We start from the raw sequence: 64,840 nt of genomic DNA, 5'->3' as shown, positions 1-64,840 counted from the left end.
GGACGATAGAACGATAACGATATGTATCGCGATAGACACGTTATCAATAGAAAATGCGTTCGATAGAACGTTTCGATAATGTTTTGGTCCTCGTTAGAAGAAACCGGAGCAAAGAGTTCGCGGTTGGCCGGTAGCCGCGAGTCTAGCTCCGCCGGCTGGCCGCGAGCTCCGCCGGCCGGCCGCGAGTCTAGCTTGGCCATGCCCGCGGTCGTCTTTCACATCCCACCATTGCCTCCTACATGAATTGCCTCTCGTTTTGCTTTCACTGCAATGCACATCTCATCCCTGATGCATGATGATTACTGACACAATGGGCTCTCATGCCAGTTTGCATTCAGTGTCAGGGATTTACACATTCAGGTATAAACACACACAAGTTAATTGAATTATCCTTCATGGTATTTTAGTTAACAATACCATCAGATACATCATCCTTGTACAAACAAAACTTTGGCCCTATAGGCAGTATGTGACATTTACCTTGGTAAAATGCCAAGAATAAAGCTTCCTTCTTAAAAAAAAAAAAAAAATCTTGGAAAGGGGTGAGAATCAGTGAGAGAAAGAATCTTCAGTAAATTTGAACTGTGGAGTTTCCAATGAACCCCTATGTCACAGGTGTGCCCCAAAGTTTAAATGATACTCAAAAGTGAACGGTTATCTTTACTTGGCGAACAAGGCTGTTGGTTGTCGTGTCAGATGACGTGCTGACATCCGATCAGAAAAAGAAACTGTTTAATAAGAGGTTCACATCTTTCCAAGTCTTTCTTAATAAGATACTTCCTACCCATGCTGTATGTACTTTAAAACACTTTTTGTTGCTATTACAGTTCCTCCTGTCAGACAGTCTTTATTCTGTGCAAAAATGTTGATGTTACGCAGAAACTAATATTAAGCTTTAGGTATTAGTAAGTAAAATCATGTGTTTATCTTCCAACAACGACAGCAATTAACAACTATTTTAATCCTCAAAAATAAATAGTTTGGTCTAAAAAATATTGGAAAATAGTTATAAAGATCCCATCACAGTTTCCTAACAGTCCATGTCAGACAGAGGAAAAATGTTAAGTTATCCTAGAAACAGAAGAAACAGAAACAGAGCCCCAGTTTGTCAAATATAGCTTTCAGTGTTTTAATTTGAAGTGCTATATTATGACAGGTGTCATAAAAATATCGTTATTATGTGGCGGTCTTTAATATTCAGGCTGATTTGATGGTCTGGAAAAACAATGTACTCAGCTTTAGTGCTCATAACAGACATTTCAAATGTGAGTTTTATTCCGTCCCATTCCCCGGGACATGTTAATCATGCATATAAAGACAGAGAGAGAGAGAGAGAGAGAGAGAGAGAGAGAGAGAGAGAGAGAGAGAGAGAGAGAGCAGCTCAGAGAGTCTGGAGGAACAATTATTCCCAGTAAGACAAAAATAAAATATATTAATATATTATACAGATTAGACAAACGTAATTTATGAACGAGAAAGACTATGCCATTAAGTAATATTTTTTTTCTGGGCATCTTTTATGACCAGATATTTTCATGGATTACAACAAGACAAACAACAGGAAAACATCTACATTTAGGCTACTTGTGTATTTCACTGTAGTACAATATTAGAGTACTCAGTAAGATTTAATTCAAATCCATTAAATTTAAGAAATACATATTGTACTATTCACACCACTACATGTGACAGCTAATTTGCCGATAAGGATTTTTCATTCAAAACATCTAATCAGCTACTGAATGATTTTGTTATGACTTAAAAAACATAACAGTATAAATAAAAAGTCCTATATCAACCAGTTATAACATTAAAATGCTGCTTAGAGCAAATACAGACAGAAGAAATTAGGAATGAGTAGCCTACATTATTTCTTTACGTATACTTATGTAGGCTACCTTTTGAATTCAAGACTTGAGCTCATAATGGAGTATTCTTTATGTTGTTGTACATTTACTTCCATAAGCAGAGTATCCTAATACAATCTAACATGACATGAGTTAAAATGAGAAATGTAGACTATTGAGAAAATGCACAAGTAGCCAGGTTAAATCATGTTAAAACTTTTCAAACATATTAATACATTTTTATGAACTAATAACCTGATAAATGTTGTCAGTTTGCTGACATCATCAAGGTTATCCATAAGCTAATTAACATACCAATCTTAGGCTATACATGCTTTCAAAGATAATGGATGGATGGTGTTGCTGTATCACAGAGCCTCCTCATGAGTGCCCTCCTACGCACACTGAGGCTGAGTACTGTCCTGCATCCAGCACCCACACATACTCACAGCACAAAAGGATGAAAGTGAATAAACAGCATCCAAGCAGAAAATCTCTCTTCAAATAAGAAAGTGTAGTATGTGAAGTATTTGATTCATATAACTTTTAGTTTTAGAGATTGATATTGTGACTTATCATTTTCAATAAAGGGATTTACTCTGTTTTTTTGTCAATGCCATGTTAAATTGTTTTTGTAGTTGGATTGCTGTTTGTGACTGTGAATCAAATGACATGGAGTCAAGGAAGTTTTAATATTGACATAAAGCTAAACACGCGTAGCATAAAACACATACCAGGTTTTGAGCCAGATACTGACACCATGATACTAGGCTACTTGAGAGTTATAAAATCCTAATAATATATCGGCAGATAATAATTTTCAGTACACAATTTGTTTATCTAACACAAGTGACCAATAAATGACTGGATAAAAATGTTAGTGTAAAAAAAAGTGCCTTTTTTTTGCTGACCTTGTGTGCGTGTATTTGTGTGTGTGCGTGACATTGTCAAATGTCATTTTTTTGTCTTACCAACAGTGAAAACCCCAAATATAATCTATTTACAATGATATAAAACAGCAAATCTTCACATTTGCGAAGCTGCAACCAGAACATTTCAGTGACCCAGCGCTTGTGGTGTTGTGGTGATGGTAAAGTACTGCCTCCTATCAGTACCATTCTGCCAGTCATTGAGTCTGTCACTCGAGTTTTACACCCCTGATGCACTGTCCAAACCATATGCAGCAGCTGTGGTGAGAGATATCTTTGAAGTTTTGTTGTCTGCTATTTCCCTCTAGTGGTTGCATCAGCTTTGGTAGTTTAAAGGGGGCACCACTGATTTTACTCATCAAAGTGAGTTTATCAGTCACGGTTATTACTTACCAGCCTCTGAAAAGTTACCTAAATAACTCAAAAGTCTGAAAAATTAACCCTGATGGTGTCTTAGAGATGTCATCTGGGTTATTTCAATTTAGGATTGATGACTACAAAGTTCTCCTGTGGCCCAGGAGATAGAGTGGTCATCCACAAGCCATAGGGTCCATAATGTCAGTGGTTGATCCCTGCTTTCCCCTGTCAGCATGCCAAAGTTTTCTTGGGCAAGATATTTAACCCCAAGTTGCCCTAGATGGCTATTCTGGCAGTGTATGAATGTGACACAAAAAGCGCAGTAAATAGCAGAGCTGTATGAATGTGTATGTGAATAGCTGAATGTGACTTGTACTTTAAAAGCACTTTGAGTGGTCGATAAGAGTAAAAAAATGCTATATAAAGACAAACCAATTACAAACTGTTTGCAGTTTGAAAGAGGTGGGCTGATAAGTTTGGATGGTTTAACAAAAAATGCTATTGATTTTCATTGTGGGAAAGGTAGGATGCTGTGTTTTAGGATTTTGGGGTTAAAAGTCAGAATAACTCTGCTGGTGCTGATTCAATCAATCTGTGTCCCTCAACTTTGTAACAGTGTATCACTAAACTGATGAAATGCCCCTGAAATCTGTGTATTCTAGGTCACAAGTCCTGTGACTGAGCATAAAAAAATGTCTTACCAGTAACTTTAGACTGATCCCATGTGGTTTTATGTGACAACAATAACAGGTGCAAATTATTATATTCAGTCAAAAATCTGTTAAAATCAAAGGGAAACAATTTTATATTTCCTCGTTTTGATCTTTCTCTGTTTGTTCTCTGTGTACTGCTGCCCTGATGACCCTTGAGCTGAAACTGTATTGGGACTGGTCTCTGCTGAGTAAGATACTCAGTGTTCACACTAACATGCCCCAGATAAAAGGCCCTTCCTTCCTCCATCCTGCCAGCAGATTGCCTTGAAAAGACGCACACATGCCAAAAAAATGCCTCTTTGGTGTTTAAGAGCAGATTTACACAAAACCATTCCCTAGAAAATGCCAAAGGGTTGGCATTTCCAAAATAACAGCAGAGTTGCTAGAATCAGAGAAAAAAAGCCAAAGCATTAATGCTTTGGACTTCCTGCTATTGTTTTAACATTACCGGGGAAGTCACAGTAAATGGTGTCAGCTCTTCCTGATGTGATAGTCAAATAATGTCATGACACTGTCAATATGACTGACTGTGTGTGTGTGTGTGTGTGTGTGTGTGTGTATGTAAGTAAGTAAGCTTAGAAAGGCAAAATGACATAATCACCATTCACAGTCTGCAATGAAATTAAGTTTCAGCACAAATAAGGCAAATGCTTGATAGCTGTTTGCTGTTGAAAAACTGGAAGAATGCAAAGTTTATGAAAAAAGGCCTTCTGAAATCTCACAGGTATTTTAGAGCACCTTTAGTCTAATAAAGAGGTGTTAGTCATTTTTTGCACCCAATAGTAGAGTTTACCATTAAGCCAAACAGGTATTGCATATTTATAACTTATATAAATAATTATATAAAACATTGGATTATCAAGGATCAAAGGGGGATTTAAACTCAGAATATGTTTCTTTTGTGAGTACTCCAATTTTGTCAAAGGGCAATACAAAATGACTGGACTGTATCTTTGAGTGAAATTAATTAATTGGAAAATGTATTAACTTATCATCGCCTCTATTTTTCTCATAATTTTTACTAAATTTCACTGCCCTTTTAAATTAATATCTTGGAACACATTCATAAATTGTGAAGAAATTACAGGTTTGTATAATTAATCAAGTATAAAACATGCACAACTAAATCAATAAATTCCAACATGATCAGGAGAGATTTGCACACCGCACTAGATGCTCACAAATAAAGTGTTCAAGCTAGTCGTCCAATGTCCAGATATAGGCACCCATGACACCAAACATACAAGAATAAACTGTCATGTATAAAAAAGAAGGGATTCATACAGCAATACATATTTATTATATATGTATATATATACATATATTTATATATGTATATATATATATATATACATATGTGCATATGTATCATCAAGCTGAGAGTATGACAACACAATGAAATACTCACTCGTTGACCAATAATGAATCGTTAAAACATTTTGGGTGCAAAAACAAGTTGTATACAGCAGTAAATAATGAGTAACAACTCGAAAATAATTTCAAATAATACAAAAAAACATAAATTTGTTGTTTCGGTTCAAACCCTTTAATGAAAAAAAATCTGTATTTAATGTACACTTAGAGTGTGTGTGCATTTAGAATTTGATTTCATGTTCAAAGAGTGCAAGGAGCATAAGACAGGCCCAACCCATCAATAGACCCAGGTTCTGTAGGAAAAACATGAGACATGGTCTGTCAGTCTTCACTCGACTCATCTCTGGAAGCTGATAAAAGAAAAGAAATAAGAGTAAAAACAAAACCCCCTTCATTTTGTCAGAAAGATGGGATATGACTTTTCTTGATTTAAAAAAATCTCATGATAAGGCCAAAAACAACGTCTTTCAATACTTTCTTATTTTCCTAATCTATCCATGACTCAGCTCAAGCCCATTCATTCCTTCTGAAAATGTCAATCTCAAGCAAGATTAAGGCTGCAGATATACTTGCTTCTTTGCCTTATGTTGAGTAGACAACCAGGTGCTTTGTGAGCGTAAACACTTGTTGTGTACTACGCATGCACTACAAATGTTCTGGAGTATTCCACTCGAGGGAACACCGCAGAACTTAGAGCTACCGGATATGCATTCTGCAAATAGAAACATTGCGCCCCTGGAGGAGGTTAGTCTATAAAGAGTATCTGCCTCTATCGTTTATGTGCAAATTGCATCTCGTGAATGTGCAAATTGCATCTCGTGAATAATTTCTGAGAACATACACAACGGACGCAGGATACGTAAGGCAGCCATGATGTGTATGTGTTCGCATTCGATTATGCAAAGTTAAAAGCAAGCACCGCCATCGTAGCAGCTCTGTCCTTTGAGCTAAATGCCAATGTCAGCATGCAAATATGCTCAAACTGACAAGCTAACATGCTGATGTTTAGCATCAATAGACCTAATGTTTACCATGGTCATCATCTAATTTATTGTGTTGGCATGTTAACATTTGTTAATAAGCACTAGGTTATGTTATGTTTACAGTCATGCCTGTCTGTCTGTCTGTCTGTCAGCAGCATTACTCTAAAACCACTTAACTGATTTCCATGAAACTTTGTGCGGGGGTGGGGCATGACCCCATTCAATTTGGGTGCGGATGAGGATTACGGAGCGAATCCAGGATTTGTTTTAAACAAATAAACCAAAGAACGTGACTGGCCTTACTTTGACAGAATCAATAAAGACACCCAACTTGAAGAAGAGTGCATAATGACCTTGGCGGACATATGCACTCTTCCCATATGCACTCATGTATTCGCCCAGGTTTTTGTCTTTTGATGGGATTTGTTGACAATATGGAAAAATATAGAGCCTCGCCAGCCATTATTAAAGCCGCCTTACCATCTTTACCAGTGACAAGTAGAGAAAAATCCCAGCAGTGACAGCAAATATCCACTGCTGCACTTCTGTCTCTGAGGAAATAAATAGTCCAATGTAGAGGCCCATAAAGGCTGTCAGTGCGCTGAGGAAGTTCATTAGCACAGCAGTCTTCACTGAGAGTCCGGAACTGAGTAACACTGCAAAGTCCCCTTTTGAAATAAAAACCAGACAAGAGAAGTCGGTCAGTCAAACAAAAGTGTACAAACTGTTTTGTACTTCCAAAGCAATCACAGTGACTTCTCACCCATCTCGTGTGGGATCTCGTGGCACAAGATAGCCACGGTGGTTGCCATGCCAGTCTCAGCTGAAAAGGAGAAGGCCGCCCCGACTACCAGGCCATCTGTAAAGTTATGAAGGCTGTCTCCCACAATAACCATCACAGCTAGCAGAGAAACCCCTTCTCCTGGGAACACAAAGCAAGGCTGTGTCTTCAAAGCTCATCCTGAGACCATGACAATTGCTCTGTCACACCAGGCAACTAATTACAAAGTACATCACATTCATCTGTGTGTAATTGTGTAGTTCGTACTGAAGGAGCTTACTCTGATGTGAATGGCTCCTTGTGTCTCCATGTTCAGGAGATATTTCTGTACACTCCAAGTCATCCACCGCTCCCTGTAGGATGCAGATGATTATTTAGAGCACAGAATTTTGAACCACCTTTCTTTCTAATTTAAGAAATAGAGATTGGTTCTTGAAGATAAATGAAGGGACCTGGATGAGACAAATTCATAATAATAGAACAAATTTTAACATATGAAAAGAAAGGCTTGGAAATAAGACGATGTCTGTAGTTTACAAAAGCAGGATTTCCTTGTGAGTAACCTGTCTCTGTGTCAACATGTCTCAGTTTTGAAGTGTGGATTCAACTATACCTACATGATTCAACTAACATGAAGTGTTTTCTGAATGATTCAGTACTTCTCATTCTCCAACATCCTAAATGCCCTTCTCCTTTATTCCCTCCTACACCACTCTTCATGTCCTGTTATGTAAAAGTGGAGCTTGAAAATGGATTTAAGTGAATTTTGGTTGATGTTTCATCTGTTAAATAAATTCAGTGAAATTCTGTAGTCATTCTTTTTTGAATGATAGAGAAGATAAGATAAGATAAGATATACCTTTTTCGCCCCACAATGGGGAAATTTGGGCATTACAGCAGATGAGTTTGGGATCAGTCTTGGGCTAATGTGCTGAACTATGAAGAAAAGCTTTGTGAATGTTCTAAAACAGTGAACAGTGCACTCAACAAAACTGGTGGAGTAGTGTGGGTGAGCGGCATCACTGAGGTGAATGGCATTATATTATTGTCAGGTCTCACATTTGAGTTAGGTTCTGTTCCTTATTGTTTGTATTATTTGTTTGCATTCTTGTTTTATTTTGGTGTCTCACATCTCCTCTCGTTTCAGATCCCACTTCTGGTCATGTCATTTTCCCTCGTGTGATTGTTGGCCCCGCCCTGATGTGTTTCACCTGTGTGTCATTATCCTATGTTAGTCTGTGTATTTAACCCCTTTGTGTTTCTGTTCTCGTTGCTAGTTAGTTGTGTATTATACTCTTGTTTCACCTCCTGACAGCTCTTTTATTCTAGTTACTCGTTCTTTGACCCTTGCCTGTTTTTTCCGACCATCGTTTTTTGCCTTTTCCTGGATTGTACTTTCGCCTCTCTATTTTTGACTACCCTTGTACCGACTCGGACTGCATAAAACCCTGTCAATCTGATCCGCCCTGTGTCTGAGCCTGCATTTTAGTCCTCCTTCTAGTTTGGGCGTGATAATTATCTTGAATAACTGCACAGTGCTACAGCAAAGTGAACAATATGTACAACAATTTACAACAACAATATTTAATCAATGCATTGGTTTGACTGCTGCAAGAGCAAGAGTGTAATAAGCTCTGTTGCGCTTTTGTTTCTGACAGAAAGAAAATATGGTTTGCTTAAAAAAGGCCACATATTTGTCTCATAGATACATCAGACTAAAAAGATTGGGGACCACTGAAGTGGGAGAAAAATGTTTGTTTAAATGTTTCTTTCTATCTTTTAGACTTTTAATAAAAACGCTAATAAATAAGGGTACTAAAGGTATTAGCTGTGAGCTTCCCTTGTTATTGTCCCTGTTGTCTGCTCTATAACTATGTTAATAAAAGGGGTGATGACATGAATCAGGACTTTCTGCCAATAACATTTGAAAAAGCAGTTCAGTTCGGGAAGTGATGACTCTCACCAGCTGTAGCGTAGAGATGGACTTGCCCCTCTGTGACCGACCATTGCAGTTGAGCTCTAAGGGAAGTTCACTGGAGTGAGCCTGCAGACAAAAGAAAGTCATGTGACCATTGTTGATCATCTGCACAGTCATGACGCACTACAAAAGTTCAGAATCTGACTTGGGGCTAAAAATCTGCCACTACTTAAGCTCCTTTCTCTCTCTGGGTTATGTTCCATCCATCCATCGTCTACCGCTTTATCCATTTAAGGGTCGCGGGGGGGGCTGGAGACAATCCCAGCTAACATTGGGCAAAAGGCGGGGTACACCCTGGACAGATCGCCAGCCTATCGCAGGGCCACATACAGAGACGGACAACCATTCACTCTCACATTCACACCTACGGTCAATTTAGATCTCCAATTAACCTAACCCCATTCTTCATGTCTTTGAACTGTAGGAGGAAGCCGGAGAACCCGGAGAACGTGCAAACTCCACACAGAAAGGCCCTGGTTGTTTTGAACCGGGATTCGAACCCAGAACCTTCTTGCTGTGAGGCGAAAGTGCTAACCACTACACCACCGTGCAGCCCTGGATTATGTTGTGGGTCATTAATAATAATGGCTACAAAAAACTTACATGACCATGAAAAGGAACTAAAAAGGAGAACATTCTTTCAAGAAGGAAAAAGCCATAAATCCCAGCGATTATGCCCAGAATCTTCCACAGATACTCCTTTCCTTCACTATAGTGCTCATCATCATGACTGCGAGTGTTGTCATGGAGGCCCAGAATCTCCAAAGGAGACAGATAAAAGAAGTAATTAGACATTTATTCCATGAGATGCATGTGTTTTGGCAATAGTGGATGGTGCAGTAAAGCGTTATACCTGTGGTATGAGGTGCAGGAGAGCGTCTCCTGAGAGGGTTCCCACTGCCAGGCCCACAAACAACTGCAGGATGAGTGTGTAGGTCTCCTGGCAGTACTTGAAGAAGATCAGGCAGATACCGAACATGGAGCCCACTGTGAGAAGCAGGACAGCAGCCGTGCTGTAGCCGTACTCTGCAGGTGGGAGAAGGGAGTTAAACACCTTCATTCATGACCAAATAAAAACATCACAAGACCTTTGTCATTTGTGATAAATCCTAAATGTAAAATAAAGTACAGAAAAAAATAATATTTTTAGCTCTGAACCAAACCTAACCAAAAATTATTTTATTGAATATTCATATATGTGCAATTGTTTTAATGTATTTGTTTTGTCTTCTCTGTCTGCCTTTCATAACTTCACTGGAATAATAATTATGATGATAATAGACTTTATTTATGTAACACTACACAATAAATATGGTGCGATCAAGAAGTAGTATAAAACTGCCTGTAAAAACATGTTTAAAAGAGGACACTGAGATGGTTTCTCTCATTCCCAATTGAATTGAGATACTTTTAGATACACTGAGATTTAGATACATTTATATTCGATTTATGGGAACAATTAAACCAAAGAACACGACTGGCCTGTCTTTGACAGAATCAATAAAGACACCCAACATATAAAGTGTACCATTACCAATTTGCTGCATGTTTTTTCTTTGTACATTAGTATGTGTGGCAAAACCCCTTTAATCTTATTATGTGAAGTAGTTCAATTGATGACGTTACATAAAATATTTAGTCCAGTAAACAAAGTCACAAATCAAAAGCTGGTTTATTTAGTCGCAGCTCCTATTAATTCTATTTACTGTATTTGTTGCTGTGGTTTGTAGAGAGAAACAATCAGGTAAAGTGTCTTACTCTCAAGGGGAGTGGGTAGTGATCCTCTTTTTTTTTGATCTGCAGACTCACAGACATCGCTTAACAACTGCTGAATAATGGCTGGGCAAATTTGCCTGAAGTGCTCCTTGGAAATTGGCAAATGAGGATCCAGTGCAAAAATATCCACCAGCTGATTTGTTGAAAAACATACCTGTTTAAATGCATAGGAAGACACATTTTGGAATGAATAGGGAGATTCAAAAAGCTTAAAAAGCTAATTAATGGAATATTTGTCTAGGCCTCACCTGTGACCAATCTCTGTTAAATTCTCCAGGTTCACGATTACACCCATCCACCCCATGCCCTACTCCTGTCTTTGAACTTTCTGTGATTCTCCATCTTTTCCTGTCGTGAGAGAGAGAGGCTCCCTCCTGACCCACTCCCAACTGATGAAGCAGCCCCTCTAAGTCTAAGAAGAGAAGGTACATCGCTGAATTATATACTGATTTCAGATTTACCTAATTAGTTGGTTTTCCAGGTCAGAGTTTGTTTATATATATATATTTTCAAAGGAATGTTTGAAGCAAAACACAACAACATTCTGCATGGATTTGATAAGTGTAATAGAACGGTTATCAGAACATGAAAAAATTTGATCCTGAAAAAAAATTTGCAATGTGGGGGAAAAAAAATCTTTGATGCAATTGTTTGTGTCTTTTCTCAAAACCTACACTAAAGAAAATATGTCTGGTCTGGAGAATTTGTGGCTCTTTCAGGCGTCATGACTCATTCCTGCTATTCAGTGTCTGAGAGGCTTTTTCAAAACATAACTCTACCAGCACTGCAGCTTAGCATCACATAACCCTCTATGAAACTGAGAAATTATGTTTTTTTTTAACTTTTTTTGTTAAAAAATGTATTATATATGTAAATAATTGTGAGTGTCTTTAAATGTGCATAAGAAGCTTCACGAACCATTCAACTTACCTGTAATCTGCAGGTTACTTGTGCGATTTAGGGATTGAAAGAGGTAAAAGGTAAAGAAGGCAGGTGACGGGAGGTTCCTCCTTCTAAAACAGTGGCCCTGCAGGATATGGCTGATAATGGCTCCAGCCACTCTGGGCACAGACGACTCACCAGCACCTGGATTTTCTTTTATGTCGACATCTTCAAGAAGATGAGTGGCATCAATGCACTGTGGTATCAAAGACAAAACAATTGTATCTGTGGTTCCACTTGATGATACGGGATAGATTTCCTAAATAAAAATCACTTACTTGAAAATCAGATAAGGTATCTATGTTTGGGGGGTCATAGTGTTGGTTGATAAACTGCAGAATACTCTCTGTTTCACGAAGTGATAAGAACTGGTTATCTTCGGATGGGTTTAGATTGGTGAGGGCAAAAAGGTAGAACCGATAGTTCCCAGATGAAGGGGAGCAAAGGGAGGAAGGGGAGGCAGCTTTTGACACACACAGATCTTGCAAGTTAAGGATGTAGTACAGCAGAACAGTTGAGATCCGCTGGTAGTCCTCCTCAGTGAGGTAAGCCTTCTCATCATCTTCTAGGACAGAGAGGGCTATAGACGGTGTCAGGCACTGAAACAAGAATCGAGAGAATTTTATGGACATAAAGATGCAGAATATAAAATATTGAGGGGAGAAGGTTGGAAAAGAGGTCAACCTTGAAAAAAAAGGCCCATTTTCTACTTCTACACACAACACACTGCTTCTTAGAAAATGGCTAGCTTTGTGGTGAGTTGAATACCAGCCCAATTGGACCAACACAAACAATTTTGAAGGTTAAGAGGGAGCAAACTTTTCAGCAAACAATGCTGAAAAGTAGAAAATTGCTCTCTTAATTTCTAAATCTCACTTTCAAGGCTTGAGATATGGAAAATATCCATTGACAATCCACCTGCACAAACATATTAAGTACCTCTAACTCGACTCTATGTATTATGTCAAACTAATGATGTCTAAAGCCACTGAGCTAGAATGCCCCATAGAGGTCAAGGATTTAATTTTTCACATTCACTCACATTCCATCCATAACAAGCGCTTTTAATGGAATAAGCTGACAGGAATGGGGTGAATATGTAATAACTACTTCGCATACTGAAAGTAAAAGTAGTGACAGGTGTAGACCTTACCATCTCACAGATTTCTTGAGAGGTCCCAGTCCGCTCTGCACAGTGCACCGCCTGAAGAAGCGACGTAATCAGAACCCCAGTTTTGTTCTTCTGGAGCTGAGTTTCATTGTCCATCCCCAGGGGAAGATCCAAGGCCTTGAGGGCCTCATGCAGGTACCCCCACTCCTGCCCTGTCACCTTTACCACTGTCCCCAGTAGACAAAGAGGTGGCAGAAACAGCATAAGTGTTGGACTGCTCCTGAAGTGCATGTTCCTACAGGGGATTGTCAACTTCCTCGAGCTCCCAGGACTGGCTAAGGGCATTAGATAACAAGGAGGCGGTAGAGTGAAGATATAGACAAGTAATTTGCAAGAAAGTTTTGAATCAATGTGAATGAGGAGATAGAACAAAAAGCCTCTAAAAGAGGCGGATGTGTTCTTGCTGAGGGAGGCGTTAATAATAAGCCTGCCAGATCTGGTGGAGGACAGGAAGGCTCAGCACCCTTCAGCTGCACCAACCCTTACAGTGCCAAATGGTCAGCCAAAGGCTGGGCCCCTCAGTCCACAACAAAAAGATTAGTGCAGGCAAGTGAGAGAAAGCACAGGGGCAGAGAGAGGGGCATGAATGGGGAGATTGTATTGAATGCAGACAGGCATAGGTCCATGTCTAAAACAAAGTAGTTCTCCCAAAGTGATGATCAAGTAGCACAGTCACCTATCTAGTTTGTATTTTAGTTTAATTAATTCAACTGCTGTAATTGAGTACATATTGTGACTTTCAAATCTAATGTACAGACCAAAACAAGCCAAGCTTTCTCGCAAACACTCCAAAATCCTCCCACACTGTGCAACCCAGCAGGTCAACTCGATCGAGCAAATAAGAGGACAAAACTGTTGCTGAAAGATCCTTAAAGCTGCAGCAATACCTGAGATAGAGAAGATGAAAAAGCTTTCTGGATGAACCAGGCTTACGATTCTAACCTTTGCTCAGCTATTGTAACTAGGTTTGTTTCCCTCCTCTGGTAGGATAAACAGAAGATCCAGTTGATTGGAGAGAATTCTTGGGCATTGGGGCTGTTGGTTAACCCTCTTACAAAAGTAAGAAATGAGTAAGCTCCTGAGGATTAGCTATGACAGCCTTAGAGGGAAAATGGAGAACACTGCCTCATTTTCAGGGTGAGGTGAGGGGGATGGCCAGTTGCTGGTAGGGGTGATTGGATGGCAGATTACTGACAGAGCAATATTTAGATATCTTGAAATTCAGCATCAGATCTGATTGTCTTTCATTTTATCTTTCACCTTTATTCAAAGTACTTGCTCAAGACACAAGTCACACAAAAAAATCAAAACAAGGAAACATCATTCTCATGGAGTTTTTCTATCAAAACGGGATGAGACTGTAAAGGGCTTTCCTAGTAATAAGAGAGGTTACTTTGATCGCACTGATTGTCATTCTGTGCAAACAACAGCAATTTCCAAAAGTTTCCAGACAGAGCCTGACAGACATCCTGGTGCTGGTCATTCAGTAGAAGAGAGCTGATGGATTTTGCTTGACTACTAACTGTTTGGTTGATTAGATGTCATTTAGCAAGCCTGAATTTGCAGAGGTTTCAGGTGTAAAATAATTCAGGAGTATTAATTCTGGTTTGGAACCCGTGTTCACTGAGCAATGTCACTTTCATATATGTCACAGTACATTCCATCACAGTTCTCCACAATTTGCTGTAAACCTTGTTGATCTGTTGTTGGTCTATTTGAAGAAAAACATGAGCAAATAAAGAAGACCTTTCAACTTTTTGTATTTAATCTTTTTATTGAGGATGTATTTACATTGTTGAAAACTAGAAACCATTTGACAAAGAGTCCATGGGAAATAAAAACAAGCAACCACGTTTAAAAAAAATTCATTAAAAAAAAAATGTTCTCCTTTCTTTTTTTTCTTTTCTTTACATGTGTTTGGTCTACAAATATTTTTGGTTATGTTGATTTATAAAAGTAAAAAAAATCAATTCACAAATCACATAATCATGTTATTCAAAAAAAAAGATTGTTCAATTATTTTTGTTTGTTTGTAATTCGCTTAGTGCAGTGCCAGTTTTTGTAAGAATTATTGTATAATGATTCTGTTAATCATTATGTTTGATCTAGTTCACTGTAAAATGGGAAAACACATTCAGTTAGTTGAGATTCAGTTCCAAGTATAGTGATCTGAAATGGTGTACGAAACCAAGGTGAAAATCTCTGACCATGACATTTTCATTTAGCTGATTACCACTGATCTGATGTCTGTCTATGCTTGTTCATTTTGCTCAATGTTGGCCACCAGACTCTTGGTGTCTACAAGGGCTCGGATTGGATTGTTGAAATATAACTTGTTGTCAAAGTTGCATTCTCCTAAGACAGGGGTGGGAATCCGTTTTCGGAAGAGGAGGAAGGCACCAAGTCCGACTGTGGCAATTACAACTAGCACTATAGCCAGGGTAATGCCAGCAGATCCATGCGAAGCTTCTTTAATGATGTGTGCTAAGGAGTCAAAACATTTAGAGTTTAAACAGCAAATTAATTGAAGTATGTAATCGCATTACATCACATAAAATAGATTTTACAGCTTAAATAACTTACCAACAGATGGAGGCTTTTCTGTAGGTGTAATAACTGAAAAAAACATGAATTTATCAGTATAAGTTACCGTTGGGATAATCACAAATACATAACGGCTACTGAAACTTACCTTTAGCTGTTTTGCAGATGTAAGATCTGTATCTGCTGCAGCTGTTTGTACTCCACTGACCACTGTCAGAATTGATGTCAACGCATGATTCTGACTTTGGCATTCCCGTTTTCCAGTTGGTATAGTCCACAACACTGTTATCGATCCACATCCACTCCCCTGAAACAAAGAAACTTATCTTATTAAACAAAGCACCCCACTCACCATGCACCAATGTTTTTGTTTGTCTTTGAAGCTTAATTTAACACATAAATTAACTTCAGTAAGTCATGCTCACCTTCATGGGTCTTGAACAGGCCAATCCAGAAGGTTTTGGCACCGTCCTGCAGAAGCTCTAAGTTCTGTTGTATGAACAGACCCTCCTGAGGGTCCTGGATACTCACCAGAGATCCACCTGATGAACACAGCCACAGTAGCACGCAGTTAGATTTGCATATGAATATATAATTTCTCATTGATTGACATTTTTTAAAGCATACCCATCTTCAAGCATTCAACTGAGGCATGTGCCCAGTTTTCCACCACTGAGCTGAGGAAGGAATAACAGTGGCCTCTGAAAGGTATCCAGGTTTTTCGCTTCTTTGGTTCTGGACAGCTGCCAGGAAGCTGTGGGGGCTCAGTGGGTGCTGTATCTAAAAAAGAGACAAGAGATGGCATCCTCATCTCAGGAACTGCTGGGTAACAATGCTCTGTGTTTGGTTATATACAGTATATAGTGCAAACGGACAAACAGAGGGATTGTCTGACCAGGTGACCTCTTGCAAAGGGAATAGTACGTATTGGTGCATGATGCAGTCTTCCATGTTCTGTCCACATCCATATACACACAGCCGTAATTGTTTTTTGGCTCCTCAATGCCCCATTTAGTGTAAGACAGACGCCAGTTATCGACCCACTTGAACCGACCACCAGTCTGTGAAAAAGTCAACATCACTTGTATTAAGGAAAGTTTATACAGTGCTGGAAAGAAACTCATTGTCTTAGTTTGAAACCCTATTTGAACTAGTGGTGTTGAATAACTGGTAGGTCATTTACCATATTGCTGTTGAGGCCAATCCACACAGGCTCATTGTGCTTGGAAATCTGCAATGTGATGTATGCCTCAGTTAAGGGATTCAGGATACTGGCCAGATCTGCATCATCTGCTTGGCACTGCCTCCTTGCCTCATCCCATCTCATCTTCTGGGCTACCAGTTTGTAAGAATCATTGCCAAGCTTGTAGAAAGCTTTTGGTAACACAGTAGTGGGTGGGACTACAATCTGAGAATCTTTGTAAATAGGACACATCAGTTGTTAGTCACAACCCTAAAAAACAACAAGAAAATTTAGCTGTGTAACCTAACCTTACACTCACCGATGTTTCTTTTACAGATTAAGCCATGTTTTGCGTTACAGTCTTCCACTTTCCAGAATCCTGTTACTTTGGAGACACTGCCCACCATGATCACACAGTCAAACATCTATCAGGCAGAAAACATTCCTTAGTTCAGCTTGGTTCTACAATGTCAGGGGATTTTTCATTACAATTGCTTTCTTTTTCTACGACATTAGGCACATGGATATGAATTGATGTGAAATGTTAATCACTGCACAATATCTACAGTCATATGTAGACGATTAATGGGGAAGATTTGTGTACATGCATGTATATACATATTCTTTTTATAATTCTCAGTATTAGTATGAGGATAAGATAAATAATGGTCTTTGGTAGAGATGACATGATATCTAGTGACTAAAGTAGTTTCCAGCTGTCATTCATGTAGATTTCATTGTGAAGCAGAGCCAGAGAGCTGTGCAGAAAAAGCTTTGATAGAAGCTGAAATGACCTCATCCATGAATGAATATCGTCCATCCGGCACTGATGTTGGGTGTCCTTTGGCCCAGTTGGTGTATGAAAGGCCTTTGCCGTCTGTCCATACGAAGTGCATCTCCCAGTTGACATCATTCATGCCAATCCAAAAATCTGCATTGTATCTCAGCATCTGTGTTGTTAGGAAAGCTAAAAGGAAGGAACAATTATTTTTAAACTCCACCAAATCCCCAAAAATGTGTTTTATTTACTTTCACTATGAAATGTTACCCTCACAAACAACCACAAAGAAAAATAGTTTGTGAATATTAGTAACCAGCTGCTCATATTACTTACCTTGCTCTCTGTCATTGACGATAGAAACCAGGTTTCCTCCCTGGTTTATGCAGTAAGTCCTGGCTTCCTGCCAGTTCTTATTGTCATTCCCCACAACAAATTTGTAGCACTGTATAAACAAGATGACTTTGAGGTGTTTGTTGGAATAACAAGCAAATGAACAGTAGATAACCAGACAAAATATTGGAACACATTCACTTTACGCACATCGAAAATGTTTACATAACATCCTGAAAATGGGGAGACCTTTGTCTCAATTAAAGATACGCACATTATAAAGATCTGTATTGCACACGGTTACATGTCTTTACCTTCCCTTGGAAAGATAGCCACTCTGGTGCACACCCCCCCTTGGGAACAGTGGTGGGGGCCATTGTTGTATTGATAAAACTACTGCTTCTTTTGCATATAGAGGGTAGCTCCATACCACAGTTAATATCATTCCAGTAACCTGTATGTGCAGAGTTTACAGAGGACAATGAATACAAAATAATAATAATAACTTCTTCTTTTTTACCAAATCAACATCATGTGGGCTGTCTCTGCTTTAGACCCACCCATGTTCTTGTATATAGTCACACAGTTTTCATCATTGTTAGCAAAGTTGGGCTCATTTTGTTCCCATGCAGTGTAAGTTACAGGCGTGCCATCCAGCCAGCTAAAAATGGAAACATGAAAATTAATTAGAAAAAAGTTTCTGTCAAACTATTTTTGATGTATGGCAATTGGCAAAAAGCTTGTATTCCTATTGTTGTTCTTCAGTTGGATTTACCTAAATGACTTATCCAAATTCACTGCCATGCCAATGTAGTACTGTCCTTCTGTGCCTTTGGCTAGCTGTTGGAACATAATGGTGAGAGAGACATTAGACTGAGGTTAAATCAAATACAGTTGTAGCCAGATGTTAGTACTTTTGCCTGAAGTGTTTTTTTAGAAAATATAACATGCTGCCATTTTGAATTTCAGAGTTAAACTAAAACTAATCTGAATTTCTTGCCTGTTTCCAAAGGAACTTCCTCTCACTCTCCCCTGTGATGACCACAAGTTCCCCAAAGTTTTTTTTGCAGTAGGCTCTGGCAGCTTCCATGGAAAGGGTGTCAGTGTTGATGAAATACTGTGTGTCATTGTATATGAGCCAGCCATCTTCTGTGGTGTTGTATACTGTAAATGGAACATAATAGTTACAAGGTGCCCCACAGTATTTAGAAATTAAAGAAAGATCAATTTCCGTTCATGTGGTATTCATGTGGTGTTGGAATAATGGGAAAAATTTGCTCCAGACTGGGCAAATTCACTTGAATGCCCCTTCAAGTCAGAACTACCACTCAGAAAGGGAAAGCTGGTGACTTGCCAAGTTTTTGACATCACATACGCAGAAACTTGGCAGATGAGGGTAAATGTTTGATTGATAATAAGAAAGTTTTGTTTAAAGGTTCAAATTACGTATTGCATATCAACTTTTGGTTACATTTTTATTGCAAAATAGTATTAGCTTGTAACCTGTCCATGTAGAATGTAAAGTCAGGTAAAGCAATATTTTTGTGGAATCAAGGAATGTACTGGTGCAAATCTGTGACAAAATCACATTTCTTTTTAGTTTCCATGATGTTTTCACATTCTGACTACAAAGCAGATGAAGTCGGATGAAGTTGGAAAAATTACATGAAATGGTACCATTCAAGGGGTGCTCTGAGCTGAATGCTTACAGTCACCTTTCTTATATGCTGATGTTTCACTAACCTTCACCATGTTCGCCATGTTAGTTTGGTGTGGTTGCATGTTATAACAATTGGTAACTAGCTACAACTTAAAGAAAAGCTAAAGTGGGAGGGAAGTTAATAAAATCAAATTGGCCAAATTGAAAATTGAACCAGATGTTGGTACAGGATGGAAAATTTAAGAATAACTATTCATAATTATAACATTACATTATATTCATTTAGCAGATGCTCATGTCATAAGTTATAGTAACATAATCACAATTTTAATTCATCCAGGAATGTCTTTACGAAATGTCACAGATATCCTTCCAATAGTTGTTGAGAAATTTTACTCAAAACCACAAATGTCAACTTCCTGGTTGTGTTAGAAGAAGAGTCAGGGGATGATCAAAGCCATTGCATGGTATTACATTCAATAGCTTTTACTGCTATTTCAGTCTGGACAAAAGTGTTGGACTAAACAACATTCCGGCCGACTGATAGACCACTGCTATCCCTAGAGCCATTCCACCGCCATGGCTTAAAAGAGGAAAGGTGAAAGACATTGAATTTTTCAATTAAACAGAAAAAAAGAGAAATTAAGGGGGCGCTTATTTTGACAAACTGCAGCTGAAACATACCTGTTGCAACTATGGCAGGCTCAGGTTTGGGAGTCACACCTGAAAATACAAGAACCATGAAAGATGAAACAGCAGCATAAAGCTCTAATGTCACATTACTAGTTTAGATAAATGGCACTATGTTAACTAGAGCTCCATGTTACCTTTGCGTATCTGGCAGATCCAGTCATTACATGCCTCACAGTGCCGATCGTTCCAGTGCCGTCCATAGTAGAACTGGACTTCTGCACAATGTTCATTGTCATTGTAGTTGTTTGGTTCTCCATAGCCCCAGTTCTCAAAGTCGTTCTAGGTCACAGTTGTTGGATTTACTTGTTATTAGTCCATGACTGAGGATTGCAGTGAGAAAAGATTGTATTGATAACAATGAAGTGCAACATACAGCAGACCCATCAGTCCAGACAAAACCTTGGTTGGTATCCAGGGAGCTGAAGCCAATCCATGCTCCATCAGAGGCATGAAACCTTTAAGACAGCAGAAAACACTGATACTGACTTCATTTATTCTTGATTAATTTCATATAAAATCTGAAATGTGCAAGATAGAAAGTTAACATACGGAGCATTGCTTAGATCCTGTGAACTGTGGATGCTCATCAGGTCCCCACCAATGGCCTTGCAAAAGTCCTGTGCTTCATGCCAAGTCTTCTTAAGATCCTTTTGTTTTTTGTAAAGCTTTTAACCAAGTGAAAAAGAACAATGTGTTAAGTGTTATGTTCTCAAAATAGCAGACATTTTGCAGATTAGTTCAGTTTGTCCTCCTACCTTGTAGCAAACGTTCCTTTTGTCAGCAGGAGTCCACCCTGAGGCACAGCTCAGGTCCGGAGTGGTGGGTGGAACGGTCGTCCTTAGCACACCCTCTGCTGGTTTCTTGCAGATATATTTCTCCTTATTGCTGCAGCTGACAACATCCCATAATCCAGCAAAAGCCCCAGTTGTCAAGGCAACACAACCTTGTTTTCTGTCTTTTATTAAACACACAGACAGAAATGTATATATGTATATATATATTACACACACACACACACACACACACACAAACAAACACATACACACATATATATACCTAGAAATAAAAATATATATACCTACAACCTGAATTTTTTTTAGATCATGACCAGTTCTCAGGGCTTTCATACATCATGGCAGTTGTTATTAAAAGAAAATATATACCAAAGAAATAAAAAGAAATGACAATTCATGGGGACATGGAAGTGTAAACTAAATTTAATGGCAATCGTCCCGATAGCTAACAACACATTTCATTCAAAACCACAACTGTGAATCTCATGGTGGGCCAACAGCTAATGTTTGAGTGTCTAAGTCATTGGCCTATGCCATTTGGGAACAATGAATGTCTAAACAAAATTTCATGGAAATCAATAGTTGTTTTACTAATAAACAGTTAAATCTACCCAACATATACACGTACACAACAGTACATTTAATTAGCTGCAGTAGATAATCCAAACTCACTAGGAATAACTAGGATATACTGTACAATGAAACAGAAGTTTGCTGTACCTGGCAATCCCACGTTGAAATGAGTGAACATGACCTTTCTTTTGGTGGTCCATCGAAAAGTGTTTCTATCTTCCATGTTGGACAAACCCATCCAGAAATACTTCTCTGGTCTTAGACCCACCAAACTGACCAGGAAGGCATTCTCATATCTGCATTCCAAAATATAAAAGTCAATATGTCAACAAGTCAAGGATACAATGACTTCCCAACAAAGCTTTGATTAAATGGTTATGAATTCATTTTAAATTTTAGATACCACAAAGTGTAATGCTTTATTTAGCAGTGCAAATAATCTTACAACACAGACTCCTCCTGTGAACGGTCAACACTTGTTTTGTTTTTAAATTGACATATTAATTTTAATCCTTTGAAAACTGGTGATTCAGATTATCTTCATTAAAAAATCCAAAGACATGAATGAAAAAAAATATACCTGTCAGCCACATCTATCAGGTTAGCGCCAACCACTGAGCATGCCTGTGTTGCCTCATCAAAGGTTTTTGTCTCAGCTCCAACATTGTAACAGTATGAACCAAACCTGATCGAGCCCTGATTGATGGTTACAAAAACAAAACCAAGGTGAGTCTAAATCTGATCGGAAGGCTTTTCGTATAATCCCACTTAAATTCAAATTAAATATTATCATCACTGACTAGCTTGCATCCAGGATTGGCTTCCTCTTGAACACCTTCAGATGGTTTAGTGGAGGCCCTCTTCTTACAGATATACCCATATGTCTTTTCACACATGTGATCTGCCCACCTCCCATCCTGTATAAGTAATAATACAGGAAAAAATGCCAAAAAACAGTACCACTCGCATGACGATAAAGCTGAATTATAATTTCGCCTGTTTGCTTTCGGTGAGTGATCGGTGTTACCTTTCCTCTGATGAGAACACAGTCTTCCTGTAGATTGGTGGCATGAGATGGTTCACCGGTTTGCCACTGGGTGAAAGTAACATGGGAGTGATCGGACCATTCAAACAGCATCTGGTTCCTCTGATCATTCAAGCCAATCCAGAGCACATCTGTTGGCACTAACGGTTTTGATTGCAAATGTAGATGTTAATACGGTATGATCATGTGAGTAGTTAAATTTTTAGTCTACAGTGGTCTTTCCTACTTTTAGTTTTGTTCTCGACAATTTGGGAAATATGCTTTCTTGCTGAGAGTTACATTAGAGGACTGATGCCAATTTTCTGTTCGGTAAATATAAAGCTATAGCCAGCAGATAATTGAGTATCTTATCTTAGGGCATAGACAGGGAATTGGGAAAACAGCTAGCCTGGCAAGCAGTTACAAAAGCAGCATACCTCTTAAGTTCACTCACACTTATTATTTTGCTTGTTTGATTTGTACAAAAAACAGAATTTAACAATGACAACTGAGGGATTTATTGGGGGTTGTGTGCTGCACTATTGTTTATCTTGGTGAAGTGACTTATTGATATCTTTTCAACACTGTTAGTTTTCCAATCAACCAGCAAAGATTTCAGGAAGTCATTGTGTCTGGCCAGTAAAGCATGCCTGGCACACAGCCCCCTGAAAAACCACAAATTATTATTAATTTTGTATGGAAGATATATTGTGTTGATAAGAGAACCATACACGCATTGTTATATGGATTTTGTCACACTTACAGAAACAGGTTAGCTGTTTCCACCCGCTTCCGGTCTTTATGCTAAGTTAAGATAACCTATCTTGGCTGTAGCCTCATATTCAATTAACAGATGTACGAGTGGTATCAATCTTCCCATCTAACTCTTGGAAAGAAAGGGATGAAACATTTCCCAAATGTCTAATAATTTGTTTAAAATTTACATCAGTGTATCAACCCTTTTATTGTTGCACAAAATTATCCTTGTGTTTCCATAATCATTACTTTAGCTTTTAAACAATGATTCACAGGAAAAAAAATGACTAATCGCACACTTACAGTATCCAGATTGAGAAATGATGAAACTCTGCTCTTCTATATTGAGTATGCTGGCCAAATCTCCTCCCTCTTTGTGGCACGCAACCAAAGCATCCCTCCACATCTTTGTATTCCTCTCCAGGTAGTAACAGTTACTTGCATAAGGAACCCAGTGACTGGGACAGTAGCTGGGCTGATCTTTGCCTGTGGATGGAAATCAAAAGAGCTGAGAGGATATCCGGTTGTATATACATGCGGTTCCATGACTCACTCAAATAACAAACTGGATTCCAAACACATTGAATTATGATATTATGTTACTTGGTGGTGGGGGCAGACTCTTGGAGTTTCCTTTGCGACAAATGTAACCAAGTTTCTTTGTGCAAGCGCTGCTTTCCCATTTTGAGGCTTTTGCAACATTTAGGGTTGCACAGGTATCTCCAGGATCTGACGAGGGATGACCTGTTGGAAATATCGGTCGTACATTATATTATTTGTGTCAAATTAAAACAAATCAATTTATAATTGCATTGAATGGTAAATATGTATGATTAGAAGCCTGCTTTTTTTTTCATCAGATGGAAACATGACATACAGTCCCATATTTCCTGTCACCTTGTTTTTTGTTTTTTTATTTACCTGGGGCCCAGTTTAAATATCTAAATGGATTTCCATTGCTCCACTGCCATCCACTCTCAAAATCCAAGGAATTCAGTCCAATCCACAGAGATGTTCCCAACGCATTTGTTAACCCTGAGGAAAAACTATGCATTATAAAGCTATCAAACTTCATATTATAACATTGCATGGTATGGGTGGCTGACACAAGGCTGACACTGTACCTGAAATGTATGACTGCTCATGTAGCTCTACGATGCTGAGGAGGTCAGCTCCTTGCTGCTGGCAGCTCTTCCTGGCTTGATGCCAGGTCAACACTGACTGTGCATTCCTTTGATACTGAACCTCAGTGACTGGGTCAGTGTCCCAACCTGAGGATGCTGGATTATGTTAAAGACAAAAAATGTAACTCAACGTTATTCACCTCATGAAGTAAAAAAGTAAAGTAAATTGACTTGATTTCAAGGCCAATCAAGTGTCTCAAAACTGATTAGTAAAATGTTCTTCATTACTATCTAGGACTGGTTTTAGACCCCCCCCCCCCCCCCCCCCCATTCCATTCCTTTCCTGCCCAAGTTTTAGTGCAGTGTCAGGGGAAAGACAGGCAGATGAGAAGAGAAAAACACAGACTGCTGTGCTGACAATTCATAAGAGGAAGTGGTAGTGTTGTACTGCTGGGAGAGATACCTGTCAGTACTGACCTTTAAGTGATGGCACTTACAGAAATTACAGAAAAAACAAGATGATTATTGAATTTATTGAACTTCTTTGTGAATAAGTTTAGTCACAGAAAATTGTGCAACGATGTTACAAACTCTTTAAATGCTGGTTAGTTGAAGAAGTTGATCGTAACCTTCTATGAGGTTGAAAACATTTGTTACTTACACTTACCTTGGGTGGGACAAAAACCCCACTTCCTCACAATGTCGTAATCTCTCTCTGTGGCACACCACAGCTGTCCATCGACTCGACCCTCTTTTGTACATTCAGCGTACCAATTCTCACCAAACTTAAAAGGGAGTTGACAAGGGGCACCAAACGCATTGCCCCCTATTGTGAAAATCTCTGAGGAGACAGAGAAGTGTAAGTATGTGGACAAGTAAGTAATTGTTACACCAATACCTGACTGTTAATTTTTCTTTTTAAAAAAAAGCCTTCACTTTGCCCTTTCCAAAACATTCTTGAACCTGGATGTGGGGATTTGCTCACGTTCAGTTACAACAGCATTAGGGAGTAATTTATTGATTTTGATTGAGAAGACCTGGCTGGCAGTTCCAGTTGATCCCAGATATTAAACATTGTTGAAGTTAGGATGTCGTGCAGTCCAATTGTGTTCTGACACACTAAATTTGATTTCTTTGTGGATCACTTTGTGCATGTGACAGGGGTGTTCACATGTTTAAAAATTTGGCAAGATCCTTTTGCTGCCCTAATAAGGTCAGGAGCTTGGAGTGTGTTCCTTCATATCAAACAAAGCTTGGTATTTGTGGCACTTTAGCAACTCTGCCACTCTGCACAGTGAACTTTCAGCAGTCTAAAGTACATGCCATCTGCTCACTGAAAGATGCTAATGCCTTGAACATCGCTTTATTTTAGAACATGCATGTGCAGACCCCAGTAGGAAAAGGATGTACAGATGATGTATTGATCCATTTTTTCAGGAATGTGACTTCAAGGCTAACAGTTTAGCTACGTTAGCATGTATCCTTTATCAGTTGAGGACCGCAAACTTTTGGGATTCTATGTTTTATTGTGAGGTCTCGACCTTACCATGTAAAGTGCCTTTGAGATAATGCATGTTGTGATTGCTGCTATTCAAATACTATTAATTGAATTGAATAATAGATTTTTTTTTAAGTTGTCACACAGGGATGTTAGTCGTACATCTCTCGAACAGACAATTGGAATTTTTGATTACATTTAAATCTATAGACATATCTTGCTATTTGCTACTTGGTTAACATGGTACAAATTCCAATTTGATACTTGGCTATATGTTGTATTACTTCACTATAATGTATTTTTGCATGGAGAAATCATGCACATATTATTAAATACTATTGAGGGACTCTCTGAAGCAGCTTTTCAAAGCCAATTCCAAGTTTAGATACAACTTTAAACAGTCTTTTCAAAATCATTTGTAGGATTCATACCTTGATACCCCTTTGAACAAAGGTCACCTCGAGTACCAAATATCCTCCAGTGACTCCAAGTCCCGGAGCCTTTGTAGATCATTATGTTCCTCTCATTTCGATTTCCCCAGTTTAAGTGCAGGTCCTGGTCTTTTAGGCCAAACAGAGTCTCATTCTTGCACTGCCAATGCTGGAGATCACTGTTGTCATCACATTCAAAGAGGAGGACCTTCACCCAGTCTTTTATCTCTGTTGCCCCCAGACAGAGCTTGAGGGAGAGACTGAGAACACGCGACTGGGAAGCCCAACGAAACTGCTGTTGTTTGGCATGAGGATCACAAGGGGCCAAAGTTACCGAGGTGGCGCTCTCCACCTTGATGCACTTGTTGTGGTTATCGTTGAAAATCAGGAAGGAGCCACTGTCTAGAGCAGAATGGAACAGCTTCAGTCAAATGCATTTATGAGATAATAATAATTTTACTCATGACCAAGTCGAATAGACAAAAATGTGTTAGGGGTACATACCTATGTCAGCAGTAATGCAGATGACTTGCAGGAGACAAAGGATCACAGCTAAACTTAAACAAGGGAACATTATCCTTGATGTGTAGCTTGCACTCAGTGGTGGAAGAGGTGGTGCGAGAGTGTTCCAGTCTTGAGAGAAGAGGTCTGTAGTGTGCTAAGGTATGTGACATAGTGACACAGAGACATGACACTGTCCCCTCTTAATCACAGTGATGGATATCCTGTCACAAGGGTGGTTAAGGTGGGTTAAACGACAGCAATTTCACAAGTTCCACTGATTTTTTTCGCTGTGGAGAGGAGGGCAGGAAGAGGGAAGCAAGCAATCACATCTCACTGTTAAACAAGAAAATAAAAATAAACCAGTGATAGCTTCAAATAAAACTCATAGAATGACATTACGACAATGAATCTATTTTTAATATATCAGAGGACAAAGTGGAACTGATTGATTTTTTGTGAGCAGGCTTTTTGCTTCTTTTTTTTTTTAAGGCGCCTTTATCTGGGTTTTTTGATCTATTATAAATAAACCTTCAGTCAGTGCTACAGTGTAAGTCTGTGCCTGGATACTTAACCCAGATAGCAGAGGTCATTCAACAAGACTGACGGAAGACGTTTCAGGTATCAGAAGATTTAGGTGAATCACATCTGGTAAGGAATGTTCCATTATCAAAGTGAGTGCCAGGAGTAAATGAGGCTTAAATGACATTTGCTGCGCTTTGCTGATATGACTTTTTTTTCGAGGAAGAGTAGCCACCAGGTGGTCTGCCAGGATTCGGGTGAGGAGTGCAGCAAACATACAGGTCAGGAGAAAGAAGGGACAGGAGGATATCCTGCTTCCTATTGAAGGAAGTGAGTGGAGATCTGGCCACTTTGGCCTCAGACTGGAGGGATGCCTATAGTGCTGTTCAGACAAATAACTTACAGACAAGTACCTGTAAAATACCAATGATGAATTAAAACACAGATGTAGGAGAGTCTATCTGTAAAGAATAAACGGTGTATGTGAAGTATTGACTGCAACTAAATTTTATGTTTTATCCCCTGGCCTTCATTTCTATTTGGATGCTGGGTGCTGCCAAAGAAAAAATATTTAAATTCTCACACTATAAATTCTTGAAAAAAAAGCCCTAATACCATCACAACTTAAGTCATTATTTCACAAAGATCAATATGAATCACAATCACCATGACTATTTTTGATAATGCAGATTGTGTAGCCTTAGCAGATGTTTTGCATTCTCTGACATGTAGTTTACTTGTAAAATTTATCATCATTTTATAAGGCATAAATACCGGAAACTAGGTAAAACAACAATATGTTGGATTATTAGCCTACTTCAAGGTAACAGCAGAGTTTGTTGAAAGCAGAAAATAGACACCAGTATCAGTATGTCATACAAAAACCTGCATGGCTTGGCTTGCTGGCTTGAGACACATGGACGGACATTTGGAATCAGTCCAAATCCTAATCACACAATTACATATAGAGGGAACCAGCAATGAATAATATGGTTTTAACCTTGTGACATTTTTTCCTACACAGGGCATTACAATCCATGTAATCTGCCGGTTTACAGGAAGTGGAGGTATTTTAATGTTTTGTAGAATAATCACAGGAAAGTTTTTCTCTTGGGGACATCGCGATGACATTTGATAAATTACAATGTAAAAGGTTTAAACAGGTGTCAAAAACCATACAGATACACTTTACCCTTAGTTCACATTAATACTCCCTACACCATGAATCATACAAGTAAAATTTAACATATTTAAATGATTCTCTTTATTAACCTTACCAAAATATATGTATCAGTGATACAATCTCACACTTTGTTTTTCTCTTTGGAATATAACTTATCAAAGAAAACCTAATATAAAAAACATGGATAAATGCTTTTACATATTCACTGCACTTTATGATGGTAGAAAAAAGTCTGTCAAAAAAATCTCAAGTGACATTACAGGTACTGTTGGCTACATTTCCAAGGTGCCATGGGTGAGGGATTTTAAAGGGGCTAAAAAAGTATGTTTGAACAAAAAAGGTAAATATTACATAACAAAACATATAAACACATAATGTCCTATATAGGAAAACATTGCCTAAGCGCTCGCTTTTGGCCTGTGAAAATGTTCATCATGCATTTTGGTGAAATGCTTTGTCGCACACACAAATTAATACATTTGTTTGGTTGCACCAGCTCTTATTAGACTCATTATTTTGTTGATTTAAAGTTTCTTCATTAGAACTTGACTTAGTGTATTTGCTACTTGTGTAAATTATTTTCTAGGAAACAACTGTGATACTGTGAAAAGAGAAGAAATCACTGTGGCACCATGCTGTGAAGCAGCATAACTTCTAACAGTTACAGCCTCTGATATATAAATATTTTCTACTATATTCTACTATTATCTTGTTTTATAGCTATAAGGATATGTGTTTTTTAGAGTAAAGTGAAAAAGTAGTATTCATGCAGCTTGGAGGGCAATTTTAGATGCTCACTTAGATTACCGGATCAAACATTTTGTCTCAGTAATTCAAAGTAAGTTGTGTTATTTTTGTAACATTCTTAAAATATCAACAGCATTATTAAGTGTCAGTTGATTCAGTTAGTTGTAACTGTTACATCCTTACGTATTTTGTAACAACCAATCACTATGTAAGAACTATTTGTGCAGTGCAACTCATTTTAAGTGATAGAAACTAGAAAAGCAACTATATTAATCAGTCATTTTAGCATAATAAACTGTAACATAATAATGTATATTCATACACTGAAAAAATATTCCAGTTAGTAGCATACATTCTATGAGTGGGAAACATTATGCAAACCTAAAAGACACATTTTAGTTATTTAAACTGCCATCAGCACAACATTTTGCAATTCAATGTGTTATTTAAAAAAAAAAAAAATTTTAGTAAACAACTGAGCCTGGTTCTGCTAGAGATTTCTTCTTGTTAAAAGGGAGTTTTTTCTCCTCCACAGTCGCCAAGTGCCAGCTCAACAGGGAACTGTTGGGTTTTCTCTGTAATATTGTTAGGTCACGACCTTACCTTAAAGTGCCTTGAGACGATGTATGTTGTGATTGACGCTATACAAATAAAATTTAATTGAATTAAATTGCTCCTAACTTTAAAAAAAAGTTTAAACAAAATTGATCACCTTCTAGGTCAAATGTGTCAACCATATTCTTACTGTAAATGGGTCTCGTATTAGAAAGCTAATGATCGCTGGTTCAGTTAGCTGGGTGAGAATTTTTGGTAAGAAATATGTAAGAACTATTGTATGGTGCAACCAGTTTTAATTCAGGAAATCTTGATCAACTAACCATTTTACTAAGTATGAATTCACGGAGTGCTGGTGAAACCCCTTCTTAAATCAAAGCATCCTACAGATCCTGTCTGTGCCAATCGATTGCCCCTACTATATGTTGTAGTGTTGCACTGTCTTTGCTTGAAGTGTTGATATTAAAAGTACATCCTCTCTGTATTGAAGACCCTCAGTTTGGTCATGAAGTTGAAGTAGACAAAGGCCAGGCACACCAACAGGTTCTTCATCAAATAAAGGAGGGGTGTGACAAAGCCAAAGAAGGCAATGAGGCCAACACGCACAAAGAAAAAGGGCAAGTCCTGCAGAGCTATTCCTAATGAGGAAAGCAGGGGGCTGTGGGGCATGACCACCACACGCAGGCAGGACAAGTAGCTAAAGATATAGATGGGGAACACCCAGCCTGAGTAGTAGACCAGGGGGTGTCCTGCCACCCGCACCATCTCCACCGTATCCATCCAGAACATAAAACTGTCCACAAACACATCTGCTCGGGAGTCACTGGCACACAGGAATCTCAGTGGACCCGTGTAGGCATACGGAGATATGTGGTACGCTGTGGTGCTCATTGATCGTGAACTCAATCCAGAAATACTAAATGGTCTCCCAGGATTACCTGGTATTCCAGGGACTGTACCATTGGTCTCCGGTCGAGTGCCTGCTCCATTCTGGTTCCTGTCACTGAGCTGGCTTGCCCCTGGTTGCATAGGAGTGGAAACACCTTGCCCGGGCACAGCTGGCCCTGACACAGCTGGATTGATAGGTATTACTGGTGTTACCTGTTCCACATGTGTGAGGACAGTGGAGGGAATGTCAGCATCTCTCTCCATGTCATTAGCTAGAGACACAAAAAGGAATGATTTTCAAGACAATAGTCCAGTCAAACAAGATTAGACAGAGCAAAACAAAAGTTGTGCCGGTTAAATTTATGTAAAAATAGGGAAAAAATGGTAAAATATTGACTGCCCTCACCCTGGCCCGTCAGCCTGCAGTGGCGTATCCTCTCAACAACGTCAATACAGATGAGAGAGAAGAGGACTAGTGATACAGGGAGCTCCGTGAACATATCATATTTCATGTTGTTATTTATCTGAACCTGGACAACCAACCAGAAAAGAATTAGTTGAACATACATTTCACCAGAATACTTCACGTAGTCAACAGTTTAACTACCAACAATAACAATGCCCCTTTGCACCATACATTTGCATCAAACTGTCTAAACTTCTGACCTCTTCTAGTTCTGGGTTTGTGGGCTTAATCACTTGAAGCTTTGGGATTTTCCTGAGTCAGGGCTCCATACAAACAGGACACAGAGCAAAGCAGACAAGCTGGTTATCTAAGCAGAATTTATGGCTTTTAAGTAAAATATACCAGATAAGAAAGGGCCAAAAAGTCAAGTTTGGCTTTAGAAAGTGCTACATAAAAAAAGCAAAGGATCTGGGTTGCAGCCAGTAAGGAAGTGAAAATGTGCCTCATGAACAGATGATTTGACAAGGGCGGCTTGGACAGGAAGAGGAACCAAGCTGCTTATCAGTAGCTCCTTATACATATAGCTGGATATTTCTCCCTTGAGAACCAACAGATTCCTCACAAATCCTTACATGTATTCCACTCACGGAGGCCTTACTGTGATAATACTGTCATAACCCGGCCCATAGGCAAGGACAAAAACGGGAAAAGACACAGAACTCTGACAAAATAAGCTTCTTTTTTTTTTTAAAGTAAATTAATAGAAGAGTTACAACGATATGAGGCATGTTAGTCAGTGGCATCAGTGGTGTTCATGTTATCTACAAAAAAATGTCTCACTTAAGTCCCAAATGTAAAGTTGTCCTAGGATGACAAACACCATATAAATACAAAAGGTATAAATATTTATATTAAATGTTGTGGTCACTTATACCCTGACAATAGCAAAGGCTGAATAAAGGGGTATATGTGAATACAGATAACAATGTAATAACACAAATTACAACAATATGCAACATGTACCTCAGAGCTGGCAATGAGGAAGGCAAAGCAGGGTAATGTGGACAGGACCACATATACAAGGGCCACAGGCCTCCTGATACAGAGAGACAAAGGGAGGGAAAGAAAAAAAGTAACCAAGCAGTTGCAGGATTTGCTAAATCATGATATCAGATCATCAAAGTGCAGTCCTATACAGCTACAGCACTGTTTAGACTCAAACCAACTGGTCAGATCAGTATAAGTGCTGCACTGAGATTCCAGCTGCTGACATACACTGGCCATTGTAAACACGACAAAGGCTTTGGAAACTCACCACTTCTTTCTCCCAATGAGAAACTTCTTTTTCACGAAGACCATGTACTTCAGGGGTACCCAGACCAACAGGGCAGTGGATGTGACATAGGCTACAGCGGAGGCCACAATCAGCCAGTAGGCCGTGCTGGCATCTCCAGGAGGCTGCGCCGAGGTTTTCACCTTTGCTACAATGACAGCAAACCTCTGCATGACGATGAAGAGCGGCACACACAGGCCTGCAAACTGCAGCACCTCACACAGGGCAAACTTCAGCATCCTCCCCGAGCCCATGCTAGAACAGTTCAAAAAAAGAAAAAGACGAGAGGGAGACAGGGGCTGTTGTCGCAGTAAAGCAACCCCTGTCCCTCTGAGGGCTGGTCAGGCTGCGGACTAGTGCATTGTCTGGCTCCACTAGCATTTTCCATACACCACAGCCCTGGCTCTCTGCTCAACCAACTGCTTACACTGCATTAGGCATTGTGTACCTTGGTGTGATGGTGATGAGACTGGCCCTTTACTCTCTTTATATTCAGGATCCAAACAAAGGGTGTCTAACTCTGCAACCTGAAGGATATGTACGTAGAACAGGTATCTTCAAAATCAAAAACTAAAATCTCATCTCATCATGTAACATATGACCTACATTATTCCAAGACTATAAACATGAGTAGCTTTACATTTATTATACCTCATAATTAACCTGAACATGTTCCGATACCAGAATATAACAGTGGACTTTAACAACCCAAACAGAAGGAATATCCAACAACTAGTGACCCCAATACACACATGCCACAAGAAAACCTAAAGGCACTTGTGACTTTTCTCATATTTCTGCATCGCCATCTAGTGGAACAATTTGATACCTGTAAAATGTTGAAGCACAATGATGTAACAAATATTATAAATATATATCTGGTTCAATATCACAGCTTTACTCCTGCTAATTCAACATGTGTTTTTTTCTCAAATTCGGATTAATTGATAAAGGCTTTCCATGTAATAATAATGACAATAATGGTCCCTTTTCCACTAAAAGACATTTACAACCAGGGTTACAAGGCATGAAAAGCCTAAAGTCAACCAAATAACAAGGTCAAATGAGAGGGAACATGATTTTATCAGTGCTTTAGTCGAAACACCATTGGGCAGCAGTTTCCTGCTATGACCCTTTGTGTTTATACACATTCAAGCTAATGATGTGAAAATGCTGCTGACTTATTTTGTCCTGAGGTCACAACCTGAAACAGCAGCACATTGTGCTGTCACTGAGCACAGACACCTGAACACTGAATTGAGTAACTGGAACAGGATTAGGTGGCCTGGACTATATTGAGTGCTGTCTTTAGTTTACACACATTTCTACTTGGTGCCATTAGAATATCTACTTTTAGATAATGCATTGATGCAGTTTCTCAGGCAGTACCTCCATGAGAGCAGATCTCAGACCAGTACAGATTGATAAGTGTATTTAAACCCTAGCGCTCACTCTACTGGAGTTCCAAGACCAGTGGACCTATGCCCAGAGAGGTTTTATGCAAAGAAAAGGAAAGCAATGAAAAGAAATTAAATGAAAAAAACAATGCCAGAGCAGCAATGGAGTGGATGGCTTCTTATTCCAACACTTGACGACACAAATTGTTTTCAAAGAACACTTTGTAACACTATACAGTTGAAATACAGTTTTCATGTATTTCATGAAAACTGTATTGTGAGGGGACCCACTGGCAGGCCACGCACTTGTGCAGCACCAGTCCCGCGAGAGAGGGGGACCCGTGAGCGGATAAGAGGATGGATGACCCTGCTGCCCCCCCCCCCCAACCCCCCCCCCAGCCCCAGCTGTCAGCTCCTATCCTGACTTTCCCACCCTGCCCCCGGTACCATGGCGTCCAGCGAGGAGGACGGCACGGTTGAGGAGAAAGAAAACAACAACAAGAAGAGATCGAAAAGTGCCCTCGCGACCGCATGGCTCACTTTCTACAACATCGCCATGACCGCCGGGTACGTGCGTTAATCCGCCCCTGTCGCATATTAATAAGGAAAGCCTTTTAAATTGGTCGCTCCCTTAAAAAACTGTGAGCGTGTGTGTTGCTGTTTATAGGACTGTGTTTCTGAGTCAAGTCGAAAGTGCCAGTACATGTCGCTGGATTTAGTGGCGCAGCGCCACACCAGAGTTGGAGGGGGAAAAAGTGAACTATAAACTTAAAAGATTAAAATGTAAGTGGTAATTATCGAGCGGTGGAACAATGAATGAATGGCGTTTGGTTGAAGTAACAGGCTGGCGCTGCAGCCGTGTCCAAATAGGGCTGACTGCATGGTGTCAGCGTCAAGGCCCACAGCGCTGCCGACAGTTGCAGTGATAAGTATAGCCAGGGTGCGCTGACACTCGAGCTCAGAACAGGGGCCGAGAACTGCGCATTGGGCACATTATTTCCAACAACAACATAACATTTGTGGACTGGAAGATAGCGCGAGATTACCAGTCGATTTGCTAAAGTGTTTATTGTGAAACAGGCATGACAAATCTCATGAGAATTAATACTTGCCGGCTCATATCGCTTCTGAAAAAGAACAGCCAGGCTTTTTCTCACAGGATCAATAATCAGTGAACGCGTGCTATCAGAAGTGATCTTCATTAACAGCTTCATCTCAACCAGTGCCATGTCACCCATGTCACGGATGCGTCTGACGAGTCAGTTAAGCAAATGATTAATTTACAAATATTCAACATTAGGTCTGCAACTAACGATTATTTTTAATTATGGACAAATCGGTGGATCCTTTTTTGTGGATTATTTGTTGTCTAAACTATATAGAAAAATTCTTATTGTGTCCATCCCACACACCTAAAAGTATTCAGTTTAGAGGAACAGAGCAATTTAGTACATCATCACATTGAAGAAGCTAAATTAACAATGTATATACCACAGAGTATATGGTTGCAAAATGACTAAAACGATTAATCAATTATCAGAAAAGTTTCATACTAAATTATTAATCTGTTGACAAAAACAGTGGACCAATTATGTCAATTGGACAAATTTGATTTATTTTTTACTTTGCTGTTAATATAATATGTAGGTTATCAACACAACTTTGAGGCAGCAGTATTAGTACATTTTACATCATGTAACTTTTGTTAGTTGTCATGGTTTATCATCATATAATGGTCTTTGTTTTGTTTTTTTAATCTGAAAGTCAGGATGACGTTTTTTTTGTTTAAATTTATACATAAGCAATAACGCTGTGATTTCAAAATGAAAGCTGAGGGTTGACATGTTTAGTTTGACTTCTCATGGCTGCTACATGTACTCACTGACATGAATTTAACCTGCTGTCATCATTCATACTGAAATAACATCATACAGAATAGAATATGATATCTATAAGATTAGTTTAGATTTTTTTACTTCAAAACATCTCAAATTTAAGGTTTCCAACTATAGCTGAAATTATTAGTCAATTAATTGATTTGTAGAAAGACATTTACCAGGTTCAGCTTCTCAACTCTGATAATTATCTGCTTTGATATAGTGTAATGGAGAAATTTATGCTGTTGAATCAGGAGGACAGAGCCCGTCCGGATGTCTTAACCAGTGGCATGTCTACCCCGCTCAAGCACCCATAAAATTAGTCCCATCAACGATGTGTTACACATTTCTTTACTTTTACCAGACTAACCATAGAGCTCCGCTGTGTTCTTCTTAACGTTACTACTGTAGTGGCCGTTCTCAACATGTATGTTTGGCCTGCGTTGTTGCTGGTTGCACTTTTCTTTTTGAAACGGTAAAACGTGACCTGCAGTAATTGAGCTGTGGTGACTGAGGCCTTGCTGCTGCAACTGTTCACCTGTTTAATCAAAGTTTGGTTCAGAACCCTGAACGCTCTGTTGTTGTGAACGTGAATTAGGGTCTTAAAATATAGGAAAAAAATCACCTGATATATTGCAATATCCCCAGTATATAATCTGTTCATAACTTTAATAAAAATTGCTACCTCAAAATTATTGCAGGTACCAAGTTCAATATTGAATGTTAACTTCGTTAAAATCGTTCTGTGCTGCTATTATTTTTGTGTAAAAAATGAGAGCAACTTTCCCCCCTTTTTTGTAGTTGTATGTGGGCGGGGGTCAGTGTCCATACAGCACATAGGTTGTAAGGCTACAGCACACAATTATTTACAAGAGCATAGAGTTCTTATAGACCTAGCCTCATAAATTGCTATCAAAGTTCACCAGATGTACACATTGTTCTTCCGTGGCCTGCCATAGATTACATGACCTTGCATAGCGGACATAACTTTAACTTTTGGACTATGGTAAGTGGACTGTATTTATATAGAGCTTTTTTTTTGTCTTATTGACCTCTGAAAGCAGTACAAGTCACATTTACTCATTCAAACACATTCATACACATATTCATATTTACCACGCTTTTTCTGTCATATTCATACACTTTCGGAAGAGCCGTCAGAGGCAATTTATTGTTAAGTGTCGTGAACAAGGACACTTCTGCATGCGGATTTGGGGAAGTAGGAATTGAACCACCAATTTTCGGGTAACATTTTGTTGGTTAGGATGACCCTCTCTATCTCCAAAGCCACCCCCTATGATGCCACCCAGGACTCTTAAGAAAATATATCTAGCATTTTTTACCATTTAGTTCATTTTTGGGATTAATATTCAGCATTGACTTCAGCAGATGAATCAATGACAAGTATAATAATTAGTAAAAGCCCTACTGTACATCCCATTCATTCATCCACCTACTATGTTAATACCAGTGACCCTGTAAACAGCTCTGTGAGATAATCTTTCATGGCCGCATTCTGTTAAGAAGGAATCTACTCCTGTACTGTTTTAGTTCGTTGTATGTTGTTGGGTCAGAGCACAGTTTTATGATATGCACACATTATTATTAGTCTTTCTTAATGTTAACTGTTTATTTTATTTTGCTAACATGTCAATTTTCAAGATCCATCTTTCCATAAAAGCTGAAATGAAAATGAAATGAAAAAAACAAAACACCCTATCTCGCAATGTTAAAGAAAGTAATAAAATAATTCCTGGATCTGCCCTTTTGTCTGGATCCATGTCTAAATTGAATGGGTTCTTTCTTGGCCCATGTCTCATCCTTCTACCAAGTTTCATGGAAATCTTTTGAGTAGTTTTGCGTAATCCTGCTGACAAACAGAAAAACAGACAGGGGTGAAAACATAATATCCTTGGAGAATGTAATTATTTAAGTCATTTCTCAAATACGTCGAGATTCAGCTTTTCTCTTGCACTTTTATGATCTTACCTCAGGCTCTCAATACTTATTTTTTTTAATTAAGAAAAAAAATGAGGATGACATTGTTAGCTGCAGGTCTACTGTAGATTAGGTGAATAAGATAAAGTACAATAATAACTATCTTTAAACCTTGGTTTGAGTCAGCACTGGAAAGGAATTTTACTTTAAACTATTACACTGTAGAGTAGCTGTAAACATTTAGTTAAAAAGTGAAAATCTGAAAATTTTGTGCTTGGTAATGTTGTTACTGGATGTAACACAACCTTTCCTATGTAATGACTCTTCTCTCAGTTGTCACTCTTGATGAAAATACTGGGAATGAAATGGTCAGTCAGGGTTGTTCCTTGCCATCTCAATCCTTGCTTTAAGAAGTTACTCCATCCATCATTTCCTGTCAAGTTAGTCGTTTGTAATGGTCTAAAGTAAATCTCAAGTTCTGGGGAACTTTAACTCCGCTTCAGCGGAATTTTTTTTTAAATTAAATTATAGTAAATTATGAGGATCCACACTGCCCCACATATCCTCACTTCAGTTGGTGTTACTGCAACTTGGACTTAAGACACTGCACACATGATCTGGCTGCCCTGCTGTTTAATTGTCCTTCAGCCAAAAGCTGGCAAGATTTATAATGCAGGAGACTTCTTCAATGCACAGCCTTTAGATCTGAAGAAAATCTCTGTATCTCTCATGAGAGAATAAGACATATCATCATTATGCTGGGTGCTGCAATATTTTATTGATCCAAATTAATTTTTATTGAACATATATTGCATTGAGTCCAGGTATAGCTTTAGGTTGAGTTTTGAAAAAAATTGTATCTACTCAAACTTATGATCTAAGTATGTTCAGATATAATCTTACATATATCATATATCATATATCACTGTACAGGTGGCCTGGTGAAAATGATATGCGTTTCATTTTAACAGTCATGTTGCATCATTGCTGAGATACTCCGGTGTGCTGATCAGCACCTTTGTGTGAAATTACCTGTTTTTTTCCCTGCAGGTGGCTGGTTTTGGCCATTGCAATGATGCGCTTCTACATCCAAAAAGGCACACACAAGGGTCTGTACAGAAGTATAGCAAGGACACTCAAGTTTTTCCAGACGTTTGCATTAGTTGAGGTAAGACTTGGAGAAGAATGGTGTCTGCTGTTACTTGCATGGCTACACAGAGTCATAGAGTGACCTGTTGAATAAACTGTCCGAATAAAAGGGCTGGAAGATCATAATCAACAGTCATCCGACTAGATGAGATTAAGCCTGACAATTGTAAAAATGTTTGATGAGAAAGGTAACAATTAATAGTATGATATGAACTAATTTGACGTATTTTGTCTTACAGGTGGGACATTGTGCCATCGGTATGTGATGATTTTTTTTTTCAATTTAAGTTCAAATTCAAACAGATTTTCATTTGTGCAAACACCTGCACAACTGTAAATCATTGTGATATTTTTTTCTCTCTTTCTCTGCTGCAGGAATCGTGAGGACTTCTGTGATTGTAACAGGGGTTCAAGTGTGTTCACGGATTTTCATGGTTTGGTTCATCACCAACAGCATCAGACAGGTGACTGTCAGGATAAACACCAACTCTGCTACAGGAGAGTTAATTTAGTTGCTTTGGCTCATGAAAATTTGCACATTTTTCTGTTATTCTCTTTATTGTCTCAAGTTCTACTTCAGTGCTATAATCTACGACTGAGTTTTAGGTCCACATTGAGGGGAAAAAAAGTGAGACTTCGAGAATAAAGTCGTAATTTTACAAGAATAAAGTTGTAATGTTAGAGAAGAAAGTCGTGATTTCACAATGAAAATTAAAATTTAATTTAATATCATATCATGGAAATAAACAGCAACCCAGGAAACAGGCGTGAGCCCTGGCAACAGCTTTTCCTGGTGTCGTGCCACACTGACAACAGTTACGTTAATGTCATGTTATCCATGTTAAATGGTTATGAAACACTTTTGCTCGTTGACCTAGACTGAAGTACACCTTCACAAAGTGTTCCACGTTCCTCGTTTTAACACGAGACTGCTCTTCTGACATTTCTCCACTAAAATAACACAGAGACCAAATTTAAGTACTTTATTCTCGTAATATTATGTCTTTATACTCATAAATTTACAACTTTATTCTCAGAGTTTCCAATTTGTTTTCTTTCAATGTGGCCCTAATACTCCGTCGTAATAACCCCCCCCCCCCCACACACACACACACACAAACACACATATATATACAGTATAAAAAAAACAGTATATATACTTTTATATATATATATTTTCCCCTTAGGTTATATAAATATATATATTTTTTTTTTTTTTTTTTTACATAGGGGTTTTTTGGTGGAACAAAATCAAATTGATCGAAGCTTCTTTACCATGTGCTCTATCACAGTTTTTTTTGTTTTGTATTCAACAGTTCATGTTCACGCTTGCACACATTTGTGTACGCAGGTAACAAGATGTGTAGGAGCAGCACATATCAGTTTTGACACATGTAAACATCTTAGATTTCCTTCCTTCACATATATGCCATTTTCCTGATTTGAATGAAGATCCAGAATGAAGAAAGCGTAATCCTATTCCTGGTTGTGTGGACGGTGACAGAGATCACCAGATATTCCTACTACACATTCAACCTGCTCCACCACCTACCGTACTTCATCAAATGGGCCAGGTGGAGATGCCATTACTACCAGCTGGGATGAACTTGAATTGTCATTAATAATCGAACATTGTGTCTGAGCATGTCAGCCTGATCTGGTGATCTCTTCTCTGGCATGCTTGCAGCCCTGGGCGTAGACCGGCTTTACATCAGGAAGTGGTGTAGCCGTGTGTGTGTATTAAGTATTGGCCAGCTAACACAGAGAGAAGAAGCATGGGTTTATTTATTGATTAGCACCAGGTGTTCTCTATCAGCGATGGGTGAACTAACTGCTAACACTGTGCTGTGACAATACTGATGATGCAAAACAGATGTTATAGAAATCAGGCTGTTAAATCATATCAGAGTTTAGTTATACATTTTTTTAGATTGAAAATAGAAAAAAATATGTTTGTTATTGAATGTTTTTCCATTGCAATATACATCAGCAGTATATTTATGGCTTTTTTTTAAAGAAAGCATGAATTAAAACATTTTCATTAATTCAGCTATTATTTTTTAATTCAAATATCCTTTATTATGAGCATGGAAACCAGAACATGGAGAAATTTCTCATTATAATCATTGAAATGTGGAGATGGTCAACATATCTAGGCTGCAGAGTGACATACCACCTGCTTATTACTGTATGGAGAGCACTTGTGACGTGGCAGTCTGGCCTCGCGTGTCTCTTTGCTACAGTAGCTCAGCTGAAATGTGAGTCGTTGGGTGAAACGTCAGCTATACACATTGATAGCTGTCCAACACAGGCTTGGCATCTTAGAGTCCAGAGAGGGCTATCTTGCATCAGAATGGTTTACAGATTACATCAACTTGTTTACTAGCAGGGACATTGTTCTATCTCTGGGTTACCACTGTCAGAGGCCTACATATCAACATATTAATTTTGATATGTGTCTCTGACGATTACATGTGACATGTAATCGTCAGAGACATTGTAGTGTTGTTAAAATTACTCTTATTTGGGTTTTTTTCTTTTCATTATCCTGCACTGACTAGCACTCTCCTGCCTGCCCCCACCATTCACGTCTTTCTTTAAGCATGGAGGAGACGCCAGGCCTCTGGAGAGGGGCTCGTGTTCAGCTGCTCCCGTTTTTATGACCATCTGTTTTGGTCATGGAATGTTCGCCCAACATTTCTCTCACATCCGCTGAGACAGTTCCATGTGCCTTTTCCGCGGTATTGCACTAGAAAGAAAGACCTTGAGTTGTCACTTTAACCAGCTATAAATGTAAAGCCGACATACACAATAAACTATGTTACCTTGTATTGAAACATCAGTTGGCGTTCAACTTGAGAGACTGTCTGCCTATGCATGTGTATGTCTGCATGCCAAGTTGTCAAAAGCTATCCATTCCCACTGTAGTAGTCAACAACTTAATGAAGTGATTCAGTCACTGACAGTTGTCAGAGGCCCAATATCCTTCCTGACCAGTCTAGTAGGTCACGTTTTGTGTAAGATTAACACTTGGTTCAAAAACAATGCAATAGAAATTTTTGCAATATAAGTAGTACTACAATGTCACTCAGTAAAGCACCTACCGCAGCAAAGGGCCAACAGTCCCCTCAGATTCAATCAAGAGGCACCAAAATGCACACTCATATATATCCGTCCACTACTGAAAATATGTCTGATCCATGCATTATTCCCTGGGAAATTGGCGATAATGAAAAATTAAATGAAAAAAAACCCACCAGTTCAAATTCCTGGATCTGCCCATTTGTCCTGATCCAGGAATTTAATATGCTCTCTCTTGGTTTCGTGAAAATTCATATAGTAGTTATTGCACAATCCTACTGACAAACAAACCAAACAAACAATAAACATACAGTAGACAAACAAAGGGATAGGGGTGAATACATTACCTACTTGGCGGAGGCAAGAAGAGTTTGTTTTCTTTTTGATGAATCATTCTACTTCGCTTCAGTTCAGTCAACCTCTTGCCCTCTCTTCCAAACTGAACCAATTTATCCTTCAAACTATTTTAGAAACTTCACCCATGTTTCTCTTGTATTATCTTCCTATCTGCTTACTAGTGCCTTTCTCTCATACTGTGTCTTCCTCCTGTACTGGCTTACTTTAAAGTACATACTTTAGCTGTACTGAAGGGGTAAATTGTTTTTTTAAGGTAATGGAGGGTCCAGTATCTATGATATCAGAGTTGACTACTACTGACCAATATTGTAATCACCGGTTTATTCAGTCCTGGTTGTGTTCCACATGGTTCTTTATTTACCTTGTACAATGAAAGATCTTTATTAATGGATAATTGATATTTATGTTTCATATGATTTCATCAGGGCTTTGTCTTTTTAATGTCTTAGGAGTGGTTAATATACAGTATTTTCAGAATTAGGGAAGCATGTGTTTATTGTTTTCAAGGTAGCATTTGTAAGAGTGCGTGCTCCTGCATTTTGGATCCACTCACCGTTAAATTAGCGATGTGTGTTTCTGTTTTCCGATGACCATGCATGTGAGTGTGTTACCATCCAATGCCTGTAACTGCAGGACGATGTGGCTGCAGTTGTGTGTGACTGTGTGTATTTACACTGCAGGATTTTGAAGACATCCCTCTCTTTTCCCTCCCAGATACAACCTCTTCATCGTCTTGTATCCCCTGGGGGTTATCGGAGAACTGCTGACTATTTATGCTGCTCTACCATTTGTACGTAGATCTGGAATGTACTCCATGAGGCTTCCCAACAAGTATAATGTGTCCTTTGACTACTACTACTGCCTCATCGTCGTTATGCTGTCCTACATCCCACGTAAGGAGCATTTTCAGTAGATACTTTATATTAAGGAATGTGGAGAAGAATATTAAAGTTAAACTGACCTAGAGGATACACATTCACATTTTCCACCCATCAAGACTTCAGAAGCAACTTTTCTCCTGAACATAGGGTTGCACACATTTTTATCTTTCTACAGTTCCTATGGGACAATTTATTTCCTGTTGGAGAAAATAAATCACTGTTCAAAATAGGAGACTTATGTTTAAAAAAGGATTGGATGAAACATCCATATGTGTGATGGTGTATTCAATTTTTGTTTGTTTACACTGTATATTTTTTCCTGAAGATTGTTAATTTGTCTTGTAAATTAAAATAACTGTATGAAGTGTCTGTTATTGGTGAATTTAATCAACTAAGTAGTAAATCAAGGTACAAAAATACATTGTTTAAAACAATCCAGTGATTTCTAATATTGCCCACAATGTGCTAATTTGGAATAAATCGTATGTGGAATTGTTGCCTCAACATATATACAAGTATCATCATGTTCCCGATTTTACTGTAAAACTTTGTGCCAGGAGAAATCATTATATACAGGGGATTGAAACAATAGCACCTGTACACCTGAACAATAGCCAATACAGTAGAAAAAATATACAATGTACAAGTATTACTTCTGTGAAGCTGACATTGTCTGTTTGTGATACATATTGAATTGCATGTACACACATATATTGTAATTAACATATTGCATATCAATTGTTGCCTGTCATGAAACTATGTCCAGTGTCCTGCTTGTCACCCAGAATTTAGTTCAGATTCTTTTCACTGTTGTAGGTAGCTTGATGTCATTGTGAAGTTTCGATTTTATGTTACTTAATTGTAAAACCTTGAATTATCAGAAATCTGAGCTGAATCACAGAGCCTGGTTGAGATTATTGAATTCATCACCAGCCTTTGGTGCTTTTAATTTAGTTTATTTGCATCATTCACAATTATAACCGACATCATGGAATTGTAATTATTCTGTCATTGATCCCGTATGTTTTTCTATTTCCCAGTGTTTCCTCAGCTCTACTTTCACATGCTGCGGCAGAGGAGAAGGGTGCTTCATGGGGAGGTCATAGTGGAGAAGGACGACTAGACAAGCACCACCTCGGAACTTTGTTAGGGCCAGCCTACCCCCGCTTCATCTCCATCTCATCTTTTGCACCATTGGCCATTACATTCTTCATTGCACAGGACGGGAAGGGCAGCACAGATGACAACCTGTCTGATGAAAGTGAGAACCAGCGTGTCTCATATACAGGATTAATTCCTATCTGAATCATAATATTGGAAACATGTTTACAATCCCAGTGTTGTTAGAGCTTGAGACAGAAGCCTGGCATTGTATCTCAGCATAGAGAGAGATCCTGAGTCCTTTATTTACCCTGCAGCCTGACCTCATCTTGTTGGACCGAACCATAGCAGCTGAAAAATACACTGATCATGAAAAGCAAAAACAAATGAGAGGTTTCCAGGGAAATTTAAAATGAAACATGGCAAGAAGATTTTGAGTTCATTATGAGTTGTCCCAATGTCACCCCTCCATCCTACACAATTGGCAGTTTTATAAAAAAAAATTTTTTTGTATTCCACCACAGTTTTTATACAAACATAGTGTGGATGTACAAGAGGAGATTTCAAAAGAATAAATATTCAGTTCAATTATACCTCAACAATAAATCTACATTTAGACAATACGCTGCTTCTTTTGTGTATGTTTGTTTTACCTTGTGTAAATTATGAAATAAGCAGGTATTAGTAAGCATATTTCTTAAAGATGATTTAATCACATACTGTATCACTTAGAGCAAACACAGCTCAAACTTAACATTCTGTCTTGCTAGGCTCAACTCCTGCATTATTTAATGTTGCCCTTGATGTTTACTATGTCAAATTAATTTACAGGAGTGCATCCTAAAATTATTTGAGTCTTCAAAAAGGAGTATCTTTTTCTATAAACTGCTAAAGGTAAGGGTTCAATTCAAATTCATTTGAGCACTCAGTCTTCAGTAACTGTTATGTCTGTTTTTTAACAAAGAGTCTAATGTCCATGGTGATAGAGAGGTAGTTGGATTCCCTCCTACTTGTAACATCGATTCAATCTTCTGTGCAGCTGAAGGAATGACTGGAACTGGAACTTTGACCTAAAGCAGGAAAACAGCATGTGAAATGATGAGAGGACATGTTAGTTGATGAATTGCCTATGCATGGTTATCTAAGGAAATCAACTGCTTTGCTAAGAGACGAGAAAAACAATCAAATTCAATGTCGAAAAGAAGTAACTGGAAAAGGTATTTTTTCAATAAAAACAATAGAAATGTAAAAATACCCATGTGTGCAAAATCAATAAACAAAATTCTACAATACTTTGGAGAGTTTTGTGATGACCTTCACACTGATTCATGCAGAAATTTAAGTATAAGCCATCTGATGAGTTCTGTCCACCTGAACTTTTGTGGAAATGTTATGAATAAGATAGCAATCACAAATATCTCATGGGTTTTACATATTTATTTGAATGTCTCCAACATCTTTCATTGTGTTTAAGATCAAGTCTTTTTTATTTTACGGGAAATACCTGAGAGCTATTTGTAGGTAGGATCCACAGATTATCATAAATAAACATTTGGAATTTGGAAAAAATCTCATGATGACAAAAAACTGTATCTTATATAGAGTATCAAACTGTAAAACTGCAGGTTTTAACCAAAAAACCTAGCTGACTGTGACATTTCTTTCTGTATTTATGTGTGTTAAGTACTTTATTTATTCCTATTCATATAAACGAAAATGCTACATAGACATTCATGAGGCTAGATAACAGTTCCTCAAAGATAGCATATCAGCAACATTTTTCTCTGTATAATTTGAACCTTTTATTCTCATTTTAAGACAATCACATGATCTGAAATGCACTACGGTAAGTCCATTATACTTCATAGAATTTTTTTTTTTTTTTTACAAAAGTTGCATGATGATATTCAGATATTCAGTTGCACAGAATACAGTTCTATTCAATGCATTTAAAATTACCATAAAAAATATAATTACCATTATAATTATTTGGAAAAAATAAAAAAACAGATTTTCCCTCTGTGGTTCCCCTGCAACCAAATTGGAGTGGCTTCTTTTTGGAGGAGAAAGGCATATCTTTAGCATTGTAGAGACGGTTTGCTGCTGCAGCCCTGGGCTCATTTCAAATTGTGTCACTTTGCTCTCTCCGTAAGGACTCTCCATGTGTCAGTGGACCAGTAGCACATGGGTGAAGTCTAGCTGCTCACTGCAAGCTTGCTTTCAAGACATCGCTATGGTCTTGCTGCAGAAAAAGAGAATGACATTAGGACACCCCTGAGAATAATATCCTAGAGATATTTGTTGAGCGGAAAGAAAACAGCTGTATCAGGAAAGGAAAGAGAAGACAGAAACAGCTAGAGGGCCAGACATAAATTGACGTACAAGTCTCCATTTCCTTCTCACAGATGTAGCTTATGAGATCTTCACAGAAGAAATCGTTCCATAACCCTTCATGGATGAGACCCGCACAGTCTTCTCCCAGTTGGTTCCCCTGGCCCCAGTTGTCAGGTTGACCTGGTTTCCACTTCCTAAAGGCAAACAACAGGGGGCGATCATACATCAGATTCACAGTATCTGAGCTAAGGCTCTGGTGGAAAACCGCAAAAGTGGGACAAAGAATAACAGATTTTTTTTGTTCCATCATTGAAAATTTCCATTGACTATCATTTATCATTTCCTTTATTTGCTCTTTTGTAAGCGATAATGTTTGTCTTAATGTTGGATTTTTGCTTTTGTTGTACAATGTACACAAAGAAAAGACTGCCTTTATTTGGATGACCTTGCATAAATAATGGTGGAATTAATTTGTAAGTATTTGCTTTGTTTGAAGAGGCAGCAGGATTGAGAAGTGGAGTTTTGCAAGTCAATGCCATCAAAAAGTACTATAAAGTATATCACTTTGCTTTGTGCTTATTATTATTACTGGAAAGCAGTACTTTGCCCTGAAACAAAATATCCATCGGAGGAACAGAAAATCTTTCCTATGACAGAAATAGTTTTTGTTTTAATACTGACATGAAAGCAGGTTGAGTCCCATCCAGCCAGTGCCACACATTCTCCTCCTCCCTGTCAGTCAGACCAATCCAGAAATAACCCTTTCCAAATGTCTGTGTCTCTAGCCATTTCTGAGGTCACATGAGGACAGAAAAAACACTGATTTATTAACTAGGAAGTTACCTCACAAGTTATAGAGCAATGAAATACGATTAGAGAATTTCATTAGTTGTTAAGGTCCAAAAATCCATTGAAAATTCGTCACCTGTTCCTCCATATCATTGATGATCAGCAGTAAAGCGGACTTTGATTCACACATTGCTTTTGCATCATCAAAACTGTGCAGGTCTTTGGAGAAAAAGTAGCACTTGTCTCTGTGGTTTACCCACTCAACGGAGCATCCTGCAAAACATTGAGCGATTTCATTGAATGAACCGAAAAGCATCACATTACTATCGATGATAAGATTAATTCCACCCTCTTGTCTGTATGGTAAATACAGTATAAAGCTACAGCCGGCAGCCAGTTAGCTACCACGTAGCATTTACCACAATGCTGCTGGTAAGTGGATTTTGTTAACTTTGAAGATAGACAAATTATCTGTTTCCCACTGTGTCTTTAAGATAAGTTAAGCTAAGATAAACTAACCAGTTCATGGTTTCACATTTACTGCACAGATATGAGAGTGGTATAAGGTCTCATCAAAAGCTCAGCAAGTCAGTGAATTAGCATAGTTTCGAAAATGATAAACTATTCTACCAGGGGTCCTTTTGAAGTGTCCAAATGTCCACTTTTGGGGAGCGCCTGGACATATCCATGTGTAAAATATAAAAATATTTTTTAGTATTCTTATCAGATTTGGACTGGGACTAGGCAAGGCATTATGCTGTGGTCTCATTGTGCTTTCGAGCTAATAGGTCTGAGCTACGGTCAGTCTGCAGGCATTTGATTCCAAAAAATTGAAGGCAAGGAAAAAATCCTTCAAATTCAATTTGTTCAAATTTGGGTAACTCAATGCAAGGAGCACTTACAGTGATTCAGTAACGGTAAAACTTAAGTAGGTTTCTTTTCAAAAGAGACCAAGAGCATGCATGTAAGGGATTCAAGAGCAGCATTCAATTTATTTTGTGTTGATATGTTTTGGACAGGTGTTTTTGACCAATTTTACAGGAATGGCTAGGTTTTACAAACAGTATTAATTTTCTAGAATGATAAAACAAATCATCCTGGAGAGACAAAATTTTGATCAAGTAACTGTACTACATTTTCATGCTAACTAACTCTGCATTTCTTCAGGATCTCAGTTGATTTTAGCAATGTCCAGAAAAATAAAATATACAACAGAAGCAGCTGAAATTATTTTGTCTCTACAAAAAATGTGTTAAAACTAAAATAATTAGAAGAGCCTTACCCAGGGCCCACAGCGTAGGAGCTACAGCCTCATCCTGCAGAGACACAGGGCCCATAGAAATAACTGGAGCCCACATTGGGATTCCTGGTTGTCCTAGTAGCCCTGCAGGCCCCGGGGGCCCCACTAGTCCCGGCAGACCCCTTGGCCCCTGCGCTCCGGCGGGTCCCACTGAGCCTCTGATACCTGGTGGGCCCTGTACCCCCTGAGGGCCAGGCTGTCCATCTCTTCCAGGCAAACCAGCAGTACCTGGGTCTCCTTTAGTTCCAGGGGGTCCAGCCCTGCCTCCTGACCCTCGGGAGCCCTTGGATCCAGGGCCACCAGTTGTGCCTGGTAGACCTCTTAACCCTGGCAGACCTGGTGGTCCAGGAAAACCCTGCTCTCCTTTGGGTCCCGGTAACCCTGGAGCACCCCTTTCCCCTTTCTCTCCCTTTTGGCCAGGCTGACCAGGTTGTCCCTGAGGTCCTTTGTCTCCTCTTGGCCCTCTGGGACCAGGAGGACCTTTAACATAAAAGATAATAGTTAAACTTTGAAGTATTATTCTAACAAATAATGCCACATGTTGGGAAAAACATTTAGTTTTTCCTCTCTTGCTGAGAGATAAATGAAATATTGACACCACTCTTGTGTCTATGGTAAGAATGTGAAACTACAACCAGCAGCCGGTTAGCATGGCCTTATAGATCTTCTCCTGGAAAACTCCTGAATAAACTACACCTTCAATTGTTGCATACCTTTTGACAAGGGTAGCCTAGCTGTTTCTCCCAGTCTCTCTATTTTGTGGAAAGTTAACTGGCTGCTGGCTCAAGCTTCATATTTACTATACCAGTCAGTGGTGGAGTGGTATCAATCTTACCAACTGACGTAGGCAAATAATTTTATTTTCCAAAATATGAAACGCACGGACGCACGCACACACACCTTGTAAAATCGTGAAGTTGGTTATTAGTTGTGAGTGCTTGGTGTCCACCAGTTTCATCTCCTCCATGACAATAGAGAGGTTGGTGACCTCCTTATCCAGACGTGCTGCCAGTTTGTCCTGGTGCGACCTCAGACTGGATGCATCTGTCTGCACATCTGTCATACTGCTGTTGAGGTTTATCAAGAAGTCTGAGTGAAGACCAACTGCCTCAGAACAAGTACGTAACTCATTCAGGTTAAGGTTGATGACACCCAAGAGCTGCGTGGCGAAACTGATGTTGCCGGTCACACGGTCCATACTCTGCTCTGATTCATCCAGCCGTACCTCCAGACGATCAAACTTGGTCGAAGTGAGGTTGATGAAGTCCCTCTGCTGATCCACAATCTCCTTCAAAGTTTGGTCATGTGCATCAGCCAGTCTCCTAGTGTTCTGGAGTTGGTTGGCCATAAACGTGAGCAGTGATCCCACATCGTCAAGGCTATCGTTGTTGGCCTTTGCTAGAGCTGAGGCATTACTCGGCAAGATTTGCAAGGTTTGCACTTTACTTCGAAGCCACTCATTATCAGAGTGTGTCTGTCGGGTTGTCTGCTCAAGGTTTTGAAAGTCATTGCGCATTTTCTGGATTGCCTGGCTGGTGTCATCCACTGAGCGCTGCAGAGCGGCGATGAGGCCTCTCTGTTGGGCCTGTGTGAGGTTAAGGCTGCTGATGCTGAGCAGTGCTTTGTTTTGGAGTCTCACCTGCTGCTGTAGTTCTCTCTGCAACCTGGCCGTATCTTCCTGCAGACCTTCAATAGTGCTGCCGTAGGACTGCAGGGTTCCATTTACAGAGTGCAAAGTGGCTGTATTGGCCTCCAGCAGTCCCTGGATGGAGCCCTGGCTGCTCTGGATGATTGAGCCAGTGTTCTGCAGCTGACTCAACTTAACTTGATCACTGTGGATGTGTTCCTCCACTGCTGACAGCTGCCTCTGAAGAGTCCAAATGTTGTTCTTGATAGTCTGAATCTCTGTAGTGGTATTCTCCAACTTCTCTCCCGTTTGATTATCTGAAGATGGTGATTTGCACAATACATGGAAAATTGTTTCATCCTCTCATTGTAAATTTTAATGAAATTTTAAATCAGAAACTGTACATGAAACTGACCAAGCTTTTTCATATCAGTCTCAACAGCCACTATCTTTTCTCCATAGTTCGCGATACCTTCAGACACACTGTCAACTCTTTGCACCACTGTAAAAAAATAGGACAGGTAGGACAAGGTTAGTCAGTCTCATCACAGACTCTGTGGTTGCAGGAAATTCTCGCCAATTAATTAAGGACAGACATAATTTATGAAAGGGATCAGAGAGGAAACTAATGGAATTAACTGTCATATATTTTAAGAGATGTGTCTGCATATCTAGAGGATAGTAGGCATGTAATAATGGTATAATTGATTTACATAATCTCTTGGCTTAGGCCCGTTCCAATATGACAGAGGCAAAGACATGGTGGAAAAATCGGAATGTAATGCAATTCAATTTAGTTTAAGAGAAATAAAAGGTATGCATAAGAAAAAAGACAGAGGAATGCAGGAAGAAATTGTGAATCAGCAAAGATGGAGTGAGGCGATCAATGACAGAGACCGAGGTTAAAGCTGCATGGGGACCTAGGGGATGTCTTCAGTAAACAGATGGATCAAAGACAGTCCAGAGTAGACAGATGCTGTGGCAGGGAGGTTCTTCCCGGCCCCACGGGCGACATTAGCATTCATGTCCTCTGGAATGTGGCTGGGATTCCAAGGAATCAGCCCACTTCTACCATCAACCTCACGATGCCATCCTTTAACTGGGAACTGCATGAGCTCCTCTGCAAGGAAGCTGCTTTTTTCCAGCTGTGTACTATAACACAGTTGTTCAGTCACAAGAAAAAGGCTGCCACCTCCAGAGAGGCTACCTACTCTAGAGAGGCTGTCATCCACAGAGAGCATGCCACCTCTAGAGGTCACATCACCAGAAAGACAAGAAGAAATTACATTTCTTGGTTGCATCCATTCCACTCACATCACTGTACCCAAAATATGAAACTACAACCAGCAGCCACTTAGCTTAATACAAAAATGAAAGAAAAGTGTTAGAAATTTGAAAATGTCAGGCACTTTAAGTCAAATGTTCGTTCATTAGCGGCAGCCTTGGCTGTTAACAAAAATCGCTTTTATCTGTGTCACGGTATAAACACCGCCCATTATTATATAATCGGTTGTGATTGAACGGCAAGTTTTCTGCCAGAGGAAATCACTTGCCAATGGAGGGGATCCAAACCGTATTCTGGTAGAGCAAATGATATGAGCCCCCAGAATTCGTCTGGGTCCCAGGCTAGAAGAGGGGAACACTCGCACCGGAAATTGCATTTAGTTATAGACCGCTAGACACGAGGTGACATTGCGAGAAGATAAGGAGACATTGAATTCAAGGTTTAAATTCAGTCAGAATGAAATGGGACCACAATTAGCAAACAGCAAATATGTCTTCCAGTGAGGGGTGGTCTCTGAGTGAGTTGAATTGATTGTTATATTCGTCACGAAAGCTACTTTTCATATGTGGGTTAAAACATTTTTAAATGCAAAGTTCCTCTTCAGAAGGAAAGATAAAATGTACAGGTCATGTCCTTTTCCAGTCAGTCTTTGAGGAAATTAATGGGATTTAAATCCTCAACAGCCCAGAGACTTACTTTATATTGTCTTTGGTAATGTCAATCAAGACAACAGGTTGTAGGGAGAAGAAAGAGGTCCCCAAAAATTCCTTGCATCAAAACAAGAGTCACAGAGGATGTTTCTGTGGGCCAGTGATGGAGGACAGAGAGAAAAGCACACGGTTTAAGTGCATAGAGTACTCTGGGTCTCACTCCATAACTATCTGGAGCTGGGAGAGTGTTTATGCTCAGCTGTGGTTCCCTTGACACAGCAGTGCTCCAGTGCCATTAAAAACCCAATTTCAGTGGGTTCTGCTGGAAATGCATGGAGTTCACTCGCTGCTCATTTGGGATCAATTAGGCCTGCATTAACACATGCAGCATGGAACAAGTAGGACTGACTTGAGCTCAGAGAAGGGCTGTCATTGTTCATGTACTCAAGGCACACAGATAACCCCTTGAACATGTTGACTTCTGTCACGGTGAAGCAGGACCCAAACTTTAAATAGACTTATAATAAACTGACAAGAAACCAAACTTACGGAGTCTCATAGTAAAACAAAAACAAAATTTAACTAAGGGTGTCCACGAGAGCGGAAACAGAAACAAGGTCAGGAAACGACTGGGGAAAAACAACAGGAACATACTGCTGAAGACGACCAGGAAAACAGCAGACGATCCAACACAGATAAAGGGAAGCACAGAGACTAAATACACACAAGGAGGGCAGGGCAAATAGAACACAAGTGAGACACGTTAGGAACAGGTGCAGACAATCACAGGGGCAGGAGACACAGGAAAAAAAAGACACCAGAAACTAGACACAGGACAGGAAGTGAAGCACCACAAGGAAAGGGACTTCAAAATAAAACAGGAAACCAGGAAAACAAACAAAATGAACTACGAGCGGGAACTGGATGTGACAGTACCCCCCTCTTAAAGGCCGAATTCCAGACGGCCAAACAAAACAAAGAAGCTTCACTGAGCAGTTCTGGGGGACGGCCCGGCGGCCGGGCAGGCAGGAGTAGCAGCTCTGGGGGACAGCCCGGCGGCCGGGCAGGCAGGCGTAGCAGCTCTGGGGGGCGGCCCAGTCGATCAGCCCGCGGACTGGCGACGAGTAGGATTCAGCCGAACTACTGACGAGTGATGCATCGATTGGCCCACCGACTGGCGACGAGGAGCAGAGTTCGTCGAGATCATCGACTGGCGACGAGGAGGATTTAGCTGAACCACTGACACGTCGAACGGCCCACGGACTGGCGACAAGGAGCATAGTACGTCCAGACCACCGACGAGGAGCGTGTCGATCGCCCCATCGACCGGCGACGAGGAGCAGGCTTGGCCGGACCGACGACGAGTAACCTGTCGATCGGCCCACCGACTGGCGAGGAAGAGGAATCGGCCGGACCACCGACGAGGAACGTGTCGATCGGCCCACCAACTGGCGACGAGGAACAGGCGTCTTGGAGACCACCTTGCAAGCCTAGTGTAGAGCGGCCTCTTTATACTCCTTGCCATTGTCTCTCTTGCATTCCCCATAAATACACCACAGTGTATAAACCAAATCATAAATGTCTAAATCCAATAAAGCACCTGCTGGGTCCATTGTGTTGGTTGGATCGTTCTGTCACGGTGAAGCAGGAAGCAGGACCCAAATGCAGAGGTGCACTTTAAATAGTCTTTAATAAACTGAAGAAACCAAAGTTACGGAGTCTTGTAGTAAAACAAAAACAAAATGCAACTAAGGGTGTCCACGAGTGCGGGAACAGGAACAAGGTCAGGAAACGACTGGTGAAAAACAACAGGAACATACCGGTGCAGACGATCCAACACAGACAAAGGGAAGCACAGAGACTAAAAACACACAAGGAGGGCAGAGCAAATAGAACACAGGTGCCATTTTCACAAATTTGAAAGAAGTAGGGGGATAAAACTGTCACATATGGGAATGTGGGAAGAAAAAAAACTGAGAAAAAGCCAACAAGGAAGTTTATCTCCACAAAACCTGAATACCTTCCCTGGCTGGTTGGAGTGAGTTTTTTGAGTGTTGGTCAAACTTTTCTTTGTAAGAAAATGTTTTGTTTGGGTTGAACTGACTCTTAATCTGTGTCTACCAGTGACTCCACAGATAATTTTGGTAGATGTGATAGTTCTCTTATTTATTGTCTTTAAATAATGACAAATTCAATAAAGAACAATGATATCATGCACCATGGACAAAAACTGTGATCAAATAGCAATGCTCATATGTCCTGGCAGCATGAAGAGCAGATATAGTGGTTAGATCTCTATAAGTGAATCATTTGACCATATTTAAAATACAAACTGCATCATTATAGTGATGTTAATTGATGTTTGTCCTCCTCGTACTGTACTGATCAGGTCAGAGCGAAAGAAGAGAAGAGTGTAGTTTTGCAAGATAGCTCAAAAGGAGAGATCTCACAATCTTACCTTTATATCCAAGTACAGCAACAGCGATAGTGAGGAGAGTACACAGCACATAGAGCAGAGCTATGGAGGTCTTCAGTGCCCATTCATTCTTACACTTAGTGCACTGGATGCCCTCCTGGATCCCTGTGTAAAACAATGAGGAATATACCACATGATTCAAATTTGGTGCCTTACTCTTCATGTCGAGGAGTCCCACATCTGGACAAACACTGTTTGTCCCCCCCCCCCATTGACTTGTTTACACTCAGCGACATGTTCATTTTCCTGAACTCTGTTTTCACTCAACAAGCTGCCTCTATTTCAGTCTCTTGTGTGCACAAAGATTTCTTGTCCAACAACAACTGAAAGTGTAGTGAACTTTTGTGCTGTTCTGGTATAATGCAGTTGCAATGAAATTCAGTTCACATACCTTCATATGAGGAATAACTCTCATTCAACATGAGCCTCTATGGGCTCTTTAAAATGTAAGTTTTCATGCCTAGAAAACATTTGTCTTTGAAAGTACAGTTTCAGCTCTGTGTGTGGAATGAGTTGCTCAGCACAAAGTGGTTACCACAGCTGGGTTTGAGATATCAAGAGTTAACAAAGTCTTCCCTCAACACCGGTTAAGATGTATGCAGAGAAGTGCATTTTGAGAATACAGTCACGATAAATGATTGCATTGAATCATTCATAACTGCTGACCTGTTTGAAGTGTCAGCTCATGCATGCTTCCACAATAAAGCAAGCACATCAGTTTATCAGTTCACAGTAATCACAGCACTGCTGAACAAATTTACTGTTCCAACCCAAACACTCTGACAGTGTTTACAAATCTGCTGCGCTGAAATGATACCAAAACACTTGGTCATGGTGTAAACTATTACACAAAGGCTAGTCTATTTCAGTGCACACTTGAGTGATGATCTTCAGCCACTTGGTGGATGAGTGGAGAATTTTGGGTTGGCTGTCAAATATGGAGAACACCTGGCATAACACAAAACTACACAACAACAAAAGACGGGTTTTCGGTTTCGCAGCTCTTCTATGAGCGCAGAGAGAACAAACATCAGATGGAGCAGCAATTAGCATTTCTACAAGTTAGGCAATGCCAGATTTTCAACAGAGTTCAGACGTTCCGCATGTAACGTAAACATGAAATAGTAAAAATGCCATATTTTCCCTCAAAGCTAATGTGTGCTAACAACGTTAAGGGATATCCAATACAGCAGGCATAAAAAAAATACTATTGGAAGACACATGGCATCTAATAGGTTTTTATTCCCAATTAAATAGAATTGAAAAATAAAACATCATCATTAAGTAATTAGGAGACATCTGGGATAGATAGAGCACATCATACACCAACAGGGCAACTAAAACGGTCGCCATTGCGACTAACTTTTTGATTTTGCGACCTTTTTTTCCCTGCCAGTCGCCAGTGGTGACCGTCCAGACGCAAATATACAATACATAGAAATAAATAATTAAAATAGAAATGGTCATATGTTTCGTTTCTGTTGCCCGTTAACCTCTCATCTCCTTCAACCCAGTGTCACAGATTTTCGTGCTCACTGTCATGAAATTGTAATCTATTAAATGTCCCTGAGCACGATTATCCGACTTTTTTCGTAGTAGACACGAAAATGAAACCCATGTATTTCAATGGGCAGCAGCACTACGAGCTTATTGGTCGAATGACGCATGCGCACACTGCACTACCGCCGTATCAGTGTGGCTAGGAAGCTAGGAAGAGAAGACACAGAAGGTAAGTTTCTTTGAAAGTCTCTTAAAAGGTTTAGCAACATTATCGGGGCTCTTGTCAATCAGGATCATTCGTCTTTCTAACTCACAATAGCGCACACAGCAGTTTTAACGACGGTGTTTATTCTGTTTACACAGTTATCGTAATGTCACTAATACACGCAAACCACAATATAAACTGGCAGCATGCTACATACTCGTTTCCTCTAATCATTAATAGTGAATTAAACCATGAGACAGTCAACGTCCAGTTCAAATGTGGGGTTATTTTTTGTACTTTTTTGTAAATAGTTATTATAATTACATTATATTGCAGATTTTTTTCAGCATATCATGAGACCTCACCATATTACAGACAAAACCCAACAGTTCCCACAATGTGCAGCACTTGGCGACTGCGGAGGAGAAAAAACTCCCTTTTAAAAGGAAGAAATCTCTGGTAGAACCGGACTCAGTTGTGGGAGAAACATCTGTCTTGACCGGTTGGGGTGAGGAGAGACAGGAGGAGAGAAGAGAGAGAGAGAACAGTTGTATAACTTCTGCTTTAATCTCTACCAGACTGATACTTATAATTACAGAAATAATAATGACACATAATAAATGCAATGATGTTATTATTTTTATTATTATTAATAAATAATAATGACAGGTTTGAATCCTGCATCTCTGGAGTCAGAGATACACTAGGAGAGAGAAAACAGAGTTAGTGACATGTATTGTAAATACATGGCATCAGAGAGGGAGAAAAAGTGGGGGGGGGGAGAGATGCTCCTGTCATTATTTTCATTATTATTACTATTATTATCATTAATTACATCATTGCATTTATAAGTGTCAGTTTTTCCGTAATTATAAGTATCAGTCTGGTAGAGATTAAAGCAACTGCTATACAACTCCTATCTCCCCCAATTTGTTTAAATTACATATCACTAACCCTGTTTGTGTTTTCTATCTCTCCTAGTGTATCTCTGACCCCAGAGCTGCAGGATCCAAACCCGTCATTATTATTGTTATTATTATTATTATTATCACTAATAACAACAACAACGTTATTGTAATTGTTTGTAATTATAAGTATCAGTCTGGTAGAGACTAAAGCGGCGGTTGTACAACTGTCCTCTCTCTTTCTTCTCTCCCCTCACCATCTTTCTGCCTACCTGTCCTCTCTTCCCCATTTCTCTCCTCACCCCAACCGGTCGAGACGGATGACCGCCCACAACTGAGTCCGGTTCTGTCAGAGATTTCTACCTGTTAAAAGATAGTTTTTTCTCTCCAAGTGCTTTGATCGTTGTGGGATTCATTGGGTTTTCCCTGTACTATTGTAATATTGACCTCACTATGTAAAGTGCCTTGAGACAACGTATGTTGGGATTTTTGGCGCTATACAAATAAAATTGAATTGAATTGAATAGATGCTCATGATATAAGTTCCCCCAGCAGTCTTGGCCTATAGCAGCATAACAAAGAAATGGTTCAGTAAACACCTGAGCAGCTCTAACTATAATCTTTATTGAAGAGGAAGGTTTTAAGTCTGTGTCATCTGCCTCCCTGGTTCCAGAGGAGAGGAGCCTGGTGGCTGAAGGCTCTGCCTCCCATTCTACTCTTACAGACTCACTGTAAGGACAAACAGTGGCCCAATGTAATACAGATGGCATGTAGAGTAGCAGTAGAAGTAGAAGAAATCATCATCCACTAAATTAAACTGAAAAACATTAATTATCTAATTTCTAATTTCAGGAAGTCCATCACTCTGAATGTGAAAAACTGTCAATGGGTACAGCGATAGCTTAAGCTATCACACACTGTTTTACAGTAATGAACACTGAGGTGTTGGGTCTCCCTTCAGAGGATTCCTTGCCATTAGCCAGGGCACAGTTAAATCCTCAAGAGAAATTTGGCAAATATGCATTGATTTATTCTGAAATCTAAATACTGTGCATAGATTGTATTGTGATCATATTTTCTTCACAGAACAAAACACGGAGAGGCTGTCTGTCATGTCCACGTCCTGCTGAGCCTGAGAGAAGCGCGGCGTCATCATGGGATGTTCTGCAGCAGAAAGCCCCAAACTGCTGGGAGGAAGCACGGCCATATCACCTCAGATGCCTTTTGGAATCTGAAGCTGTTGGCCTCTCACTTAATAAACAGAATGGTTTATTTATATTCTTTTTTTCTCTCTGTTCAGTTGGAAGGAGTTGGCCAGGTCCTGGCAGGTGAAAAATTCAACAATTAATTTGTTAATTTAAACTTTGGTTATGTCTTTCAAGCCTACTCATGATGCTACTGTTAATACATGATTCTCTTTCCAGTTAAATGTGGTATTCAAGAACTGAATAGAGAAAAGAATGTGAGGTGCATGTGTTTTTTAAAGTTAATGTACATCATTTATATTAATGCTATGTGTAATTTTATTCAAATTACTAATGTGTTTTCAACAACTATAATGCTAGTCAAATGCATTCAACAGCAAATCAAAGATGAAATGGTCATATCCGATTTATGGGAAACAATTATTAGTTATTCCATTTTAGAATGCATATTAACTTACATTGCATTTTCTCCAGACAGAGACCATTCCTACGATGTATTTGGTTTAGCTCTACAACAACAAAACAAAAAGCTGTATCTTGTATATTGGGCCTTCAAAGTGTTCTCTGGAAATACCCCTGACACAGCTTGTGTCCATAAAATCAGAAAATTTAAAATTTGTTGTAGAGCTAAACCAACATCGTTGGAATGGTCTCAGTCTGGAGAAGAACATATGTCAGTTTGAATCTTCTACGTGGCTCCTGCTTGGAAAAACTGACCTATGAACCTTTACCTTGGTGTATGTTTGAATGCTTACAATACAGCCACAAAAGTGGCTACAGACATGGGGCTTACTCTTATACAGAGCTCTTGACCTCAGCTATCATGTGAGTATAGACATCAACTGAGGGCACTGTTACATATGTTTGAAATTCATTTTTACCCTTTAAATAATAAAACTATTAAAATGTTATAAGAATAAGAATAGGAATTGTGTTCATAATCCCCTTAAAATTCTAGGTGAACCATTCAATCAGTATTCAAATCTCCCAAAACTAGTAAAAACACACTTAAAAACTACAATTCCCTAGACCCCACCATGTAATTCGATACTAATAGCCACCATAGTTGTTGTTGTTTTCATGATTTGCAAATTAGAACTGACAATTCGGTTTGTAACATGATATATCTATGGAATATATCAAATATATAGTACAGCCCAACTAGTAACTAAAAAGCATGTATATGATATCTGATAAGAAAAAGTAAGTGTCATCCACCTGTGTGTGTGTATGTGTGTGTGTTGTGTTTGTGTGCTTGTCATAGGCCACTTCAGAGGGTATATTTTAGACAGACCAGTTAATAAACGTTTAACCTACTCAAAATAAATATGCAAAAAGTTGTTTTTGTATTGATGTGTACAATGTGCCACTTTAAAATTTTTATATAGTAAAAATAAAGAGAAACTGCTCCAAATAATGCTTACTATATCTTTATTCTTACTCAACATATATTAGAAAATGCAATATAAGTTAATATGCATGCTTAAATGGAATAACTAATAATTGTTTCCCTTTAAATCTGATATAACCGTTTCATCTATGATGTGCTGTTGAATGCATTTGTCTAATGCCATAGTTGCTGAAAAAACATTGGTAATTTGAATAAAAGTTTTATTTTATACATAGCATTAATACAAATGATGTATATTTATTTTAGAAACACATGCAGCTCACATTCTTTTCTCAATTCAGTTTTTAAATACCACATTTAACTGGAAAGGCAATCATGTATTAACAGTAGCAGAATATCCTAGTATGAATGAAAGACAAAACAAAAATTTTAAATTTAACAAATTTATTGTTGAATTTTCAGCTGCCAGGACCTGGCCCACTCCTTCCCACTGAAAAGAGGCAAAAAGAAAGAATATAATTCTGTTTATAAAGTGAAATGCCAACAGCTTCAGATTCCAAAAGGCATCTGAGGTGATATGGCCGTGCTTCAGGACGTGGACATGACAGACAGCCTCTCCATGTTTTGTTCTGCAAAGAAAATATGACCACATGATTGTGCTTATCGATCCGTACTTTGAAGGTGCTCTTATCGGTTCTTGTTTCCTTTTTAGTAGAAAAAATTTAACGAAATGTAAATAGAATACAATGGACAAATGTATGTTTTTGTACTGTACATTGTTTAACAATGAACAGCACTATTCTGTGGTAATAATTAATATAAATTACATGGTGTGTTGAGTGATGGGCATAAAGCCTGTCGAAGGAAAAAAGTAACACAATTCAGTATAAACAGACAGACTGTTACCTAAACCTGGACTCTACTGTTGTTAAGGGTTGTAGGTCTTTCACTATGAACCTGGTCACAGCGAGGTGTCACTCATTCACTCTGTCTTCAGTCATCCTCCCACCAGCTGCAGCTGTGAAGGGCTCTAGGCTTAGATTTACTTTCACTTTCACTAAATGTTTTGACAGATCGCTCGTGTTACGCCTTTACTTACACTTACACTTGTGTCAAAAAGCTTGATTTTGGTGAATTACAAATACACTTAAACTCTTTGCATTTTCACACGGAGCAGAAAGTGTCTGTCGGCGCAGCAGCGCACGGACACGGACCTCTCCTCAGAATTGGGAATAGCGATAATTCATCATAGACGAATGCATTACTTTCTTCGATAACATTAGCAGCACCGATAACGTCAGAGCATATTGATACTACAGCCTTTCATATATTAGCTCCATTGCCCGTTTAATCCCAACACCTTGCTCCACACCTAATGCTACAACTCAACCCTTAATGAATCATAACATCTTTCCCCCCATCAAAATTTTTTTATGAAAATATAGAACACCACTTCTGTGTTTTTCTTTTATTAAGTTGTTTTCTATCCCTTTTTCCAGTTTAATTTTTTTCAATGAATTTTTCTTTTCATGAAATACAATCAACTCATTGACATATCACCTAATTTGTCAATACTTTGGCATTGCAGGGTATTACCTTCCCCTGCCCCACCTGATTCCCAAGATATGTTAACTTCCCCTTCCCCAAAGAAGGAGGGTGGCTTTGTATGTAGATAAAAGATTACATTTAATATTCATTATGTTTTGGGACTTTCAACATCATACACCCTTGCCCAGGCGACCCAGCTGGGATTGATCAAGTCCCGACTTGTGTCTAAGTAGCATGTGTCCACGGATCGCCCCTCCTGATCCACAGCCATCTAGAGGCCTTTTCAGCTGACTCTGTTGTGTTTTTGATGGCCTTCAACTGTGATACCCAGCATGCTGTATGCTTTACATAGAGCAGCAAGCAGTTCCTCCACACCAGGTCTCACCTCTGCCGGTCAGCGTCTGTCTTTGCCCAGATGCCACAGGGCCGAGTAGCACACTGTGACGCAAGCGTGGCTCGACTGCCAGCCCGGGAGATTTTCAGGTCACTGGATTCCCTGCACTGCAGCACCTCTCTTGCACGGGTAACCATAAACATCTCGCTCAGGCTACTAATGGGGAGCTTCAGTTTGTTCTTCTGCCCGTACAGAGAGATGCTACTCAGGATTCGTGTCAGGCCAAGCCATCTGCAGAGGTACCGGCTGATCCTCCTCTCAAAGCCCTCCACAGGCGATATTGTGAACTCGTAGACTAGCAGGGGCCCACAGAATCTGGGGGATAATGTCGTGCTGATAAATCCAGTCCTTGAATTTACCAGGCAGTCCCGATTTATCCACTGCTGTCAGCCAAGCCTACAGCTCCCGATTTGTGGCCTTGATGGATGCAGCGTCCTTTAGGGTGCAATCAAACATCTTGCCCAGGCTTTTGATGGGTTTCTCTGTGACATTGACTTTCCTTCTCTTGAGCACCAGGGACCTAGATTTTGCTGGTTTTAAACACATCCAAGCCCAAGTGATGGTCTTCTCCAACCCCTTTAGGATCCATGGGCACCCCGGCGTTGACGTTGTTGTAACTGTCAGGGTGTCCACAAAGTCTCTGATGTGGGGCTGACAGACTCCAGAATTGGTGAGGAGGCCTCTGCACTGGACTTTGGCTGACTTGACCTACATGTTTATGGCCAAAGCAAAGAGGATCTCTGAAATCCCTTTTCTCCAGCTGATGCCACTCGGATGTGATTGTCCCAGAGGTGACTCTCAGATGCCATCTGCATCTGGATCTCCTCTTTGGAACAAGCAAGGTCGCCGCTTCGTTTCTGTCCCATCAGCTGCTTGGTGACTCCGGGGGTTTGAGATGAAGGCAGACCGTCTCTTGGCCGTCTTTTTCCCTGGCCCTCTATGCCATTCTGCCCTTCGAAGAATGGTGAGCTTCTTCCTGAGGATGCTGCCAAGTTCTGCAAGTTCATCCCTCTCTTCTTCTTGCGCTCCCTTGTACTTCCACTTCAGGACCCACAGCTCCTGCCTTATGTGGCTGATCTTCTTTGCCCTAAGATTGTTCATGGAGGGGGTCTTTGTACCCAGCTTCTCCACTGTACTAAACCTCTCTGCGGCTAGGCTGATGATGATGATTGCCATGGTTTGGAGCTTCCTGTATGCATCACCCTTGGCTGATCTCTAGGATGTTGTTCACATCATCATCAAACTGGAGCCACTGTTTGTCCTTACTGGGCAGAGGCCACTTGCCCCAACGATGTTCAGTTACTCTGCCTGGGGCTGTGGCTACTCGTATGTGGGGTGTTTTAATCAAATATTGAACTATAATAAATATTATATCAAGGGCATACAGAATATGTTTCATAAAATTATAAGGAATGGATCAATGAATATAAACCCTCAGTATTTAATAGATAATGATCGGACTGTTAGCAATAGGAATGACGTTGTTGACGCTTCAACAATTTTTTTGTTGTGGGACCACAACTGGCAGCAACCCAAACTCAATGTTTTTGAAAGCAGCTGATGAAAAGGAGATTATTGACATTGTTATCAATTGTAAGAATAAAAGGTCTACAGACTGGAATGACATTTATATGGCTTTAATCAAGGAAGTCATTGTTGAAATTGTAAAACCATTAACTAATATTTGCAACTTGTCTTTGAAAACAGGTGTATTTCCAAGTAAAATGAAAACTGCTCAAGTCATTCCACTATACAAAGCTGGAGATAGAAATCAATAATAATAATAGTTCACTAATTACAGGCCATTGTCTTTATTCTCTCAGTTCTCAAAAATATAAGAAAAACTGTATGTGAATAGGTTGGATGAATTTATAGTAATAATAATAATAATACATTACATATCTATATAGCACTTTTCAATGACTCAAAGTCACTTTACAAAACACTTGAGAACACTATTAAGAAACACGAATTGTTTGTTGACAGTCAGTATGGATACAGGTCTAACAGATCTACATTCATGGCATTTATGGCGTTAATTGAAGACATTACCAGTTCTATAAATAACAAAAAATATGCAGTGGGAATATTTTTAGATTTAAAAAAAGCATTTGATACAATTGATCATCATTTATTAATCAATTAACTGGAAAAGTATGGTATCAGAGGGGTTGTACTCAATTGCATGAAAAGCTACATAAGTAACAGACATCAATTCGTATAAATAGGGGATTACAAATCCAAAAAATTAGATATCACTTGTGGAGTCCCACAGGGGGTGGTTTTGGGTACCAAATTATTTATTCTTTATATAAATGACAAATGTACCATGTCAAACTGCTTAAAAATTTGTGATTTTTGCGGATGACACTAACATTTCCTGTCTGGGGGAAAACTTGCAGCAGGTTTTGGAGGTGGTCACAGGAGAAATTAATAAACTAAAAATGTGGTTTGATTGAATAAATTATCACTAAATTTAACCAAAACAATACTTATGCTGTTTGGAAACAAAAAATAAATACTCAAGTAAAAGTAAGGATAAACAATGTTGAAATAGAAAGAGTGTATGCAAATACATTTCTGGGTGTGATTCTTGATCACAATATCTGCTGGAAACCCCATATAAAACATGTCAGAGCCAAAGTTACACAGAGTATTGGAGTGATGGGGAAAGCAAGGCACGTTCTGAATGACAGAGCACTTTATATTCTGTAAAGTTCACTAGTGTAACCGTATTTAAATTACTGTGTAGACGTATAGGGCAACACCTACAAAACCACCTTACAATCATTAAGCACGCTATATAAAAGAGCCATTTATATGGAAGCCTATAGGGGACTTCAAATGATAATGTAAATGTGAAAATGTAATTCCACAATGGCATTATAATTTTCCACAAATGTATGTCTTTTGAGTAAAAATTTAAATGAAATGCAATAATTCAATAATCCAATTTACATTTTCATTTTCACATCCTTGTATGGGCATTCTGTTAAAATGATAATGAAATTTGATAACAATATGAAAATTGAAATGAAAACTCCATTTGACCTTTTCATTTTCAAAGACTTAACCTGCACTTCAGTGGACAATATTCAAATGTAAATGCAATT

At 39.2% G+C, this 64,840-nt stretch overlaps 5 protein-coding genes and 1 pseudogene across 6 annotated transcripts; 1 reads left to right on the top strand and 5 right to left on the bottom strand.

The window, feature by feature from the left end:
• Positions 1-5,280: 5,280 nt before the first annotated feature.
• Positions 5,281-13,249, bottom strand: LOC118291247 (zinc transporter ZIP12-like). The gene is made up of 12 exons (XM_035619348.1): positions 12,834-13,249; positions 11,959-12,279; positions 11,669-11,876; positions 10,987-11,150; positions 10,721-10,892; positions 9,816-9,988; positions 9,566-9,721; positions 8,948-9,028; positions 7,265-7,337; positions 6,967-7,125; positions 6,684-6,871; positions 5,281-5,570 (listed from the first exon to the last, which is right to left on the bottom strand). The coding sequence occupies exons 1-12, from the start codon at positions 13,134-13,136 to the stop codon at positions 5,442-5,444; spliced, it is 2,127 nt and encodes a 708-aa protein (XP_035475241.1). The 5' UTR covers positions 13,137-13,249; the 3' UTR covers positions 5,281-5,441.
• A 1,356-nt stretch (positions 13,250-14,605) lies between these two features.
• On the bottom strand, positions 14,606-27,132 carry mrc1a (mannose receptor, C type 1a). Of its 2 annotated transcripts, none has more exons than XM_035619346.2 (30): positions 26,747-27,132; positions 26,243-26,644; positions 24,975-25,154; positions 24,314-24,469; positions 24,111-24,224; positions 23,793-23,933; positions 23,493-23,675; positions 22,437-22,594; positions 22,210-22,326; positions 21,990-22,105; positions 21,557-21,705; positions 20,798-20,997; positions 20,592-20,707; positions 20,416-20,497; positions 20,177-20,321; positions 20,034-20,072; positions 18,690-18,853; positions 18,465-18,529; positions 18,250-18,350; positions 18,004-18,143; positions 17,693-17,801; positions 17,373-17,545; positions 16,898-17,003; positions 16,579-16,811; positions 16,291-16,456; positions 16,023-16,175; positions 15,821-15,937; positions 15,544-15,702; positions 15,435-15,467; positions 14,606-15,335 (listed from the first exon to the last, which is right to left on the bottom strand). In XM_035619346.2, exons 1-30 carry the CDS (start codon positions 26,814-26,816, stop codon positions 15,103-15,105), a joined length of 4,320 nt encoding a protein of 1,439 aa, XP_035475239.1. In that variant the 5' UTR covers positions 26,817-27,132; the 3' UTR covers positions 14,606-15,102. The 2 variants fall into 2 exon arrangements, with proteins under 2 accessions (XP_035475239.1, XP_035475240.1); XM_035619347.2 differs by having other exon boundaries at positions 24,981-25,154; positions 26,747-27,131.
• A 1,373-nt stretch (positions 27,133-28,505) lies between these two features.
• Positions 28,506-32,713, bottom strand: LOC118291248 (transmembrane protein 236-like). Its single transcript, XM_035619350.1, has 4 exons — positions 32,360-32,713; positions 32,068-32,140; positions 31,045-31,168; positions 28,506-30,910 (listed from the first exon to the last, which is right to left on the bottom strand). Exons 1-4 carry the CDS (start codon positions 32,629-32,631, stop codon positions 30,213-30,215), a joined length of 1,167 nt encoding a protein of 388 aa, XP_035475243.1. The 5' UTR covers positions 32,632-32,713; the 3' UTR covers positions 28,506-30,212.
• A 1,472-nt stretch (positions 32,714-34,185) lies between these two features.
• Positions 34,186-45,450, top strand: hacd1 (3-hydroxyacyl-CoA dehydratase 1). The gene is made up of 7 exons (XM_035619657.2): positions 34,186-34,341; positions 38,640-38,757; positions 38,978-38,996; positions 39,114-39,202; positions 40,191-40,312; positions 42,891-43,069; positions 44,098-45,450. The coding sequence occupies exons 1-7, from the start codon at positions 34,223-34,225 to the stop codon at positions 44,178-44,180; spliced, it is 729 nt and encodes a 242-aa protein (XP_035475550.1). The 5' UTR covers positions 34,186-34,222; the 3' UTR covers positions 44,181-45,450.
• A 928-nt stretch (positions 45,451-46,378) lies between these two features.
• Positions 46,379-58,382, bottom strand: LOC118291513 (collectin-12-like). Its single transcript, XM_047329974.1, has 9 exons — positions 58,319-58,382; positions 54,602-54,724; positions 50,624-50,710; positions 49,482-50,525; positions 48,564-49,061; positions 47,418-47,554; positions 47,174-47,283; positions 46,537-46,686; positions 46,379-46,400 (listed from the first exon to the last, which is right to left on the bottom strand). The coding sequence occupies exons 1-9, from the start codon at positions 58,380-58,382 to the stop codon at positions 46,379-46,381; spliced, it is 2,235 nt and encodes a 744-aa protein (XP_047185930.1).
• Positions 58,383-61,714: 3,332 nt separating this feature from the next.
• LOC118291512 lies at positions 61,715-62,976 on the bottom strand (annotated as a pseudogene).
• Positions 62,977-64,840: the final 1,864 nt, after the last annotated feature.

Source organism: Scophthalmus maximus, chromosome 21 (assembly GCF_022379125.1).
Source record: "Scophthalmus maximus strain ysfricsl-2021 chromosome 21, ASM2237912v1, whole genome shotgun sequence".
NCBI lineage: Eukaryota > Metazoa > Chordata > Actinopteri > Pleuronectiformes > Scophthalmidae > Scophthalmus > Scophthalmus maximus.
The sequence above is the reverse complement of the archived record's forward strand: the minus strand, read 5'-3'. Positions and strand labels throughout refer to the sequence as shown.

Coding starts and splice junctions, on each gene's coding strand:
- hacd1 (XM_035619657.2), top strand. CDS start 34,223: ATGGCGTCCAGCGAGGAGGACGGCACGGTTGAGGAGAAAGAAAACAAC. Junction 39,203..40,190: donor TCACCAACAGCATCAGACAG/GTGACTGTCAGG, acceptor ATTTGAATGAAG/ATCCAGAATGAAGAAAGCGT. Junction 43,070..44,097: donor TATGCTGTCCTACATCCCAC/GTAAGGAGCATT, acceptor TCTATTTCCCAG/TGTTTCCTCAGCTCTACTTT.
- LOC118291248 (XM_035619350.1), bottom strand. CDS start 32,631: ATGGGCTCGGGGAGGATGCTGAAGTTTGCCCTGTGTGAGGTGCTGCAG. Junction 32,141..32,359: donor CTCATTGGGAGAAAGAAGTG/GTGAGTTTCCAA, acceptor TCTCTGTATCAG/GAGGCCTGTGGCCCTTGTAT. Junction 31,169..32,067: donor TCCTCATTGCCAGCTCTGAG/GTACATGTTGCA, acceptor TTGGTTGTCCAG/GTTCAGATAAATAACAACAT.
- LOC118291513 (XM_047329974.1), bottom strand. CDS start 58,382: ATGACGCCGCGCTTCTCTCAGGCTCAGCAGGACGTGGACATGACAGAC. Junction 49,062..49,481: donor CAACTTCACGATTTTACAAG/GTGTGTGTGCGT, acceptor TTTATGTTAAAG/GTCCTCCTGGTCCCAGAGGG. Junction 47,284..47,417: donor TCAATGATATGGAGGAACAG/GTGACGAATTTT, acceptor ATGTGACCTCAG/AAATGGCTAGAGACACAGAC.
- mrc1a (XM_035619346.2), bottom strand. CDS start 26,816: ATGTTCCCTTGTTTAAGTTTAGCTGTGATCCTTTGTCTCCTGCAAGTC. Junction 20,322..20,415: donor TCTGGACTGATGGGTCTGCT/GTATGTTGCACT, acceptor ACTGTGACCTAG/AACGACTTTGAGAACTGGGG. Junction 18,144..18,249: donor GACTATATACAAGAACATGG/GTGGGTCTAAAG, acceptor CTGCACATACAG/GTTACTGGAATGATATTAAC.
- LOC118291247 (XM_035619348.1), bottom strand. CDS start 13,136: ATGCCCTTAGCCAGTCCTGGGAGCTCGAGGAAGTTGACAATCCCCTGT. Junction 9,722..9,815: donor TCCTGCACCTCATACCACAG/GTATAACGCTTT, acceptor TCTCCTTTGGAG/ATTCTGGGCCTCCATGACAA. Junction 6,872..6,966: donor CGAGATCCCACACGAGATGG/GTGAGAAGTCAC, acceptor TTATTTCAAAAG/GGGACTTTGCAGTGTTACTC.